The sequence below is a fragment of the Haliotis rubra genome, unplaced genomic scaffold (assembly GCF_003918875.1).
Source record: "Haliotis rubra isolate DU_JTF1 unplaced genomic scaffold, ASM391887v1 Scf459, whole genome shotgun sequence".
NCBI lineage: Eukaryota > Metazoa > Mollusca > Gastropoda > Lepetellida > Haliotidae > Haliotis > Haliotis rubra.
In genome coordinates this window covers 410,945-483,033 of record NW_025767145.1, presented here as the reverse complement: position 1 = coordinate 483,033, position 72,089 = coordinate 410,945, and the positions used below count along the sequence as shown (strand labels likewise).

The 72,089-nt window shown below is 41.3% G+C and overlaps 3 protein-coding genes across 3 annotated transcripts; 2 read left to right on the top strand and 1 right to left on the bottom strand.

Annotated features, from left to right (window-relative positions):
* Nucleotides 1–31,152: 31,152 nt before the first annotated feature.
* On the top strand, nucleotides 31,153–34,509 carry LOC124290162 (small nuclear ribonucleoprotein Sm D1-like). Its single transcript, XM_046726858.1, is given in 5 exon segments — nucleotides 31,153–31,311; nucleotides 31,869–31,945; nucleotides 32,856–32,947; nucleotides 32,949–33,054; nucleotides 34,198–34,509. Coding segments are annotated over 5 exon segments (378 nt in total). The 5' UTR covers nucleotides 31,153–31,297; the 3' UTR covers nucleotides 34,287–34,509.
* A 34-nt stretch (nucleotides 34,510–34,543) lies between these two features.
* LOC124290163 (probable arginine--tRNA ligase, mitochondrial) lies at nucleotides 34,544–53,327 on the bottom strand. The gene is given in 20 exon segments (XM_046726859.1): nucleotides 34,544–34,843; nucleotides 36,058–36,172; nucleotides 36,722–36,785; nucleotides 37,191–37,265; nucleotides 38,016–38,111; nucleotides 41,228–41,405; nucleotides 42,403–42,607; nucleotides 43,416–43,476; nucleotides 45,483–45,584; nucleotides 46,071–46,174; nucleotides 46,451–46,524; nucleotides 46,989–47,072; nucleotides 47,074–47,089; nucleotides 48,587–48,663; nucleotides 49,248–49,387; nucleotides 49,795–49,895; nucleotides 51,590–51,670; nucleotides 51,896–51,986; nucleotides 52,435–52,532; nucleotides 53,180–53,327. Coding segments are annotated over 19 exon segments (1,770 nt in total). The 5' UTR covers nucleotides 53,216–53,327; the 3' UTR covers nucleotides 34,544–34,843; nucleotides 36,058–36,085.
* Nucleotides 53,328–54,176: 849 nt separating this feature from the next.
* On the top strand, nucleotides 54,177–70,950 carry LOC124290145 (aspartate aminotransferase, mitochondrial-like). The gene is made up of 11 exons (XM_046726836.1): nucleotides 54,177–54,311; nucleotides 56,348–56,504; nucleotides 57,962–58,090; nucleotides 61,175–61,234; nucleotides 62,314–62,387; nucleotides 63,134–63,221; nucleotides 64,402–64,470; nucleotides 65,919–66,105; nucleotides 67,028–67,193; nucleotides 69,845–69,995; nucleotides 70,609–70,950. Exons 1-11 carry the CDS (start codon nucleotides 54,226–54,228, stop codon nucleotides 70,729–70,731), a joined length of 1,290 nt encoding a protein of 429 aa, XP_046582792.1. The 5' UTR covers nucleotides 54,177–54,225; the 3' UTR covers nucleotides 70,732–70,950.
* The last annotated feature ends 1,139 nt before the right edge of the window (nucleotides 70,951–72,089 follow it).

Below are 72,089 nucleotides of genomic sequence, written 5' to 3'. Positions count from 1 at the left end.
CTCTACTGTACTGGATTACAAGGAACAATGTACGTATTACCCGGTCTATTATGAGTAAGCTATCGGATATTCCCCTATTGATCCGCTTTCACAATGTGAACATGCGTCGGGCGGGGACAATGAACGTGAAAAGGCCGGATGGGGTGACACTCTCTGGGTCACCCTTGGAGAGTCCGGGTCAGGATACCCACCCAGATATTTGACGTAAGGGTGACTAAAAATAGCGTCAGAATTGTCACTTGTCTGATCACGTGTCGTCGTTTCTATGTGGCAGGGGTATTTGGTGTGGCTGCGGCGGTTAACAACATTCATTTACTTATTAAAGGTGAATTCTTTGCAAACGTGTACATTAGCTTGTGAGTGAGTGAGTGGGTCAGTGAGTGGGTGGGTGGGTGGGTGAGGAGGAGTGAGTGAGGAGTGAGTGAGGAGTGAGGGTTGGTGGGTGAGAGGAGTGAGTGGGTTTGCGTGAGTGAGTGAGTGAGTGGAGGGTGAGTGAGTGAGTGAGTGAGTGAGTGGGAGTGGTGTGTGTGTGAGTTAGTGGGTGGAGTGGGTGAGTGAGTGAGTGGGTGAGTGTGAGTGGGTGGGTGAGTGCGTGGGTGGGTTTGTGGGTGGAAGAGTGCGTGAGTGGGTTTGTGGGTGGGTGAGTGAGTGAGCGAGTGGGTGGATGAGTGAGTGAATGAGTCTACTTTATGCCAAATGGAACCTGTTTCATCGCAAAGTCGAGACTTCCTACCTCTGATATTTACCACTTTGATGAAACCCATTAGTAAGTGTATGATGCTGACCACACTGGCATCAATGGAACGCAAACTGACGTGGTAAAGCGCTATATAAGTAGTAGTAGAAGAAGTAGTAGTAGTAGTAGTAGTAGCAGCGTAGTAGTAGTAGTAGATGTGGTAGTAGTGGCTGTAGAAGCATTAGTAAGACGACTGCCACCCCCTACCCCCTAAACAGTGAGAACACAATTTCATAAAGTAATTAAACAGTGAGAACACAATTTCATAAAGTAATTATGCTCTATCGCACTGAACAAATCAAATCGGTCGGTGTAAAGTCTGTTTTATTACAATCTACAAGTACGCTCTTAAGCTTAAGTACATATTTCACCGTATTTCAAACTTGAAGTGCACTGGAGTCAACCGGGTTTGATTATGCAATGAAATACGACTAAAATGACGTCATATTTATTTTAAGACAAACCCGACCACTGCTTGGGGATCTCCCAAGGTCACACCTTTTTAGCGATAAATGTCACTTCAAACGGACGAAGTGACCCATTTTGTCAGGTAACACAGTGTTGTACGTCACCCCGACGCCAACTCAGTTGACATCCCCCCCCCCCCCAGTTGTTAGGGACAAAGTCTAGGGTGCGTGACTTAACACTGGTACAGTTTCACGTAACAAGCTCACCGATATATGCTCAAGGACAAAAGTAAGTATACACACCAAATAGGCTCCTAATTCGTTGGAACCAAGTATAATCTAGACTTGAGGCAAGGCTTACTACACGCCTTTTTTTCTGCCAGCTCATACGTTATTAATACCACGAATGTCACATCTGTTCTAAAAGGCATAGATATACATGTTCACTGCAAGTTAGAATTGGTTTTCACGAACCAATGCTTGTCGTATAAGAGGCGACACTCTGACTTGGCTGACACGTGTCATCTTATCCCAATTGCGCAGATCGATGCCAATGCAGTTGATCACTGGATTGTCTTGTCCAGACTCGATTGTTTACAGACCGCCGTCGTAAAGCTGGAATGTTGCTGAGTGCGACGTTACTGAGTGCGGCAAGGCTTACTACACGACTCGTTTTTTCCGAAAAACGTTACTGCATTGAAAAGTAAACTGCCTGCCAGCTCGATACGTTATTAATACCTCGTGTGTCTCATCTGTTCTATATGCGGATCCACATAAATGTCAAAACTAGAGAGGCATAGTTACGTCGTATACATGACCAATTCTAACCCGTGAAGATCACCAACAAATACTTGTCGTAAGTGGCGACTAAGATAACATATAGGAAATAGAGTACGGCACGTGCGTTAGATCTATAGTCTATGTTTAACCTACGCACGTCACATACATAAATAGAGTACGTGACGTGCGTGTAGATCTATGGTCTATGTTTAACCTACATGCCGATAACGGGTTCCTGTGTATGTGACGTGCGTGTAGATCTATGGTCTATGTTTAACCTACATGCCGATAACGGGTTCCTATGTATGTGACGTGCGTGTAGATCTATGGTCTATGTTTAACCTACATGCCGATAACGGGTTCCTGTGTATGTGACGTGCGTGTAGATCAATGGTCTATGTTTAACCTACATGCCGATAACGGGTTCCTGTGCGACTAACGGGATCGGGTGGTCAGGCTCGCTGACTTGGCTGACACGTGTCGCATCCCAGTTGCGATGATCGATATTCATGCTGTTGATCACTGGCTTTTCTAGTCCAGACTCGATTATTTACAGACCGCGTCAAATTCTGGAATATTGCTGAGTGAGGCGTTAAACAACAAACAAAATATTCATATAAATATATATTTCCACTGAGGAATATTCCCACGTGTTTCAGGTCATCGTTCCACCTAAAAGGTGATCTTGCTTATGCTCATATATATTGTAATGTGATCGGTACAGAAATTATTGTTTTATATATACATTAAAACGTGTCCACATGTATTTTGCTTTTGTTGCATTCTGCTGCCCGTTTGAAACATGAATATAGTAATTTGAGACACTATGGGGGCGTTATATATTATAATAAAATTAGAGACTGTCAAGTTCGGTCAGTTATTGAACGTTCCTTTGTCATTAAAGTATGATACGCCTCTGTTACATATACATACTTAGGCGAGTGAACAGGTGGGCGAGCGGGCTGGCAACATGAGCATCGATCGACGCAATTGGGATATGCCATGCATTAACCAAGTAGGCGAACCTCACCACCCGATCGCGTGAGTCTTTACGATAAGAATGATTAAAATGACTACCAATTCTAACCACTGGTCTGGAGGCCCACCTATTGCCTTTGGGCGAGCTGGTTGGCAGGAATAATCTACCAGGCTCCAGTTTCACACCTGGAGTGAGTGAGTGAGTTAGGTTTTACCCTACTTTTAGCAATATACCAGCAATATCACGGCGGTGGACACCAGAAATGGGCTTCACACATATTGTACCCATGTGGGGAATCGAACCCGGGCCTTGGGCGTCACGAGCGAACGCTTTAACCTCTGACCTACCCCGTCGCCCCCTTCACGCCTGGATCTTAGCGCTAATCTAATAAATTTTGAACTCTCTGCGGTCGTGAATTGACACCACTGGCGGTTCCAGCAATATTCATCTTTAGCAATGTAAGCGAGTGAACGTTGTTTTACGAATAGAACAATGCAAGGTTTTAGACAAGTGCTGTTGTCAAATGAAGCCACTAGCCTCTGACCACAGCTATCCATGGCTCCGCATCCAATCGTTGGTTCGAATCCCAGCATTGACTTGTCACGTCCATACCCGTTCTTTGAACGTCAAAGACTTGCTGTACTTCGGGTTTTCCTCCCACACTAAGCTACAAATAAGAAAGGAGAGAAAGAGAAATATAATTATAGATATGGTGTGTTGATAAGCGCAAGCATCCCTATTCAACTTAGTTTCCAGTGTCACCAGAACGTTTATTAGCCATTATGCTGTAAACCAGATAACACACGTACTGTCACTGCTGGTCAAGGTCACCTCGACTCGTCAGTCCAGATTCAACGGTTCGGAGCATTTCGTAATCACTCGCCCCTTTCCGTAAACAGTACAGGAAGAAGCCGCTGTTCGGCTTGTCCCGGAATGACACGAGTTGGTCCAATGTTAACGTACGGAACGTTAAGCTGCGTATGAACTGTGTACACTTCTTAGTTAGTATACGTAGTCTCCGTGCCATTGGTGTCACTGAACAAATTGTGCTGCGGGTGATACGTTTAGGGCAGCGGGTGGTGCATCCATGGGTTGGTTCGAATCCCAGGTTCGTTCGTTCGTTCGTTCACTCACAGAGGTCAGTTTAGGGCCATAGCAGCCATATTCCTGCGCAACAACAATAGAAGCCAATATTTTCGTGTAAGCCCGATGGGTTGCAAACTTTTATATTTGGATAGTATTGAGGGCTTGTCCAACTTTTGTAGCAACAAGCATGTGTAAGCCCGGGCTTTTTATCCCCCGCCGCCGGGGATATAGTATTAGGCTCCATCCGTACGTCCGTACGTACGAATTGGAATATCTTAAGAACCGTTGATTAGATTCGTTTCATATTTGGTACCTAGGTTCATCACAGTATGCAAAACGTCCCGGTCAGGTTTGGTGACCTTGACCTTCATTTCAAGGTCACTAGGGAACATAAACGTGTTACCCTTGTCAGCGAGATATCTCAAGAACCGTTCACTGGATTTTCTTTTTATATTTGACACCAAGCTTCATCTAGGGAAGGCGCAGGGCCCAGTCGATTTTGGTGACCTTCACGTAATTATCAAGGTCACAGCGACACTTTGAAGATTTCAGCATGTAAACCTGCATGTTAAGCTTGTCAGCGAGATACCTCAAGACCCATTCACTATATTTTCTTCATATTTGACACCAAGCTTCATCTAGGGACGACGCAGGGCCCAGTCGATTTTGGTGACCTTCACGTAATTATCAAGGTCACAGCGACACTTTGAAGATTTCAGCATGTAAACCTGCATGTTAAGCTTGTCAGCGAGATACCTCAAGACCCATTCACTATTCTTTTTCATATTTGACACCAAGCTTCATCTAGGGACGACGCAGGGCCCAGTCGATTTTGGTGACCTTCACGTAATTATCAAGGTCACAGCGACACTTTGAAGATTTCAGCATGTAAACCTGCATGTTAAGCTAGTCAGCCAGACATCTCAAACCATTCACTGTATTTTCTTCATATTTAACACAAAGCATCATCTTGGGAAGGTGCAGGTTCTCTGGACACTGATAGTTGTCATCCTACCTTAAATGCGTTGGGGGCGGTGGGTACCAAGTGGATAAAGCGTTCGCTCGTCATGCCGAAGACCCGGGTTCGAAGCCCATTTCTGGGGTCCCCCTGAGTGATGTTTCTGGAATATTGCTAAAAGCGGCGTAAAACTAAACTCACTCACTTACTTAAATGCGTGAACAGGCGGTCAAACCTAAATTCAACAAAACTGTTAATACGGACAGTACTGATTCTGGTCGTCTGGATAATCAATTTTCCAGTTTAACAAAATAGAGTACCTTCCATTTTAACATCGATCTCAACACAATCTAAAATTAGAACCTTCAGTCCGATACAATACAATTCCGCGTGGGGATTTGAGGACACCATCATACAAGGTCGTCTTACGTGAAACAGGCGTGAGTGACGAATGTTCCGTAACCTCATTCGTGACCAACTCGTGTTGTACTGGGACAAGTAGACTAACGCTTAGTCCCTGAATGTATATATTTCTGATAGTAATACACCCATTTAAATTGAAAAGGAGCCCAAGTAAGTTGGGAGATTTAGAACCTGGGTAAATCTAGACTTGCTTCATTTAGAACTTTAGCCACAGGCAAATTGTAGCGCAGATAGGGTTGCGCAACAAAGAGAAAATGACCAGTCTTCCCATATGGAAAGACTGGTCATTTTTCTCTTAGTTGCGCAACCCTATTTGCCTGTGCTTTAGCATTGCAGGAAGGGCTAGGCAGAAGGAAAGTAAAGTGGCTCCGGGACTGTTAGGCAGACAACGGGACAAGCCGAATTGCGTCTTCTTGGAGGTTATGGAAAAGGGGCGAGTGGTGACGAATGTCGTAATCTGTCATTCGTGACCAACTCGATCGTGATGTTCCGGGACAAGCCAAATGGCGCCTTCTTGGGGGTTACGGAAATGGGCGAGTGTTGATGAATGGTACCATGTCAGAACGTTATTCGGCTAGTCGGAATAACACGAGTTGGGCGATCTTCGATGTTACCAAAACAATACCATCTCTGAAAAATATATATGTAATTGATACCACGCCCTATTGGATGTTTACGGGACACAGAGTAGAAACGATGGTGTGTAACATATGCACAACAGTACTGATTAACTGAGTTTGGTTTTACGCCGCTTTAATCAATATTCCAGCAACATCAAGGCGAGGGACACAAGAAATGGGCTTCACACATTGTACTCATGTGGGGATTCGAACCCGGGTGTTCGGCGTGACGAGCCAACGCTTTAACCACTAGGCTACCGCACCGCCCCTTCAAAACACTAAAATGGCGCGACCTTCATTATAAATCATTTGGAAAAAATCGTTCAAGCTCGTTTTCGAGATCCAGTAATATGATCTGCTGAATGTAAATGCTCCGCTTACTCGTGCCCAGAATAAGTCTCGCAGCTAATCGGCTGATGAGAATGTTCACAGAGAGATGTGAACTGTACATGTGTAAACAATGTGTTTTTAATAATCCTGTTGCCAGCGAGCTTGTCCTGAAGGAGAGGTTTCCGTAGGATCCGTATGGGCAGGATTTCATACATTACAATTACTTGCATTATTATCATTATTATTGTATTGTCTGGATCCTGTTAGATACGTTGTTAGACAACACACGGACCTATATTACACTTTCGATTTCTACTTAAGCCACGGGAAACTTACAACAGGAACTGTTTTCTATTTAAAGGAATCCGAGGCGGATCTAGCATTGTGAAAAATAAGGAAATACACATAATCTCAAAGGGAGCAGCTATGCATGGATGTAAGGAAAATGATGACACATGTGGGAACCGGTCATTTTTACAGCCGTGCGGGGGCGGTGGGGTAGCCTAGTAGTTAAAGCGTTGGCTCGTCACGCCGAAGACCCGGGTTCGAATCCCCACATGGGTACAATGTGTGAAGCCCATTTCTGGTGTCCCCCGCCGTGATGTTGCTGGAATATTGCTAAAAGCGGCGTAAAACCACACTCAGTCAGTCAGTACAGCCGTGCGTGTGTGTATGTGTGTGTGTTGCCAAAGGTGTAAATAAACACACACACACACACACACGCACGCACACAGACACTTGCATATCTCTCTATCCACACACACTATTTGTATGAACACCCTGTTGATCTTCATCGAAAAAGAGAGAGAGAGAGAGAGAGAGAGAGAGAGAGAGAGAGAGAGAGAGAGAGAGAGAGAGAGAGAGAGAGCGTGTTAGTGTGCGTATGCATATGTTCATGACCCTCCCCGAACAGATGAAAGTAAGAAACACTTAATATATGATATGTTCGAGCTGTCATATTTTGGGAAGGCTTTCCTCGGCTCCTGGTACCGATCACTATATACAGCCCTGTGACTGTGCGTGCGCGTGGGTGAGAATTTTCATGACCCTCCCCGAACACATAATATTCAAAACCACTTAATGTTCGATATGTCCACTACAGACCGTCACAGACCTGGTGATCCTAGCCTCATTCGTTCTGGCCCTCCGGTTCAGGGACTTTCAGGCAGACAAAAATATTGTCTGCAATATGAATTGCTAAAATAATATTGAAATATTTCATTACATTACACAATTGTTCATTATATTATACAGTTACAGATAATATATCAGGTCAACACCTGTCACCGTGGACCTTATTTAAATATACAGCATTGTTATATGATCGAGAATTTTATTCTATTTTCATTGGCCGAGAAGTCATGACGTGTCAATCTGTAGAACTGCGTATTCACTCCACCCCACGTCCGATGGTTTACAGCTGATACAATGCTGAGTGAGTGAGTTTGGTTTTACGCCGCTTTTAGCAATATTCCAGCAACATCACGGCTGGGGACACCAGAAATACAATGCTGAATGCGGCGTAAAACAACAAGCAAACGTTATGAGGATTGGGTGGTTAAAATGACATCGATTACCTAGACCGTTGGTCATGATATCAACCACTAGTTTGCCAGGACTTCGTTTATTTGTTGTTTTACGCCGCACTCGGCAATTTTCCAGGTTTATGACAGCGGTCTGTAAATAATCGAGTCTGGACCAGACACCCAGTCATATAATAATTTAAAAAAAAATATTTCTCGCTTTGTCACGACCGTTTTATGCATAATGAAGTCAAGATGACACCAACCAAGTCAGCGAGCCTAACACCCAATCCCGTTAGTCGACAAGCATGGGTTGTTGAAGACTAATTCTAACCTCCACGGGTCATCTTGACTTCATTATGCATAAGACGGTCGTGACAAAGCGAGAAATATATTTTTTTAAATTATTAAAAACCACATACTACTACGCGTTGCTCAGTATAAAATCTAGTTCAGCATTTGCTGCAATGATTTACCGTTACTTCCACGCACCGCCAGAGCTACATACTCTACGGGGTGACTCCAGGTCATGAAAACATTGGGTTTATGATGTAAGCCACATTTCACGGGACAAATCATAATCACATTTATAAATAGTATTAAATACATCCACAAGCCTGATTCCTCAAAGAGCGTGACCTCAAGTCATGTATGGCTCTGTCCATGGTCAGTTTGACCCCAGGTTAGGAGGTCACGGCCTTGAACGGAAATCCCCTTCTCTTAAACTGGTTCTGATATTTCTATGCGCTGCATGCAGGTGGACAGGAGCCCAGTCTTGTACGTCGGGGAAAATGTATGTAATAAAAAATATTCAAAGCATCTGTGCAACTTAGAAAGCTATTATTGCATTAAAACAGTCTAAAGTTAATTGAAATTATAAATTTATTCCAACAGATGTCACCGCAACCCTCGGACGCCTATTTCTGATAATTCAGTACTGTTAGGCGGCCTGCATACATTGCCCTCTTTTTTGGAAGTAACAAACAGTGTGTTGACTGCGTGTGAAAGATAGGTTGGTATCTCGCTACTGAGGGAATTCGGTCAAGTCTGACGATAAACGAGACTTCTTGCAGTTAGCACATCGGGATAAATAATATGTTGTTCTTTTTGGTATAGTACCACCCCCAAGAGAAGAAAACACTCATACTATACATTGTGATGAAATGCGAATGTCCCCCCCCCCCCTCTCCCCCATACAACATGCGAATGCACTCAACCCTGGACTCATTCTCATATGGGAAATACTACTCACATGAAATCAAGGACACATGATTCTTTCATGTTACTATAGTTTGTCTGTTATGCCAAAAGTTAAAGACACTCATATTCTTAAGTATTGCATGAGTTACTGTGTTATGACAGAGTGAGGAGTGAGTTTAGTTTTATGCCGCACTCAGCAATATTCCCGCCATATATGACGGCGGTATGTAAATAATCGAGTCTGGACCACATTATGCATAAGACGGTCGTGACAAAGCGAGAAATCTTTAAATTGATAAAAAAACCACATACTACTACGCGCCTCCAGTATAAAATCTAGTTCAGCATTTGCTGCAATAATTTACTACCGTTAATTCCACGCACCGCCAGAGCTACATACTCCACGGGGTAACTCTAAGGTCATGAAAACAGTGGGTTTGCGATGTAAGCCACATTTCACGGGACAAATCATAATCACATTTGCGTAAATAGTAATAAATACATCCACAAGCCTGATTCCTCAAAGAGCGTGACCTCAAGTCATGTATGGCTCTGTCCATGGTCAGTTTGACCCCAGGTTAGGAGGTCACGGCCTTGAACGGAAATCCCCTTCTCTTAAACTGGTTCTGATATTTCTATGCGCTGCATGCAGGTGGACAGGAGCCCAGTCTTGTACGTCGGGGAAAATGTATGTAATAAAAAATATTCAAAGCATCTGTGCAACTTAGAAAGCTATTATTGCATTAAAACAGTCTAAAGTTAATTGAAATTATAAATTTATTCCAACAGATGTCACCGCAACCCTCGGACGCCTATTTCTGATAATTCAGTACTGTTAGGCGGCCTGCATACATTGCCCTCTTTTGGAAGTAACAAACAGTGTGTTGACTGCGTGTGAGAGAGATAGGTTGGTATCTCGCTACTGAGGGAATTCGGTCAAGTCTGACGATAAACGAGACTTCTTGCAGTTAGCACATCAGGATAAATAATCATGTTGTTCTTTTGTATAGTAGCCACCCCAAGAGAATGGAAAAACTCATACTATGCATTGTGATGAAATGCGAATGTCCCCCTCCCCCATACATCATGCGAATGCACTCAACCCTGGCCTCATTCTTATATGTGAAATACTACTCACATGAAATCAAGGACACGTGATTCTTTCATGTTACTATAGCTTGTCTGTTATGCCAAAAGTTAAAGACACTCATATTCTTAAGTATTGCATGAGTTACTGTGTTATGACAGACTGAGTGAGTGAGTTTAGTTTTATGCCGCACTCAGCAATATTCCCGCTATATGGCGGCGGTATGTAAATAATCGAGTCTGGACCAGACAATCCAGTGATCAACAGCATAAGCATCGATCCGGGCAATTGGGAACCCGTGACATGTGTCAACCAAGTTAGCGAGCCTGACCACCCGATCCCGTTAGTCGCCTCTTACGTGTTATGACAGAAGTAGAAGATACTTCGAATCTTAAGTATTACATAAGTTAATCTGTTACATCAGGAGTTAAATATTACATGAGTTAATCTCTTACGCCAGAAATAGAAGACAACTCGATTCTGAATTACTACGTGAGTTTATCTGTTATGCCAAAAGTACGAGACACCTCGATTTACAAATATTACCCGAGTTAATTTGGTATGCCAGAAACTGAAGGTAATTCGATTTTTAAATATAAAATAAGTTCATCTGTTATGCCAGAGGTAGACCACACTCGGATTCTCATATATGCATCTTGAGTTCCTCTGTTTTGCCAAAAAATGAAGACATCCCGATTCTTAAATATTACATGTTAGTCTGTTATGCCAGAGGTAGAAGACTAGCCGATTCTTAAATATATTACTATTATTCATCAGTTGTGCGATTAGTTAAAGACAACCCGATTCTTAATATTACTATATAGTTAATCTGCCATACACTTAAGACCCGTGAAGATCCGGGGTAGAATAAGCCTTCAGCAACCCATGCTTGCCACAAAAGGCGTCTATGCTTGTCGTAAGGGGCGACTAACGGGATCGGGTGGTCAGGCTCGCTGACTTGGTTGACACATGTCATCGGTTCCTAATTGATGCCAATGCTGTTGATCACTGGATTGTGTGGTCCAGACTCGATTGTGTACAGATCGCCGCCATATTGCTGGAATATTGCTGAGTGCGGCGTAAAACTAAACTCACTCACTCACTTACTCTTACAGTTAAAGAACATCCGATAATTTCACTTTTCTACGGTGGACGGGATCGAACCCACATAATATGTGTGGTACAACAACACCGTCGTCTGAACTGACGTACCTTCTTGAGCACATGTTCAGTTTCCACGGTACAGGTTCGAACCCGAATGAGCTGCTCAGTCAACACTCTGTCTACTGTCTCCATTCTAAGGAATCTATGCATGAAAGTGCTGTTTTATATGTCACTGCCAGACCTATTTAGGTTCTGTCATGTAGGTCTGTCGAGTCTAGTCAAGTTTGGACCAGGCAAACCGGCGCCTGAAGGCATGAACCAGGATTTACGTCATCAGGGCAAGAGGGCCCAATCAACCAAGCCTAGTAACAAGATCCATTTTGGTCGACACTGTCTACTGGGCTAACATGTCATATATAAAGTATCATATAAACCATGTTTGGTGTCGAACCAGGAGCGTTTGTATGATAAGGTTTTCATTCCAACACAGGGTAGCTTAGATTATAAAGCGTTCGCTCGTCCCACCGAAGGCTCGGGTTTATATCCCAAATGGGTACATTTTCTTAAACACATTGCGACATATGCCTTGACATTTTATAAATATACTTTTAAAAAATATATATTTGTATGACCCTACTTACTCCTCAATCCACTCACTGTGTTAATTGATCAGTTAAAACTACACACATGAGATAGAACCGGGTCATTATGCAGGGGACATGCCTATACATTGGTTACGTAACCTCCGTCAACATAATATTGCCGATGTGACGTTAAATATTAACTCACTCACTCACTCACTCCGTCAACATAAAGTATACATTAGTTAAAGTGGCCTGACCTTATTCTGACCATTGACCCAGCAAGAACACAGCGTTCTCTATTCAATATACACGATACAAGTTTTAATTAGTATACCATATCACCCCAACATCGCATGCAGTATGCAATCTACCCAAGACAGAATGCGAGCTAGAGGTCAGCTTATTTGACATCACAACATCGCATGATGCAATATACACAACAATAGCTAGAGGTCTCTTATTTACTGCGACTCATCAATGTACATGCAGGTCGACATACTAATTTATCAATGGTGTTGTGGATAGAGCGTCTGTCCAGAGAGCGGAGGGTTGGTGGTTCGATCCCGTGTCACACCATAAGACGTTAAAACGTGGTACTTGTTGTTACCCCGCCTGGTCGACTCGGGGCCGGCTTACTGTGAGTCGGGCATCAATGTTGAACTGCGGCATAGAAGTTTTCGGTATACGGGTCCTCGGAAGTCCTTTGTGTTAAGCTAACACTCCATTTGCTCGTCCTACCTACCGCCTACCGCCTCACTTAACAATATACGGGATCGAACTCGGATGTCCTTCGTGTTAAGCTAACACTCCATTTGCTCATGTAACCTACCGCCTCACTTAACAATATACGGGATCGAACTCGGATGTCCTTCGTGTTAAGCTAACACTCCATTTGCTCATGTAACCTACCGCCTCACTTAACAATATACGGGATCGAACTCGGATGTCCTTCGTGTTAAGCTAACACTCCATTTGCTCGTCCTACCTACCGCCTCACTTAACAATATACGGGATCGAACTCGGATGTCCTTCGTGTTAAGCTAACACTCCATTTGCTCATGTAACCTACCGCCTCACTTAACAATATACGGGATCGAACTCGGATGTCCTTTGTGTTAAGCTAACACTCCATTTGCTCGTCCTACCTACCGCCTCACTTAACAATATACGGGATCGAACTCGGATGTCCATTTCGTGTTAAGCTAACACTCCATTTGCTCATGTAACCTACCGCCTCACTTAACAATATACGGGATCGAACTCGGATGTCCTTCGTGTTAAGCTAACACTCCATTTGCTCATGTAACCTACCGCCTCACTTAACAATATACGGGATCGAACTCGGATGTCCTTCGTGTTAAGCTAACACTCCATTTGCTCATGTAACCTACCGCCTCACTTAACAATATACGGGATCGAACTCGGATGTCCTTCGTGTTAAGCTAACACTCACATTTGCTGATGTAACCTACCGCCTCACTTAACAATATACGGGATCGAACTCGGATGTCCTTCGTGTTAAGCTAACACTCCATTTGCTCATGTAACCTACCGCCTCACTTAACAATATACGGGATCGAACTCGGATGTCCTTCGTGTTAAGCTAACACTCCATTTGCTCATGTAACCTACCGCCTCACTTAACAATATACGGGATCGAACTCGGATGTCCTTCGTGTTACTCCAGCTAACACTCAATATTTGCTCGATGTCCCTACCTACCGCCTCACTTAACAATATACGGGATCGAACTCGGATGTCCTTCGTGTTAAGCTAACACTCCATTTGCTGATGTAACCTACCGCCTCACTTAACAATATACGGGATCGAACTCGGATGTCCTTCGTGTTAAGCTAACACTCCATTTGCTCATGTAACCTACCGCCTCACTTAACAATATACGGGATCGAACTCGGATGTCCTTCGTGTTAAGCTAACACTCCATTTGCTCATGTAACCTACCGCCTCACTTAACAATATACGGGATCGAACTCGGATGTCCTTCGTGTTAAGCTAACACTCCATTTGCTCATGTAACCTACCGCCTCACTTAACAATATACGGGATCGAACTCGGATGTCCTTCGTGTTAAGCTAACACTCCATTTGCTGATGTAACCTACCGCCTCACTTAACAATATACGGGATCGAACTCGGATGTCCTTCGTGTTAAGCTAACACTCCATTTGCTCGTCCTACCTACCGCCTCACTTAACAATATACGGGATCGAACTCGGATGTCCTTTGTGTTAAGCTAACACTCCATTTGCTGATGTAACCTACCGCCTCACTTAACAATATACGGGATCGAACTCGGATGTCCTTTGTGTTAAGCTAACACTCCATTTGCTGATGTAACCTACCGCCTCATTTAACCATAATGTTCAGTGCCAGAGTTATGACACTATCCAACTGGTATTTTTGGACACGCACGAGCACACACACATATACGTGAATATATGTGAATACATGTACATATATAAATTTAAATGCAATATTCTTCAACGCGACATTGAACCTAATTTCACCTCACCACCTGTATTCCACTGAACACGTCTGTTTACGATAATAGAGCGTGTGGTCTTATCATTTGGAGACGGATAAATTTCATCTGTCACTCTTGCATGACGTCTGTACAGGTGTTAACGGGCTTGTCTGTACAGGTGTTCGAATTATTTTTGATTCAATTTTGTTTTCCTCTGTTTTTATTCACATGAGTAGGTACATTAATCTGTTTAAATTTAAAGTTGTTCTTAAAAATAACACGAAGACTTAATAGCTGTTCAGCTTTATTCAAGAGCGTGAGTTAAATTTGTTTTTAAAACAGGTAAAAAGGTAACACAGTTAAATCACAGAATGAATGGTGATTTGAGGAGAATACCCCGAAGTAATGCAGGTATTTACACCACTCTGACAAAACCCCACGAGCTTAGATATGACCTAAACAAACCTAGAAACATACTCAGGGTGGACCAAGATTCGAACACTTTATAACAAGTATCAAGCATGCAAAACGGAGACAACTATGTACAACGAATTGCGTAATATGACCTTCCTAGGGGTTAGGCGTTTTCCACTTTGCTCCAGTCTCCATCCATGGTTTGTCTTGTTGAGAACCTGAAATGTACCTGCCACTAATTCGATTCAACATGGCTTTTAATTGAGGAAATACGCTATCTTCACGCTGTTCCGAATTGGGTCATGTTGAAATTTTAACAAAATGGAGAAAATATTTTATGGGTTTTTATGCTAGTCTCCCCTGTTTCCAGCATGACACCCATGTATAGTACATGGCAAAGGGTATAGAACCCAACTCACTATGATAACACTTATTTAAGTCTGCAGAAAAGTTGGCCCAAGAACACTACAAATGGCCGGACTTGCCGAGTCTTATCATTTGTTATGTAATCAGACAGACATAAAAAAAACAAAAGTCAAAACGGTCACAAAAATTTAAGTGGTCACAAACTTATAGTGGAAACGGCCAAAATGCCACAACATCATGACATCGTGATAATGGTCAGAGGTGAAGTGTGGGTGAGTGAGTTTAGTTTTACGCCGCACTCAGCAATATTCCAGCTATATGGCGACGGTCTGTAAATAATCGAGTCTGGGCCAGACAATCCGGTGATCAACAGCATGAGCATCGATCTACGCAATTGGGATGTCCCATGCTTGTCGTAAGAACTTTGTGAATCCCTTATCATGCAGTGAGATTTTTCCTCTACTATGAGGTTCATTATTACTTTTACCTTTGGAGATGCTAATGACCTATTACCATCGTTCCGTACGGCAGCTTTTGTCTGCCACAAACTATAAATGAAAATATTTTTAGTCAAGTGCATAAATTCATTGTACATAGTAAGCGTTTCATTTAATGTATATGTCTTGCCTCTGTTCATTGTCCATTACACGTATTTTTTTCCATGTAATTGTCGGGAGCGGGCTTTCATAATATTATACAACACACACTTTGACATACCTCCTTTTCATGGGCACTGATCCGTAGATCTTTGCCTTATGAGCTTCAATTCTACATCAAACACAAGATCTATCAAACCATTTCAAGACGGCTGGATGGCGAAACAAAATAACCAGCAAACTATCCAGGCTTCCTTGGGTTTTTTAAACGCCGTATGTATAGACAGTGAAGGGTAGATCTAAACACCTGTGTTTAATATGAGCATATTTTTAATATTTAACTTAAACGACCATATAAATCCTAAAGCAGTAAGTCTTTATATACTGAGTCAAAAAAGAAACTTCACAAAATGTAATTTGAAAAATAATGAATATTTTTTCTCTGATGATACATCTATGTATCAGAAATGGGATCCCTATCTTTCGACTCTAGAAAAACGTTAGCAAAACCCACTCAAACCCATCCATTCGTCGTGCAAATGACGTTAGTGTCAAATCAGGTTTTGCACGTGCAGTCGATCACGTGATCTTCGCATCGACGTTTTCTTCAGATGCACATGTTTGCATTGGCCTCAAAAATTGAAAAAACACTTTTAAACCACAGTTCTAACGGTACTTGAAATGCCACGATTGTCAAATGTGCAACGTGAACGTGCCGTTGGCATGTTGCAAGCGGGAAGATCAGTTACTGACGTCGCAAGAGCAATGGGATGCAGCCGTCGTACTGTGTATGACTTGCGAGGTCGTCTACAACAATCTGGCACCACTTCTGATCGCCCAAGGTCGGGTCGTCCACGTGTGACGTCATGAGCAGAAGACCGTCAAATCGTCCTACGTCACCTACGTGACAGATTTCTGCCGGCTACACGAACCAGGGCTGAGATGTTTAGAGGTCGACTGTCCTCACAGACCATTCGAAATCGGTTGCGGGCTGCCAATCTCCATTCTCGACGTCCATATTGTGACTTGACATTCTGCATACCCATGTTTTGGAACGGCGTTGTAGCCTAATGGAACTGATTATGGCACTGTCAGTGTATCGAGTACATCACACAGATCTCAGCAATGAAATAATAACAATTTAACCATCTTACCATCTCTTGTTCTTTTATAGTGCCCTGAAGAAAGAATGTGAAGTTTCTTTTTTGACTCAGTATATATTCGAAGTCTCTATTACTTTGAGATATTAGTAAAACTCCGCAAAACGTTTAGACGTGTATGTATATTTCACCGATCAGCAGAACAATGCCAATAAACCGATAAATTGCGTGTAATAACCTAGTGTATCATTGAAAACTTGCATCATTTGCCCAGACTCATTATGCCTGGCAGGTTCATCACATTACATGTTTTACCCTCTCTTATAATGCAAGTTAAACACTGAGTTATTAAACAGATGTCGGCGATCTGACTAAACGCATGTCGTATAGTTCATGAACAGTGTTGTGTTTAAAATGTAAACAAGACACATTTACAACATTACCACTCTAAACGCCTATTTTTTCAGTGTATATTTGCCCTTGGTTCCAACTTTCTGTTTCAAATATTTACATGATTTTGATTTCATTTGCCCTTGGTTCCAACTTTCTGTTTCAAATATTTACATGATTTTGATTTCATTTGCACTTGGTTCCAACTTTCTGTTTCAAATATTTACATGATTTTGATTTCATTTGCACTTGGTTCCAGCTTTCTGTTTCAAATATTTACATGATTTTGATTTCATTTGCCCTTGTTTCCAGCTTTCTGTTTCAAATATTTACATGATTTTGATTTCATTTGCCCTTGGTTCCAATTTTCGGTTTCAAATATTTACATGATTTTGATTTCATTTGCCCTTGGTTCCAACTTTCGATTTCAAATATTTACATGGCATTAATTTCATGCTCACTTGGATCCAACTTTCGGTTTAAATATTTACATGGCATTGATTTCATTGTCTCTTGGTTCCAACTTTCAGTTTAAAATATTTACATGACTTTGGTTTCATTTTGTCTTGGTTCCAACTATAAGTTTAAATATTTACATGGCATTGATTTCATTTTGTCTTGCTTCCAACTTTCAGTGAAAACTATTTACATGACTTTGATTTCATTTTGTCTTGGTTCCAGCTTTCAGTTTAAAATCTTTACATGGAATTGATTTCATTATCTCTTGGTTCCAAATTTCTATTTCAAATATTACATGACGTTCATTTTATTTTCTCTCGGTTCTAACTTTCCGTTTGGTATTTACGACACTGACTTCAGGTTCATGAATACTCATGACACATGCCTTTATACACGAGGTCATGAATATCTACACTGACCCTGCTGCAGAATCATTTCTATGCTAGCAGTATACATTAGTTTTTGTGAACTTGCCATGACGTATATGATTAACGGTGTTGGATGTTCGATGTGTTACGGAGACCTCAGCAATATCGACCGGTTAGACACACCCACGCACATACGCTCTAGGTTAAATAAGCCTATTAATATTAATTGTTCAATTAAAACTATTTACTTTAATCAGAGACCGTATATACTGAATCAGCCGCTCTATTGTGTGGGCTTGGGTGGTTCAAAGTAATTAAAGATTATTTAGGTCATGTGGCTCACCCGCTGTTAACTGTTGACAAGGAAAGCAATTAAAATGTTAACAAAAAAGCATTAGTCTTATTTTGGCGGAGTTCAGTTAGAGGTGCGATTGGGTGGAATATGTACGCAGAGCAGGAGCTGAATATTACCACGTGACTGCCCCAATCCGTGTCTGTACATGCATATTAGTAGTGCAAACTTTTGTTGGGTTGAGTTCCATCCACAAGTCGGCCACATCCAGCTATAAATATCATAGGAAAACTAGGTCTGTCATGATTCACTCGCGTATTCTGTGAATCCAACCGTATATATCCAGTCATTAATTCAATTAGTAATTAGCAATCATTAGAATTGAATATTCATGAATACTTTAAAATGTTTTTACGTGAGTTTGCCCAAGCAGGATCAAAGTCAACACTCTAAAACCGGTATACTAGTATTCAATTTGACAGTAATGTGGTCATTGGGTTTAAAATTTGACACTGAGAACATGATTAGAATGTTCTATTTCACTGAATATAATACATAACACACATGTTGCTCACTTGTTATTGTATTCATCATCCAATATTCCTACTCGTTACTTAATATTCGTGATATGTATGATACTCGCCTCATCGTGGATTCGTTGGAGCTCTAATTAGCACTGAACACCAAACCATACTTAGTCAGCAGAATCTTGACTACTGTGATACAGGGCGGTTGGTTGATGGTTGGTTAGGTGTTTTTGAAGGTCGCCCTCGCCGTTTGGCATTTCAGCAGACCCATCCCTCCTCGGGATGCATGGGGAAACTGTCCCTCCTTGGGACTCATGAGAAAGGGGTGTCCCTCCTTGGGACGTATGTTTTGGGGGTTCCGCTTGGATGCTAGAACTCGTCGTGTGACCTTTACATCACTTCACGTATCCCAGGAACCCTTGCGTCCCATGTACAGACCCGTGACAGTTATATTCGGACAATCGACGTACTTCCATAGACTTACATGTTAATTTAGTGTGGCATAAATAATTTTCATGAATTTAATTTTCGTAAGCTCCAAGTCAAATTTTGAACATTTGTGAGTAATCATCTTACCTACAATCACATAATTTCTGTTTAATTTTCCGTTGCTTATTTATCGAATGGCAACAATTTAATCAACATATGTACAGTGCCGTGAACACCTTTAACATGGCGGCCTATGGGATTGTGCATTCTGGAACCATACCTAAGTTGATAAATGTGATGTCATTAGTCAAATAGTGATCGGAGAATTGAACTGAAATTATGTGCGCAGAGAAGAGATGATTTCAAATTTGCCTGCCACTTTTTACAAAGATCCATCCTAAACTTACTTCATGAAAATTATTTATGCTACACTGAAATAACATGTTAGTCTATAGAGAATACTACACGAGGTCTCATTACATACGAATTATACGAAACGAGTGTCCTTCCTATGGTATCTGACCGAGGGAAAGCGAGGTCAGATAACATAGGAAGGTCACGAGTTTCGTATAATTCGTATGTAATGAGACCGAGTGTGGTATTTTATTTATTACATGCATTAAATTGACAAAATAGCGTATTTTTGTTATAAAACCGGTTTCATAAAGAGGTTGCGGAAGAGTTTTGTACTGTAGTACAATATTTGCATGACGTCACACTGTAATGACGTCACTGCCTTGGTAACCGACGTCACGATTCATGTCAGTTGTCATCGCCTCGTACAGCCTCCTACAGTAAACTACTCCGTAGCACCCCGTTTCTTGGTTTGCAGTTGCTTCATTCGGCTAACATCACTGGTGGAAACATTGCGCTTATGTTTTTCGACGGATATAATGTCTCAGTTCGACTCACAATAAAACAGCGACACGTCAAACGTTCGCAATGTTTACATTCCCACAATGCATTTAAGTTGTAGAATGAATGAATTCACGTGTTTGTTATGAATGAAAAAATAGTTACGTCAGAATGTGACCTATTTGAGAGGTCATCGGTTATCCAATCAAATCGTTAGAATCTCAGGTCAAGTCGTTACGACACAGGTCAACGCGATACGACACTCGTGTGACGTACGAGATTAGTATGCAACTACCATACGTTGACCACGTGGGTAATGGAAATATACGTCCGGTGTCAGAATATATCTGGCACGGGTCTGTTCATTTTCCGGGGTCAATCGTCAGGCGGAGTTTTTTATATTCTGTTAATAACACCTAGTAGTTAGGCTGAAGGGGTCGTTGCCGGCTACAGATATGTACCCCAGGTACGTTTCTGTATACAGGAAAGTACCCTCATTAAAATCAGAATACAGAAATATAGCCTAGGACGAGTTCATTCCGAATTGTGCCGTTTCTCGATCTGAACTGCCATATTGTTGTAGGGGATGAATTTGGTTGCGTTATATAAGAAATGAGAATACACAGTGACGAATATTTCGCGATGCACAATGCCACTCCCAATTAGGCTAACGTGAACAATTACAAACGGTTTCAGTTTGGGGTTGAGGAATATGGTCCGTCCCCCGTTTAGGGTACCGGTTACTTTTCTGTATTTTGACTTCCTTTAGTGTAATTTCTGTATACAAGACCAATTCCAACCTGTGAAGATCCGGGTTATGTTCACTTCAGAGACTAGATTTTAGTCTAGCGCTTCGGTTGAGGCACGAAATTTCCTACTTCCTTTTAAAATCAGTTAGAAGATGTGACTGACTTCGTCTTTGCGATCTCATACCAACTGTCGTAACTGGCGTTTGGGTGTTAGTAAACCCTACCACAGTTACCTATTAATTATGGTCGTTCCACATTGTTCGGGGAGATGGTAGCTCTGGCGCTCCACTCGCTTGGTCCGTTGCAGGATGCTAAGTCAAGGAGTGAGGGTTCGGACAACCGTGACTCCTAATTAACCACATAACATTCATGTACTGGCACACATACATTCAAAGATAAACGCAACACCAAGTTTATACTCACATAGTTTTTACTCTGTCTCAGTCCATCTCTCTAACTACAACTTCAACATCAGACAAGGCAGGTTCGTACCACACGGGGCAACTGAGTGGCGTGGACTGGCTTCCGTCACTAAAAGCGCGCACCACTCGCTCAGTGCCCAACCTAGCTTTTTATATGGTTCGAGCCTGGCCTGATCTTGATCACATGTTTCAACTAATCGTTTTGATTCGGTTAGCCTGTATCCGACCTTGCACTCATGAATATTACGATTGGAAAAGTACCGGTAAGAATCGTTCGGTCACTCTCCCCTTTGTTGTTTGTTTCAATATAAGATTAATCTGTTATGTCTTTCACAACAAATGTGTTCTGTCTCTCTTTCCATAGCCTACGGCTAAACGCCATTCTATGGAAACTTTCCGTCTCCATACCGTGCCTAACCGTTATGACTGAGCAAATGAGAATCAAAACTGCAAATCTAGAGTTAGCGGGAATATGATTTAAATCAGATCTGATGTAATTCTCAGTCATGGTTAAATGTAGCTTAAACAATATTCGCTGGATAGTAACCAGTATATATATAGTCTTGGGCAGTACATATAAACATTCGTACATTCTGGACATATAACTCTCAGACGGACGGGATATCGCACGAATTTCGGTTCAGGTGGCCTAGAATCTAAAATATATTTTCAAGGCAAAAACCCAGAAATGTCAAGGTGTTCTGTTGTAAATTGGTTGTAAGTAAATGTGATATATAACAGAATGATAACACTAAAGTTGTACAGGGAAGCACGTGTTGTTTTTAGTTCGTGATTTATTGGAGCATTGTGGAAAAGACGCTTGCCTTATCTCCGATACAAGTCGACCGTGGACTTTGAAACTTTCCACGAGGCATTTGAAACATGCGAAAGCAATCGATATTTTTAAATATCGAAAGTTAAGTTTGGCTCTTGAGAGTGTGCATGTTCAATGTTGATGATTGTGTGTGTAAGTTTCCACAGTGACACTGTGGGGTTTCGAACTAGAATCTGTCCCCAGGTACATATACAAGCTTGGCGAAGTATCGAGTTATCTAGTAGTCATGCATTGTTTCTTAACATTATGTACACCTGGGGTGGTGGGCTAGCCCTTGGGTGGTGGGGTAGCCTAGTGGTTAAAGCGTTTCCTTGTCACGTCGAAGACCCGGGTTCGATTCCCCACTTGGGGGCAATGAATGAAGCCTATACACGGTGTCCTCCGCCGTGATATTGCTGGAAAATTTATAAGATCCGTCGAAAACAACACTCACTCATGTTCAGCTGCCTAAATATAGACTATTGTTTTATCAAAGCGTACTTGACCAAATGCAAATTCATGAGACGTGTTTCGGGCTGACTGCAAATGACGAGCACCTTGAGACTAGAATTTTTGTATAATTGCCCCAAAGTCACCAGTTTGGTGTGTGTGTGTGTGTGTGTGTGTGTGTGTGTGTGTGTGTGTGTGTGTGTGTGTGTGTGTGTGTGTGTGTGCTCAGCAATATTCCAGCTATATAGTTACATGGCGGCGGCGATCACAATCCAGTGATCAATAGCATGAGCATCGATCTACGCAATGCCGGTTTCACAGCCCACTGAGATACCATCCCTAAGTCAAACAAGGATACCTCACACAGACTAAGCTTTCGAAGTCTGAGCCGACCAGTACTTGTTTTCACCACTCATAGACAAACGCCAGGAAAGGCGGTTTTGTTTTGGGTTAAACGCCGCATCCTCCAATTGACGGCCGTCTGTAAATAATCGAATCTGGTCCAAGCAAACCAGGGATTGACATCAAGAGCATCAATCTCCACAATTGAAATACTTTGACATGTGTCAACTATGTCAGCGAGCCTGACCACCCGATCCCGTCAGTCGGCTCTTACGACACGCATTTTAACCCAATCCTACCCCGGATCTTCATGGTTTCCAGTTTTGACGTATTAAATTATGACATTGCCTGGATTCGAACCGCTGATTCTCTGGTTCGGTGATCTCCCCACTGGACCAAGGAGGCGATCTGTCTTTACACAAGATGTATTGTTAACATTATATCAGTCGCTTATTCCACCTGCATGTACAAGTCTCCAGAACAGACACGTGTAGCCAATGTGCTTTCTAATATCGCGTAATGCGTGTATGTATGTGCGGGCTTGTACTAGCCCAGACTGAAGCTGGTTTTATCGAGGTATATACTGAAGCATGAATACCCCACTCAGACACATTACACTGACTGACAGGGTCTTAACACAATATGAAAGGACAGTGTTGAGACGCCGACAGTGACAGTATATACCTCGATGCCAGTTTTATGCGTTACAAGCCCCTGTGCTCTAATCCACCACGGGGAATTCCAGTATAAAACTGTTTCCACCTATCTTGGTTCGTTGCTCATGATATCAGTCACCGGATTGTCTGGTCCAGACTCGATTATTTGCAGGCTGCCGTCCTATGACAACTCTCGTTGGTTCTAAAATACAAGACGAGTAATAAACTGGCCTGCTGTGTGTGGTATGTAGACGGATAGACCACATTTGGTGGTTTAGATTTTACTTAATAATCAATATTTGTACATTACCCTCGAAAATCGTTTTGAGACCAAGGTTTCTTCACTTGACTCTATTTTTTTAATATAGATCAGTGTAACTGATACACACTGGTGATATCCAAACCGTTGTAATCACAAAATTGCTGTTGAATTTCAAGAACGATACGTGGCGGTGTTTCCAATGAATTTACAAGTGCTTCACTCGCCATCTTGGAAATGTTGATCACCATTGCCAATTGCAGCGCGTGGCAAGACGTCCAGATATAATTGGGGCATCAAACTGGTGGTTTGTAGTCGCGAAACTTCGAAGTTATTTTTTTGTGAAATAAATCAAATAGATTTTACAATGGTTGTTCAAACTAGATTATGATAGAATGAGTTATGAGTGAATCTTCAAATGTTTTATTTCAAGGGATTTTGAACATCGTCACCTTTATGCATGGTGTGGTTCACATACCGGTCGTATCATAGGCATTTTAAAAGGGAGAATTTCTTCGTGATTTTGACAGCCATGATTCAGATTGCACCTGACACCTTGCAGTGTCAGTGTCTCCAGAGTTGCCTCCCTTGGGCTTGTCAAAATTCTATGGACGCTTGAACGCCTAGTGGTTAAAGCGTTGGCTCGTCACGCCGAAGACCCGGGTTCGAATCCCCACATGGGTACTATGTGTGAAGCCCATTTCTGGTGTCCCCCGCCATGATGTTGCTGGAATATTGCTAAAAGCGGCGTAAAACCAAACTCAGTCAGTCAGTCAGTGAGTCAGTATCATACCATTATTTTTTTTGGTTTCTTGTTTTACGCCGCACTCAGCAATACAACAGCTATATGGTGGCGGTCTGTAAGTAATCGAGTCTGGACCAAACAATCGAGTGATCAGCAGCACGAGCTTCGATCTTCGTAATTGGGATACGATGACATTTGTGTCAACCCAGTCAGCAAGCCAGACCACCCAATCCCGTTAGTCGCCTCTTACGACAAGCATGGGTTGCTGAAGATCAAGACATGTACTGGAAGAGGTATACAGTCTTCACTAGTCTCTAATATTTACACCATGTCCATTATGTACCAAGTAACTGAAGCGGGCAGCAGAATGCATCATACATATAATTATATTGGTAGATTTTGACTTGGGTGAGTGAGTGAGTTTAGTTTTACGCCGCTTTTAGCAACATTCCAGCAATATCACGGTGGAGTACACCAGAAATGGGCTTCACACATCGTACCCATTTGGGGAAGATTTTGACCTGAACAAAACTTACAATATAGATCACTTACCATTATACATACAATGTAGATCCATATATTAATAGTAATTGGTGTATTCAATAAAGGGGCCACAGGCCCATTATACAGTTACATGAGTCATATCATGAAAGTGGAAAATCTGGAGCTCCATAGCACTGTACAAGATACATCAATAAACATACACTTAATGGGTTGTACAAGTTTTGTTAAGGTAATTGTTACGTTGTTTTAATGCAAGGAACAAAAACTTCACTAAACGATTTAAAATACCTGAATCGTGTGATGTGCAAAGTAATACCAGTTTATCATAAGAAGGATGAGTACAATAGAACTCAGGCAAAATTGCATGTCTGAGATTATAGTAAAAAGGACATTCCAAACATATGTGATATTCTGTCTCAGTTACAGGTATAACACAAAATGGACATAATCTATAGAATTTCTTGGAATAGACTATGGCAAGAAGCACGTGCAAAGTACGCATCACTCGAAGTTTGGTGTTATTGTGTGTGTGTGTGTGTGTGTGTGTGTGCGTGCGTGCAATATTCCAGCTATAGCATTTTCATTGCGGGAGATCCTGAAATCCAGTGATCAATAGCATGAGCATCGATCTACGCAATGCCGGTTTCACAACCCACTGGATACCACCCCTAAGTCAAACAAAGGATACCTCACTGACTATATAAGCTTTCGAAGTCTGAGCCGACCGGTACTTGTTTTCACTCCCACTCATATAGACAAACGCCAGGAAAGGCGTGTTTGTTTTGGGTTAAACTTCGCATCCTCAATTGACGGCCGTCTGTAAATAATCGAATCTGGTCCAAGCAAACCGAGGGATTGACATCATGAGCATCAATCTCCCACAACTGAAATACTTCTACATTGTGTCAACTATGTCAGCGAGCCTGACCACCCGATCCCGCTCAGTCGGCTCTTACGGACAAGCATTTTAACCCAATCCTACCCCGGATCTTCATGGTTTCCAGTTTTGACGTATTAAATAATGACATTGCCTGGATTCGAACCGCTGATTCTCTGGTTCGGTGATCTCTCCACTGGACCAAGGAGGCGATCTGTCTTTACACAAGATGTATTGTTAACATTATATGAGTCGCTTATTCCACCTGCGTGTGGGGTGGTGGGGAAGCCTAATGGTTAAAGCTCAGTCAGTCAGTCAGTCCACCTGCGTGTACAAGTTTCCAGAACAGACACGTGTAGCCAATGTGCTCTCTAATCCACAGGGGCTTTTGAGGTTAGGTGAAATTGGGTCGTGCTTGAGAATATTTCGCTCATATGCGTGTGTATGTGTATGTGCGGCTGCTTGTACTAGCCCAGACTGAAGCTGGTTTTATAGTGCTAGCCCACTGAGACAACATGTCGCAGTGAAGCATGATGGATACCCCACTCAGACACATTACACTGACTCCGAGCCGACCAGTCCTTGTTGTACCCATTAATGCCGAGCGCCAGGCAGGGACCAACAAGTACCATATTTTAACGTCTTTTGGTATGACGCGGTCGGGGATCGAACCTGCGACCTTCCGCTCTCCGGGCGGACGATCTAAGCACTACACCACGGAGGCGGTCCCACAGGGGCTTGTAACGCTTAAACTGGCATCGAGGTATATACTGTCACTGACGAGGTCTTAACACAATATGAAAGGATAGTGCTGAGACGCCGCCGATCAGTGACAGTATATACCTCGATGCCAGTTTGCCGCCTGAAGCCCTGTGCTCCTAATCCACCACGGGGAATTCCAGTATAAAACTGTTTCCACCTATCTTGGTTCGTTGCTCATGATATCAGTCACCGGATTGTCTGGTCCAGACTCGATTATTTGCAGGCTGCCGTCCTATGACAACTCTCGTTGGTTCTAAAATCCAATGGTTATCAGAAGACGAGAGTAATAAACTGGCCTGCTGTGTGTGGTATGTAGACGGATAGACCACATTTGGTGGTTTAGATTTTACTTAATAATCAATATTTGTACATTACCCTCGAAAATCGTTTTGAGACCAAGGTTTCTTCACTTGACTCTATTTTTTAAAAATAGATCAGTGTAACTGATACACAATGGTAATATCCAAACCGTTGTAATCACAATATTGCTGTTGGATTTCAAGAACGATACGTGGCGGTGTTTCCAATGATTTTACAAGTCCTTCACTCGCCATCTTGGAAATGTTGATCACCATTGCTAATTGCAGCGCGTGGCAAGACGTCCAGATATAATTGGGGCATCAAACTGGTGGTTTGTAGTCGCGAAACTTCGAAGTTATTTTTTGTGAAATAAATCAAATAGATTTTACAATGGTTGTACCAACTAGGTTATGATAGAATGAGTTATGGTGAATCTTTAAATGTTTTATTTCAAAGGATTTTGAACATCGTCACCTTTATGCATGGTGTGGTTCACATACCGGTCGTATCATAGGCATTTTAAAAGGGAGAATTTCTTCGTGATTTTGACAGCCATGATTCAGATTGCACCTGACACCTTGCAGTGTCAGTGTCTCCAGAGTTGCCTCCCTTGGGCTTGTCAAAATTCTATGGACGCTTGAATGCACGCACTAACGGGATTGGGTGGTCAGTCTCCACCATTCTCTTGGTACATCTTGTCGTTATTCATGATGTCAAGCACAGGTCTGCAAGGTCCAGACTCGCTATTTTACCAACCGTCATTATTCCGGGAATACTATTACGTGCGGCGTCAACAACAGACAAGCAAACGAATAAACAAACAAACAAACAATAAGTCAAGGCACGACCACCCTGGATCCACTTGCACAAAGACATTCAGAACTGTAGCTCTAAGAAACTGAGCCCTACAATAACTTAATCATGTCACCATGTAAAACCCCACTAGTACACTCACCTAATCACGTTTAACTGAGGCGTATCATACCATGGGGGCGGTGGGGTAGCCAAGTGGTTAAAGCGTTGGCTCGACACGCCGAAGACCCGGGTTCGATTCCCCACATGGGTACTATGTGTGAAGCCCATTTCTGGTGTCCCCCGCCGTGATGTTGCTGGAATATTGCTAAAAGCGGCGTAAAACCAAACCTCAGTCAGTCAGTCAGTGAGTCAGTATCATACCATTATTTTTTTGTTTTCTTGTTTTACGCCGCACTCAGCAATACTAACAGCTATATGGCGGCGGTCTGTAAGTAATCGAGTCTGGATCAGACAATCCAGTGATCAACAGCACGAGCTTCGATCTTCGCAATTAGGAAACGATGACATTTGTGTCAACCTAGTCAGCGAGCCAGACCACCCAATCCCGTTAGTCGCCTCTTACGACAAGCATGGATTGCTGAAGATCAATTCTAACCCGGATCTTCACGGGTGGGATCATACCATGAAGACAAAGGGAATAATTACATATACTGGAAGAGGTATACAGTCTTCACTAGTCTCTAATATTTACACCATGTCCATTATGTACCAAGTAACTTAAGCTGGCAGCAGAATGCATCATACATATAATTATAGTGGTAGATTTTGACTTGAGTGAGTGAGATTAGTTTTACGCCGCTTTTAGCAACATTCCAGCAATAGCACAGTGGAGTACACCAGAAATGGGCTTCACATTCATTGTACCCATTTGGGAAGATTTTGACCTGAACAAAACTTACAATATAGATCACTTTACCATAATACATACAATGTAGATCCATATATTAATAGTAATTGGTGTATTCAAACAAAGGCCACAGGCCCATTATACAGTTACATGAGTCATATCTATACATGAAAGTGGAAAATCTGGAGCGCCATAGCACTGTACAAGATACATAATTCAATAAACATACACTTAATGGGTTGTACAATGTTTTGTTAAGGTAATTGTTACGTTGTTTGAATGCAAGGAACAAAACTTCGCTTCAAACGATTTAAAATACCTGAATCGTGTGATTATTGCAAAGTAATACCAGTTTATCATAAGAAGGATGACCTGTAATTGCAATCAGAACTCAGTGCAAAATTGCATGTCATTGAGGATTATAGTGAAAAGGACTTGACTCCACAAAAGGTTCTTAAGAACTGCTATTACGGGTAATTCTGACACAGTTCACATTTTGTTACGAGGGAGGGAGGAGCAGAGAAATGGACACAGGAAGTGCGAGAAAGGATGGACTGAGTCTGAGATTCGTTTTACGCCGCTTTTAGTAAATATTCCAACCATAATATCACGACATGGGGGACACCAGAAATGGAGCTTAACATACATTGCCCATGTGGCGAAGGGTAATCGAAGGATCCTCGGCGTGACGAGCCAACGCTTTTAACCATCACTAGGTGTCATCACCGCCTCCTTCTTTGGAAGAAAGGATGGAGACGGCACAGTGCAGAAGAATGAAATCAATAACTTGGTGTGCACTTGTGCTCCTGTACATCAGTCCGTTTCTGTGGCATCCTGTGGGTATCTGCGTTGTTGCGTGTTATATGCGTGTTATTTGTGTATGCGTGTGAATCGTGTATCAATGTGTTGAGCTGTGGCGTTACACAATTCCCTCAAAGTAATAAAATTACATTGCCAACACTCACTCGCATGTGTTTTTGTAATTTCTGAAGCATACGTCACGAGCAGCAGGGTAAGAAACCTTGCCAAATTTCTCACTAGACCACAGTACCAGTGAGTGGACAATAATAATTAGTAGTCCTGTCTGTACTCCACTGGTTCAAAATAATATTCGTAGATTTACTTAACTATCAAATTCACTGGCCACCAGGACCACTGCAAACTTATCATTTAGTGGTCCTGATGAATTTTTACTAGCCAGGGACCACAGGACCAGCGTAAATTTCGCATACTGCCATCATCATTTCTTCATCAATCAATTCGTCATCAATATCAGTCACCACTTTTTAACCATGTATAGAGAGTTCATCCATACAACACCATTACATTAACAATAAATTTAAAATGGAAATTTGAATTCAATATCCTATATTCTATCTTATTGTATATTCTACTGAATAAAGTTCAATGCATTATTTCATGCCATTACCTAATGCTTCAAGGTAGTAACAGTGGTTAACCCTATAATGGAGGGCCTGAACACATGTAATATATATCGTAGAATCATTTCTATCTCCTATTGTGATATAACTGCATTATTTGAGCGTTGTGCCATCAGTTTAATGCAAAAGATAACATCATGATTTGTTGTGTTTTCCTTAAATCACTACTCAAATTGAACTGAGATTAAGAAACATTAATAACAGACTGATTTGGGGCTGAAGTAATTTTTTAAATTGTGACGATCAAAATGTCAAATACGATTAACTAAAACACCCCAAAACAAACATAGGCAATAGCAACACTGGATAGTAACACTTCAAAACGATTTTTCAAAGGGTATGCTAGGCTAACAACTAGTGCCGGAAAACAAATTGAATTATATTTTTTTAGAAACTGTGGCGTTGGGGGTGGGCTAGTGGTTAAAGCGCTCGCTCCTCACGCTGAAGTCCCGGGTTCGATTCCCCACATTGACACAGTGTGCCAATTTCTGGTGTGCCCCGTCGTGATATTGCCATACTCAGTCAGTCAGTTTGTAAAAACTACATAGTTATAAATTTTAAAAATCACACACACATTTTAATCATAAGATATGTCCGACGTCACAGGACCCGTGAAGGTCCGGGTTAGAATGAACCTTCAGTAACCCATGCTTGTAAGAGGCGACTAACGGATCAAGTGGTCAGGCTTGCTGGCTTGGTCCCCAAGTCAGATGTTGTTGCAATTGCGCAGGTCGATGTTCATGCTGTTGATCACTGATTTTCTCAGTTGAGAGTCGATTATTTTCATGACCGCCGCAATATAAGCTGGAATATTGCTGAGTGCGGCGTAAAAAACTCACTCACACACTCGACGTCACAGGTCTGCAACTTAGTTTCACTTATTTCGCTTTCATTTTTGATCTATAAAATTTTATGTGTTTATTTTGTATAACCAATGAGACAAAATCACCACAATAGCAGCAGAAAGATACATAATTTTGTCGGGCAATTTATCCCTCGTTCAGTCATTTGAAATCAATCAATCAATTCTTATCCAGCGAACCCTACACTGCTCTTCCTCTTGAAGGTAAAATTATTCAAAGCTCCTCGCATAGATAGGGGACTCGCTTACCAACAATTTCTCCTGAAACGCCATGCCGAGAGCTTAAGAAAGCGTCTGTGTGTCGTTTACCCGCCATTGTTAATGTTTATACGGACTGTGTAATCCATTCAATCATGAAGCTAGTAAGGTATGTTATCACCCGAATATTCTCAATATCGATACAGGAATAGTCAATCATATTATTATTTGCATCATTTCTTGTGTTGGAAACGATATATTGCGGACATTTATGGATAGACCGAAGCCGGCTTCCATGTCAACATTGTTTTACTCGCTTTTCAAACTGATATTCGGATACTGGTTCGAATTGGTGACAAAAAAGTTGAACCTGTGAATGTGTGTATTATATTCTGCTATTAGATGGTTTCTGGTTGTAGTTCCTTATTTCACTGATGTGAACGAGACGATCGTTATTTATGTTAAGAACAAAATTCATCCAGCACCGACAAAGATATATATCTAAGGCAACCGATTGAGGCCTTGGTTGAATTTGCAGCGATTACTGCAGCCAGGAGCACAACGACGTGTACATCTTTACTACATGACAATTTTATTTTACAGATTACGATATTACATTAAACAACATTCAGCTTTGACATTCAGTTTGACGTAGATGTGTGTGAATCAGTGTAACTATTTGAATCTTGACTATTGTATATAAGGGATCGATGATTTCTTTTTCAGATTCTTGATGAAGCTGAGTCACGAGACGGTGACAGTCGAGCTGAAGAATGGTACACAAGTGCATGGAACAATCACAGGTGAATTGTGCTTCTATGTTCACATTTATTTGTGGCTTGTGAGTTATTTTAGTCATACTTTTGCAGAAACCCTTTGAAGTCCTGATCCCTTTACGGAGATCCTTACACTGTCCGAAGGTATGCCACCCTTTGATATACCTTAGGGTTGTGGATGTATGCTCCCCTTTAGTGTAGGTGCCTCGACAGGCTAGGCAAAGAAAACGATCCTATAGGGTTAGGTTATACCCCACTCTTGTTTGAGAAGGTATTTTGGAAAAACATTGTTTCTGGATCCAAATAAGACATTCATTTGTACCCATACCATATGAAAAGACCCTCAAACATGTTCACATGTGCACATACAAAACATGCCATGGAAATGCATGAACTGTGAAAAGTCAAACAAATTTGATGGGCCTGTACTTATAGATAACCACTTCTAATTCTTTTGGTATCTGCCCACTAGGCAAGATGTCGCGAGTGCTGTCTTTTATAGATTCTTATATCGGTGAAATAACTTTAAAATTGCTAGTGTACTCTGGTACAGTGGCACATGTGTAAAATCACTTGCCCTGATAATTTTCCACTATACGGACATTTTTCTTGTTGATTCTTTTAAATAAACAACATCAAGAATATCAAGACACGGTACAATGTTTAACCAAATTTAATGTCTCAGAAAAAACAGTGGAATGGGTAATTTCCACCTGTGTGACATCATATCATAATAAATGAAGGGCAGCATAAAAGTATCTTGACTTACTTTTGGTGAATTTGTTCATTATTTTGTATCTCTTAACATGTCATAGATAATTTATGCATGGTGCATTTGTTTGCAAAAAGTGAATAAATGAAAAATACGGAGGTGAATAGGAAGTGTTTATCTCAAATTTGGACGTGTATAAAAATAATATGGTGTCTTGATTTGCAGGTGTTGATGTTAGCATGAACACACATTTAAAGGCTGTCAAAATGACAGTGAAGAACAAGGACCCAGTACAGATCGACTCTCTCAGTATCCATTGGCAACAACATCCGTTACTTCATCCTCCCTGACAGTTTGCCTCTTGACACACTCCTTATAGATGACACACCCAAGGCCAGAATCAACAAGAAGAGAGGCAGCAAAGGTAGGCATAGCATCCCAGTCATGCTAATGCAACTACAAATGATAATAATATAATGATCCATGAAGATTTGAATTAGAATTTGTCTTCAGCAACCTGTGCTTATCGTATGGGGTGACTAATGGTAATGGGATTAGGTGGTCAGACTCACTTTGACTTGGTTGACACATCGCCATATTCCAAGTTGTATAGATTGATGCTCATGATGTTGATCACTGGCTTTGTTTGATCATCAGACTCGATTATTTACAGACCACCACCATGTAGCTTGAATATTGCTTAGTGTGGTGTTAAACAAACAAACAAAATTATAATAATGTGCTTATTCACTGTGCCAAATGCACACAAATAAAGTGCTTCATTTTATCCTGGTCAGTGGATCCCGTGCAGTAGATTTCATTCTCAGATCGTGGGAGGATGCTACCCAAGCTAGTGTGGAAGATTAACATGGTAATATCTGTAACAAAACACCTACATGATGTACACAGGACCGTGTGACATCACCGCAGCATTGGTCTTGAGCAACCCAGCCTTGTAGGGAGAGAACTTCCAAACTTGGTTTACTTGGTGATCATGTCATTGCATCCCAGATGTGGATATCAATGCCGCCATCTTATTCACTGGATTGTTTTGTCCGGACTGGATTATTTACAAGTCACTGTCCTAGGGGGATTAATTCTGTATTCTGTGTTCAACTACAAACAAAAATGCCATTGTTTTTTTATGACTTGGGATGTTGTTCATGACATCAATCACGTTTGTGTGCTTTACACACACACAGGTCACTGTCATTGGCTGGAATATTGCTCAGTTATATACATCAACTAATAGATCACTACTTGTGATTTATTGCCAGACTTGATTTATTATCCCCACCATGAAGGGACAGGATATAGGTTATAGACAGGGAAACTCCATTTCAGGACATTCGAAAGCGGAAAATGTTAGAATTTGTTACAGAGTTATGGCCCTTGTTATGCCTTGTTGTTCCAATGGGAACAGATTTTCTCAGCAACTGCTATAGAAGGGAAAGCAAATTTGGTATGTGTTTTCAGGACATGAATGTCGTGGTGGAGTTTAAAAACAGGAACCGTGGGGGATATTGATGTGCAAGTCTTTTTGTTAACTTTACTTTCTACTTTCCAGCTTCTATGGGTCGAGGCGGCCGGGGTCGTGGGCGTGGACGAGGTGGACGTGGAAGAGGGAGAGGAGGGCCACCCCGAGGGAGACGTTGAGTGTGATGTGTATATCTGCCGGTGTAGATGTGGTTGTCATGCCACATGTGTTGTATATAGACTTGGAGGAGAAAGTGAGCGAGAGGATGAGTCTCTGGACCTTGTCACATGGATCAGTGAAGGACATCATAAATCAATCATGAGCATTGACTTTGATCATTTCTTTTATTTTCATCACTGACATTTTATGTACAAGAAAAAAAATAAAGTCTTTTATGTATGATATGAGTATATGTTTTGAAAGAATTGAAGGTGTTAACTGCACAAGAAGATGTATGGTGGTCTTGTTTAAACATCCATTCTCATCACAAGTGTTTTTTTATATCAGAAGAAGTAAATGAGTTTAGTTGTACGCCACTTTTAGCGATATTCCAACGATATCACGGAGGGGGACACCAGAAATGGGCTTCACACATTGTAGCCATGTGGGAAATCGAACCCAGACGTGACAGAATGTTTAACCAAAGTGGTCAACCCAGTGAGCAAGCTGATGGGTGAGGATTCATCTGTGGGGTGACTCAATGCCTTGTACATAAACATCATCTAAACATACATATAGTATAACCAGAAATTATTGAGAATTTTAAGAATATGTTAAATTGGATTTCTAGTATAAACAACCTTGACCAGCTATCAAGTGCTTGGTTTCATTCAAGAGAGACAACTCCGTTAATCCTTTTTCATTAGTTTGTGAAGATTTGATTTTAGAGTATTATAACAAGGACATCAGATCAGCTAAAGTGATTTCAAGTAGAACAGGCATCCCTTTGTCCACTGTTTATCGTGTTTTGAAAAATATTGCAAATGGATATGGCACTGAGCACCAGGGAGGCACAGGTAGGCCCAGAAAATTGACTGTCGGTGACAGGAGGCAGCTTGGTATTCTTGTTTCTAAAAACAAACGGCGGAGTTTAGAAAACTTAAGTCTGGATATGATTGATAGAGGAACTGTGGCTGTCTGTAAGGAGACAATTAGAACTGAGCTGCATGCAATGGGTTGGCAGAAAAGTCGAATTCCATCACCGATCATGAAACCTGAACAAAAGGAGCGAAGGTTGAACTGGTGCTTACAGCATAGAAATTTTAACTGGGACAATGTGATTTTCTCAGATGAAAGTTCTGTGTGGCTGGTTCCTAATACACTAAAATACTGGACCAAACAAACTGAAAAACCTTTGTATCAGCGCCCAAAGTACAGTCCGAGTGTAACGTGTGGGGTGGCATATCTGTGTTAGGGGCAACACCCCTCTGTATTTGAAGGGAATATGAACAGTGAGTGGTACACAGATATTCTCGAGGGACATTTACTTCCATCTGCTCACATGTCTTTGGAAATTTTTGGATTTTCAAGCAGGACAATGACCCAAAACATCGTTCAAAGCATTCACAGGCCTGGTTTCGGACCCAAAATATGACATTATTGGATTGGCCAAGCTATAGCCCTGACCTAAATCCAATAGAAAATGTTTGGGGACGTATGAAGGAAAGTGTCAATAAGAAACATCTGACAAATATTGCTGAAATGAAAGAAGAGGTGGTCCAATAGTGGGACAGCATGGACCACGACTTTCTAACTTCTTTGATCAGTAGTATGCCCCGCCGCATTGAAGCCTGCATTGCTGCCCATGGTGACTTGACAAAATACTAACTGTTCACCTGTCTTTGAATCTGGAGTTATGTTCTGCTAACATTCACATTTAATATGGGAGTAATGAGTGAAAAAAAATAAATTACAATCTTAAATTCTCAATAATTTCTGGTTGTACTGTATGATTTTATTGTTTGTTTATAACAGCATGTTACATTTTCTGTAGTGGGGTGATTCCCAGGAGCTTGATGCCATTAGAGAGTGTCTGGCGGCTGCAGCTAAACAGGGCGAGTCGTGCCTGCAATATATCAGGACAAATAGGTTAAAATTCATGGTTTTCTTCACAAGAATCAGACTGAGGTCTGTAGATTTACAGTCACAGCCTGACGCATAGTTTACAAGGGCACTTAAGTTGGGTTTAACATGTTAAATAGAATGGGAGACTTGTCATACACAAAACATTGAAAAACATAAGCCCCCTTTAAGGTTTGGCAACACACCACTAAAGAAGTTTAGCGTAAGTCATGCTATATGTATAGGAGAAACCACGACTACAAGGGTTTACTAGAGATTGTGAACCCTGAGAGGAGGGATGTTCTAGTTCTAGTTACTGAAAGATTTGTGCAATGATTAGTACAAGTCTGTAATGTGAGCACAAGATGCTGGTTTGTCGGATCTCGTGAAAGGACATTGTGTAATTGGGACCAGTTCTTCGTCCATGCAGAAATCTTGTGAATGTGATCCATTTTGCCTTGTTTCCTTTAAGAAGCCTCCAAATAACAGATTCTAGCAAGAGTGAAATAGAGCAATACTGTTAGTATTTTTCAGACATTGACACTGTTCCCACCTGTGCAGTGGCATCGTCTTGACCTTTGACTGGTAGGTGCTTGTACGCTGCGTTGATCATGTGCCTGAAGAATGCAAAGCAAGAACAGTTTGGCCTTCTGTCACAAAGCATGTTAATGCACTCCTACAAAGAACACAAATCCCAGTTCCAAGTTACCTATTTCAGTGAAACAATTAACATAGGAATGAAGCCAAATGGCAATGTAACATCTTTATTCAAACATATGGCTAGTTCATCTTGGCATAAAGGGATGTAACTCTGTACAGCCCAAGATTACAGGGAAAAATGTCTCTTTATGTGAATATAATATGCATAGTTGCCTTAGATTTTAGGTAGCTTTGTTGAACAATTACAGGGAACAGATTTCGCTTTCAGAGAAAATTATGAGCATGTTGCCTAAAATTTTATACAGCTTTGCAGTACAGTTATACACTGGGTGAACAAAAATATTTTAAGCTTCACTACCTACCCTAATCTGAAGAGGTGCTGGACAATATGGTACGGTTCAAGACTTAGGAGTGATTCTTGGACAACATCAGGATAACTGAAACATGCAGAACACAAATGTAACAAACAAATTACTTGTAACACAGAAATGGACCTTACACTAACCTTTGATATCGATTTCATTAATGTGTTGATCTTTAACAGGAATGACAATATTGAATAATGAATAATGTTTAACATTTTTCTATTTCTCTCTTTTCTCTTTCTACAAATATCAATTACAAATATCTCTGCATGTAAATCTGTAGGGAAGGGTGATCTAAGTTGTGATAACCTGCATCCAATGAGTGTGTGAAATGTTTCTAAATTTTGCTAGCCAGTCGGGCTGGCTATGCCAGAAAGTTACTAGCCCACAAGATAATTCACTAGCCTGAAATTTGAATGTAGAAACTAAGCTGAATATTACACAAAGGTAAGCTGCTAATATGACGAACATTTCTATCAGGCCATCATCTTGCACGATTTAAAAGTGTATTATAACTTAACAAGTTGGAGAGAGTGATATATTTACAAAATGACCCCATGAAAATGCACTAGCCAATCGGGCCAGTGACAGATTTACTGGCCTGACTGGATTTTTACTAGCCACAGGCTAGCGGGCCAATGGCTATTTTGCACATTGCTTCCAATCCTTTCGTGGGAATGAAATATGTTTAAACTAAAATATACAATCATAAATTCTGTAAATTTCAACACAAACAGTGCCAACTATGAAAAGCGGAAATCAGTTAAAGTGAGAGCTGTGGAACTGATGCACCTTCAGCAGTTGGGACAACCTGTTACTGACCTGGCTAGATGCAGGATGAGTCGACACGCAGCGTCTTCACTCAGCTGTTGACCATCACCGACATCAGCATCAACGTCACTGAACGATCTCTGTATGCTGACACACAAATTGAAACAAGGGTAAATATTGTAACACATGTTATATTTGGGATTACACTTTAAAAATACTGTACAGATTCTAGTACTCTTGTAAGGTTGAGTCCCATCTAGGATTTGAACCCACACTCAGAGTCAGGCACCTAATTGCCAGCATACACAGTCAGCCATCTAACACAGTCAGCCATCTAGCACAGTCAGCCATCTAGCACACTCAGCCATCTAGCACACTCAGCCATCTAGCAAGCCATCTAGCACAGTCAGCCATCTAACACAGTCAGCCATCTAGCACAGTCAGCCATCTTAGCGCACAGTCAGCCATCTAGCAGCACACCTCAGCCATCTAGCACACTCAGCCATCTAACACAGTCAGCCATCTAACACAGTCAGCCATCTAACACAGTCAGCCATCTAGCACACTCAGCCATCTATCACAGTCAGCCATCTAGCACACTCAGCCATCTAGCACAGTCAGCCATCTAGCACACTCAGCCACAGTCAGCCATCTAGCACACTCAGCCATCTAGCACACTCAGCCATCTAGCACACTCAGCCACAGTCAGCCATCTAGCACAGTCTGCCATCTAGCACACTCAGCCATCTAGCACACTCAGCCATCTAGCACAGTCAGCCATCTAGCACACTCAGCCATCTAGCACACTCAGCCATCTAGCACAGTCAGCCATCTAGCAAGCCATCTAGCACAGTCAGCCATCTAACACAGTCAGCCATCTAGCACAGTCAGCCATCTAGCACACTCAGCCATCTAGCACAGTCAGCCATCTAACACAGTCAGCCATCTAGCACAGTCAGCCATCTTAGCGCCTAACACAGTCAGCCATCTAGCACAGTCAGCCATCTAGCACACTCAGCCATCTAGCACAGTCAGCCATCTAGCACACAGTCAGCCATCTAGCACACTCAGCCATCTAGCACACCTCAGCCATCTAGCACACCTCAGCCATCTAGCACACTCCAGCCATCTAGCACAGTCAGCCATCTAGCACAGTCTGCCATCTAGCACACTCAGGCCATCTAGCACACTCAGCCATCTAGCACACTCAGCCATCTAGCACAGTCAGCCATCTAGCACAGTCAGCCATCTAGCACACTCAGCCATCTAGCACACTCAGCCATCTAGCACAGTCAGCCATCTAACACAGTCAGCCATCTAGCACAGTCAGCCATCTAGCACAGTCAGCCATCTAGCACAGTCAGCCATCTAGCACACTCAGCCATCTAGCACACTCAGCCATCTAGCAAGCCATCTAGCACAGTCAGCCATCTAACACAGTCAGCCATCTAGCACAGTCAGCCATCTAGCACACTCAGCCATCTAGCACACTCAGCCATCTAGCACACTCAGCCATCTAACACAGTCAGCCATCTAACACAGTCAGCCATCTAACACAGTCAGCCATCTAGCACACTCAGCCATCTAGCACAGTCAGCCATCTAGCACACTCAGCCATCTAGCACAGTCAGCCATCTAGCACACTCAGCCATCTAGCACAGTCAGCCATCTAGCACACTCAGCCATCTAGCACACTCAGCCATCTAGCACACTCAGCCACAGTCAGCCATCTAGCACAGTCTGCCATCTAGCACAGTCTGCCATCTAGCACACTCAGCCATCTAGCACACTCAGCCATCTAGCACAGTCAGCCATCTAACACACTCAGCCATCTAGCACACTTCAGCCATCTAGCAGCCATCTAGCACAGTCTAGCCATCTAACACAGTCAGCCATCTAGCACAGTCAGCCATCTAGCACCTCAGCCATCTAGCACATCTAGCACACAGTCAGCCATCTAACACAGTCAACCATAACACAGTCAGCACACTCAGCCATCTAGCACACTCAGCCATCCTAGCACAGTCAGCCATCTAGCACAGTCAGCCATCTAGCACACTCAGCCATCTAGCACACTCAGCCATCTAGCACACTCAGCCACAGTCAGCCATCTAGCACAGTCTGCCATCTAGCACAGTCTGCCATCTAGCACACTCAGCCATCTAGCACAGTCAGCCATCTAGCACAGTCAGCCATCTAGCACACTCAGCCATCTAGCACACTCAGCCATCTAGCACAGTCAGCCATCTAGCACAGTCAGCCATCTAGCACAGTCTGCCATCTAGCACACACTCAGCCATCTAGCACACTCAGCCATCTAGCACACTCAGCCATCTAGCACAGTCAGCCATCTAGCACACTCAGCCATCTAGCACAGTCTGCCATTGCGGCTTCCACAAAAATCGAAGTCTCACAATTGGTAGTCTGGACCACATACTTTTTGTTCCTCTCTGACACGTGTATTCGTATTTCCAATTGAAATGTCCAAACTCAGCTAAAGCAATTGTTTACATTGCAGAAATCATAAACGTTTCCATTCGACATGAGATTTCAGATCACAATAACAAGCTCTGTTTCAATCACATCACGGTGGAAGGTCACAATTGTTTCAAGAGAGCTTTAAGGGATAACGGAGAGGTTGGAATATCAGCCACCGCGACCTCCACAAAAATGGAAGTAGGACAACTGGGTGTGGGTTCCAATCCTGCATGGGACTCAGCCCCCCAAAAAGTACTAGAATTTGTACTTTACTAAGGAAGTGTAATCCCAAATATAACATATGTTACATTTGACCACTTTCTAAATGGCATTGTGTAATCATAGCTGTCGGCCGTGGGAGCCATGCCGATTTACACTTATCAGAGGGGTACACAAAGTCCGCAGTCTCCACTACCAGTTGTCCGACTTCCATATTAGTGGGAGTTGCGGTGGCTGAGCGGGTTAGGCGGCTGATTTTGTGTGCTGGCGATTTGGTACCAGACTCTGAGGGTGTGGGTTCGAATCCCGGATGGGACTCAACCCCTCCAAAAGTACTAGAATTTGTACTTTACTAAGGAAGTGTAATCCCAAATATAACATATGTTAGAGTAGAATTACTCTGCAGTGTTAAAAAAACATAAACTCCTGCATTCCATTGCAGAAAGACACTTGAGTTTGACTCAACCACAAGACTACCCTGTTGGGCTACAAAGCCATAAAGAAGCCATCTACAAAGCCATGTAGAAGCCATCTACAAAGCCATGAAGATTCCTTTGTTCACAGACCTGCACAATCTGGCATGGCAATATTGCAGAAAGACGCCCGAGTCCGACTTAAAGTTGAGCATGCGCTCCCAGCTGAACTTGTAGTTGCTGGTCCTTCTCTCCTTCAGGTCCTGGACGATGATGGAGGAGATCCCCAGAGCATCTGCGACCTGCTCCAAATCAATGTCCTCCCGAGTTGCTGGAACACACATGTAAGGAATATTGATGCTGAAACTTGAACAAATTATACGTGAAGATAGTTAGGACTAATTTTCCAATATTGTACCAATATTGTGGAAAGGTGAGGTGAATCTTGTTGTTAAGTCATGTTCAAGATTATTGCCCTTTAAGAGATTGCAATTAGCATGCAAGTGTAATCATCTTCTTGTGTCAGTCCTAATTAATGCTGGAATCATAGTGCCTGTCCATCAAGATAGCATGATACAGTTTAAAATGGATATCTATAAATGAGCCAGTAGTTTTCTCTGTCACTCACCAGGCAGGGTAACATCAAGTACAATCTTTTATTGCTTTTGGTATGACATGGCAAAGGTATCGAACCACTGATCTCCAGACTGACTCTACACCCACCTGACCAATGAAGTCAACTATTGTGGCAAGGAGAACATGAACATGGCACAGTGCCATTTGTCGTCTATACAACTCAACATTCTCTTAGGATGTTATGACATAAGCCAACAACAGCTTTTGGTGTACAATGGATATTCCTATCAAACTTTGGGTAGTGTTTTTCAGATTTGATCACATCAGATCCTTATACATCTAAGGGATGCAACTCTCATCAGTAAATTAGGATGCCTCATACAGCTTGAGTGAGTGAGTGAGCGAGTTTTACGCTGCTTTTAGCAATATTGCAGCAATATCACGGTGGGGGACACCAGAAATTTTGTATTATGCAGTAATGTAAATGAAATACACCTACAAATTCCTTTTAAATGACACCAAGACCATTGCCCGGAGTCACACACTCATATTGAGTGAATTGTCAACATAATTTTTCAGGGGTATAGTCTGGGATATAAACTGGGCTAGCCTATAGTTTACCCCGGGGTATAATCTGGTGGGGGGTTATTCTGGGCTGCTACACCGGGTCTTCGGCGTAACCAGCAGACGCTGTAACCACTAGGCTACCCCACCGCCCCCATGCAGCTTGAACATCATTTTATTGTACCTACTGTCTTTGTCCATCAGCGTTTGCCTCATCCGACCCTGTGCCTCATCTAGGAGGTCACGCAGGAACACGACCTCCCCACGACAAGTACTCATCCCTTCCACACGACCAAACGGGATATGGAAGTGTGGCTGCTGGCTCCAGTTGTGTCCCAGGAGGTCAAGGACACTCTGGAGCTGCAGGAAGTGGTTTCTCTGGCTGTGGTCCACCTGCAAGTCATGATCCAGTTAACTGATATTGATGGATCTGTTTTCAAGATGGATGCAATGATGAAAATGTTCATAAATGATTTTTATTAACCACTGTGAACTGTGATATTACTAATTCTCGGGAAAAAAATATTTTGTTGTAGTTTTTTAAAGGCAACATTTTTTCAGAATTTTGTGCCAGTAAAACTTGATAAAAAATATCTTGAACATCGTAAAACTTGGAACAGAATTGTGAAACCTAATTCGAGACTACCGTATTTTACCGTCTACCCCATGGATAAGACGACCCCCAAACTGCAAATAATACAATGCCCAGCAAAAACAACTTAGAACTTAAAAGGTAAATAATCTTGTCTAGTGATGTTTACTTGCAAATTTGACGTCTCTACTGACAAAGTCGTCTTCTGTTGTTTGTTCACGCGAAGTAATACGATGTTGTTTTCTTACCCCTGGAAAAAAGTTTGACGAAAGAGTAACCCATGGATAAGATGACCCCTTCTACAGACTGCTTTTTTTGGTCCTCAAAATTTGGCTTATAGACGGTAATATACGGTATGTTTAGATGTTTGAGTTCTGTGAATTGTGTTATTACTAATATTTGGGGAGAAATGAATTTTGTTGTTGTATTTTGGCAGGGTGTCATTACAGAATTTTGTGCCAGTAAAAAAGATCGAGCATCTTAAAACTTTGATCAGAACTGTGAAACCCATTTTGGGACTATGTTCAGATGTTTGATTTCTGAGCGAAAACAACACGGAATGTGGCAGACACAATGTACCTATCCATTTTATGGTGTTGCATGACTTACCACATAGTGCATCCTGTCAAACTTGTACTTGTTGAACCTGTCAACTGCCGCAGCTATATCCCTGTACACATTTAAGCATAGTTGACAGATCAGACAGATGATACCACAGCTGACATTGGATAGATGATATCACAGCTGACGTTGGATAGATGATATCACAGCTGACATTAGACATATGATATCACAGCTCACAAGAGGTCAATAATATCACAGTTGACATGAGACATATGATATCACAGTTGACATGAGTGAGTGAGTGAGTTTAGTTTTACGCCGCACTCAGCAATATTCCGGCGGTCTGTAAATAATCGGTTCTGGACCAGACAATCCAGGGATCAACAGCATGAACATCAATCTATGCAATTGGGAACCGATGACATGTGTCAACCAAGTCAGTGAGCCTGCCTACCCGATCCAGTTAGTCGCCTCTGACGACAAGCATGGGTTACTGAAGATCAATTCTAACCCAGATCTTCATGGGTACAGTTGACATGAGACACATGATATCACAGCTCGCAAGAGGTCAATAATATCACAGTTGACATGAGACACATATCACAGCTCGCAAGAGGTCAATAATATCACAGTTGACATGAGACACATGATATCACAGCTCGCAAGAGGTCAATAATATCACAGTTGACATGAGACACATGATATCACAGCTTGCAAGAGGTCAATAATATCACAGTTGACATGAGACACATGATATCACAGCTCGCAAGAGGTCAAAAATATCACAGTTGACATGAGACACATGATATCACAGCTCGCAAGAGGTCAATAATATCACAGTTGACATGAGACAGATGATATCACAGCTCGCAAGAGGTCAATAATATCACAGTTGACATGAGACACATGATATCACAGCTCGCAAGAGGTCAATAATATCACAGTTGACATGAGACACATGATACCACAGCAGGCATAAGAGGTCAATAATATCACAGTTGACATGAGACAGATGATATCACAGCTCGCACGAAGAGGTCAATAATATCACAGGTGACATGAGACACATGATATCACAGCTGGCATGAGAGGTCAATAATATCACAGTTGACATGAGGCACATGATATCACAGCTACGCAAGAGGTCAATAATATCACAGTTGACATGAGACACATGATATCACAGCTATAAATAAGAGGTCAATAATATCACAGTTGACATGAGACACATGATACCTACAGCTTGGCAAGAGGTCAATAATATCACAGTTGACATGAGACAGATGATATCATGGCAGTTCATAAAGAGGTCAGATAATATCACAGTTGACATGAAACACATGATATCAATGGCAGGCAAGAGGTCAATATATATCACAGTTGACATGAGACACATGATATCACAGCATCGATAATATAAGAGGTCAGAAAATATCACAGTTGACATGAGACACATGATATAACAGCTTCATAAATAAGAGGTCAATAATATCACAGTTGACATGAGACACATGATATCACAGCTAGCAAGAGGTCAATAATATCACAGTTGACATGAGACACATGATACCACAGCTCGCAAGAGGTCAATAATATCACAGTTGACATGAGACAGATGATATCACAGCTCGCAAGAGGTCAAAAATATCACAGTTGACATGAGACAGACGTTATCAGAGCTGACATGAGAATTGATATCACAGTTGACATGAGACAGAAATGGGCTTCACACATTGTGCCCATGTGGGAAATCAAACCCTGGTCTTCAGCATGACGAGCAAATGCTTTAACCACTAGGCTACCCCTCTAACACTTGACATGGGATAGATAATATCACAGCTGACATGAGACAGATGATATCACAGCTTGCAAGAGGCAGATAATATCACAGCTGATATTACAGTTGACATATAGATGACATTTCATAAAACAGACAGATGATATCACAGTTGACTTCAGACTGATGATATCAGACAGATGATATCACAGAAAAGAAGCTTAAGATAACAAAACTCAGAATGAGAAACAAGATATATATTTTGACCAACCAAACTGAATGTACATCATCTACAGACACAACATTTGGTCTGCGAGATGAAGAAACTCACTTACCTGGACAGATAGAGGCTGCTGCCATCACTCTTGACGAGTTTCACCTTCTCCATCTCCTCGTTCTTCGCTGTGGGTATATCCACATAGCCAACCCCAGAATCGCTGAAATAGTATCCAGTTGAATAATTTAACAGCAACTAACATCTGATATTTATTGTAAGTTAATCAAATCTGGAAAACCATTGGATGTATAATGAATAACGATTGCTTCTCAATTCTGAAATATTAATGAAGGACACTACTAATTATATTTGAGACCTCAACATATCCTGTTGAATCAGAAGACTAAACTGAAATTTTAGTCAGATAGACGTTTCAGTTAGTATGAAGAAGGGAAATGTGCCTTCATACTGCAAGAAGTTTCACTTCGTATTTCACTAAGATCAAACTAGGAGAGAGTGTAATGACTGGACTGGATGACTATTCTTAACATTGTGTCATTTAAATCCGACTGAAAACAAGGCCATGGTGACCTGATTCCAGTGTATATATATAATAACAGAATGAGATATTACTGATTGTATTACCAAGGAAGGGCATGTTATCAGTATTTCAGTGGGTACTTCTATCATCTAGTGAGGCACTTACTCTGTATGTAATGTGCCAGCATCAGTGAGACGATTCATCAGGGACTTGGTGGCCTCGTCGTACATGGACTCAGTGTGGGTTTCACTGAATCGTATCCCAAGCCTCTGTCAAGGTCAACAGAGAATTATCAGGGTCAAGTCCCGAAATTCTACCTTCATCCTGACACATTATGTATTCTATGAATGACCTAAGTGAGTTCAGAGATAATGGACCAAATATATGCGTCGTTTACATCACGTTTAGTTTGATTATATTTTAAGCCTTTGAGGAAGTGATATTCTTTGGAATAAGAAGGGAGATACCTCCATCATGGTTTAACATACAGACCACTAGAAAATAGGGTCAGAACATGGCTTTACAAAGGCAAATGTGGCAATGACCTGATATATCTTGTTGTATTCTGCCAGACTGATCTGTCGAAACTGCTTCCACATGTCGACCACATCTGCATCACCTGTAACACAGCGTACAACAACATAGTAATACTTCTCGCAATTCCTTTCACCTAGTGTATGCGTAAGCAATCTCCTTAATCTGTAGCAAGCATTAAGATCTTACTTTAGATTGAGATTGAGGCTCCTGACGCTACATTATTAATCCTCACTGCTAATTATATACTGCTCAAAAGAAGTTAAGAACATCCGACACTTTGATATAGAAAATCTGTCATGACACCTGGCTCTAGTTTATATGTATCAATTCCTCATTTTTTGATGTGACGATACCTGTCGGATTAACCTTAGTCATATAAGAAATCAGGTGTTCTTTAATTCTTTTTGTGCATTATATTTTCACTTAATCATATCGAATTTGTTTCAAAATAGTGTAACAATCTGCCCGAAATCGTAACAGACTCTATCACTGTAAGATATAATGAGACTCTGAAAGTGCATAATGAAATATGGAGAGGTGTATCACCTGTCTCTAGGCGAGAGAATGTTTCCAGGGCCTCTCCATATGTGACTCTCTGACCCTTCGCTGCCTCTGTTTGAACATCATTGATTTATCTGGACGTATACCTGAAATAAACACACAGACTTCCTGTAATAGTCTAAATATATTTACTCTCTTTGTTGTTTAAAATGTTGCACTCTGCAATATTCCAGCTGTGTGGAGCTTAATAGTGCAGTGGTAAGGCGTTTGCCTATCACGCTGAAGGCCCGGGTTTGATGCCCGGTGGAGGCACCTAGGTTTGGGTCCCGAGGTGGACACATTTGCGTAGTATCCTTGGACAAGATTCTTAGATCCACATTGTCTCAGTTCACCCAGCTGTAAAATGGGTACCCGTGAGGATGTGCTGGCAATGTGAGTGTTTAGTTCATTGTGCCTAACAGGCAGCATGGCTGTATGCTCCCCAGGGAGTTGAAAGAATATCGGAAAGTATGATTGTGTCGTATGACCGGGGATAGTAATGTACGTAGCACTGTGAGCAGGCAATGTGCCTGAATATGAGCCCCATATAAGCGGACTATTACTATTACTTTTTTACTATGGCGGCGGTCTATAAATAATTGAATCTGGACCAGACATCAGAGGGATTAACAGGCTAAACATCGATCTATGAAATAGGGATACAATGACAGGCATCAACCAAATCAGCAAGCCTCATCCTATTAGAAGCCTATTATGACGAGCATGGGTTGCTGAAGACCATTTCTAACATCATAGGCCTCTTTCACCTGGATATGATCCCGTCAACAGTTGTGCTGAAAGGTTCATTGTCAGCACTGGTACTACAGATATGTACCCCAGGTATACAGAAATGTACCCTAAACAAACTCAAAATACAGAAACGTACCCGGTACCCTACATAGCGGACGAGCCCATATTCCGCAACACCCCCCCAAAATACTGCATTTAGTAGCTCCGGTTCAATTGTTTGAGAGGGGTCTTGTGCAGCATGAAATATTCGTTACTGTGCATGCTCATTTCTTATATAACGCAAACATATCTAATCTAATACAACAGTATGACAGTTACCATCAAGAAAACGACACACTGAGGAATGGAATCGTCCTAGGGTACGTTTCTGTATTATGATTTTGGCTAGGGTACATTTCTGTATACAGAAACGTACCTGGGGTACACATCTGTAGTACCTGTGCTGACAACGACCCCTTCAATAACAGCTGTGTGCCATCCCTTATAAAACAATTACATCACCCTCTTTGTAAATGACTGTCACTGGTGTTTCAGCAACAGCATTAACATTGTATGTGAGTGAGTGAGTTTAGTTTTACGCCGCACTCAGCAATATTCGAGCTATATGGTGGCGGTCTGTAAATAATCGAGTCTGGACCAGACAATCGAGTGATCAACATCAAGAACATCGATCTGAGCAATTGGGAACCGATGACATCTGTCAACCAAGTCAGCGAGCCTGACCACCCGATCCCGTTAGTCGCCTCTTACGATAAGCATAGTCGCCTTCTGTGACAAGCATGGGTTGCCGAAGACCTATTCTACCCCGGATCTTAACGGGTCTAACATTGTATGTGCCGAACACAAACTCTCACCTCAAACAAATGAAGCAAGGGGTCAACCGACAACTTGTGCGTATCTCCGTATCTATGGTAACCAGTCAACAATAGGCCTGTCAGAAGAAATCAACAGATATGTTTTGAGGAGTATTTGCTTTATTGGTGTATAAAACATAAAAACCAGAACACCAACATCCATAACAGCAAAAATAAGTGACAATCAATTTGTATAAATAATTTAGTCAACATCAGAAACTTCACAAATTGTTCATTTTATAAATTAATCAAATGTACCTTATCTTTATGATAATGATGATTTTTATAGAGAAGAATGTACAATGAATGTCCCCCAATTTATGTTCAAAGTAAGAGAACAACCCCCACCCCGCATGTCATGTACAAAATGAATGACCCTCCACACCCTTCCTGTAATTTTTAAACATACTTTTAAAATATTTTTATGTACAAAATTGCTGACCCCCACTAGTTTATGTGTACCAACTAGATGACCCCCCTACCTCACCAGAACAAAATTGGTGACAGCTCCCTTAAAATCATCTTCACCTCCCCCAGCCATGACTTAATAATGGTACCTTACTTATTGTTTTTTAGGCATTTGTATCCTACTTGTGGACATTTGACAGTTATCATTCCTTAGATTACCATTCAAGGACATATGATTGGTTGCCATAGTTACCAAACTGAGTTCCCCAGTCCCCGAGGTAGTTGAGGCGTGTGACCTTGTGACCTACAGCTTCAAACAGGTTGGAGACAAAGTTTCCTATAATGGTGGACCTCAGATGTCCTGTGTGGAACGGCTTTGCTATGTTGGGTGAACTGAAAATACACAACACTTGACCACCAAAATAGAAGAGCAATAGTCATACAGTAGAGTACAAGAATTTGCTTTACTCACAGCAAATGTGGAGAATCAAACCCAGGACAGTCATGAACAAAGAGCAAACACTTAAACTACTGGGCTACCCAACTTTCATAATTATCAAATGGCGAGATCTCAAAGATTTTATCAATATTCAAGCAATATCACAGCGGGGGACATCAGAAATGGGCTTCACACATTGTACCCATGTGGGGAATCGCAAAGATTTAATGTCCTCTGCAGTTGCTAAAAACTTTTAAAACAATAGTGGATTCCAGTATGTAAAACGAAAGGCAAAATACACAAAAGCTACTGAAAGAAACACTTCAATGTGTGATGATCTGAGTTCTTCAACGAGACTCACCTGTACTCAACAACCACATGCTGTCCTGAGATTGAGCTGTGACCATCATCAGGTTTGTAACCAAACAGCTCTTTCTGATGCTGAATTGTCCTGAGGATGTGCTGAAACATTGGCCAGCAAGTCTTTGATACCCAGGTCAAGATTATCTCGTAAAGATGCTGTCTGTAGGAGTGTTTTGATATGATTCGGAGGTGGAATAGATATGATTTCTATGTGGTGGTATGTTAGTGAATACATCATACTCTGCAGCAGTGATGACTTAGTATTAATGCTACAATATAATTTACATATCACATGACCAGACATTTAATTGGCCTTGAAAAAGAGTGAGAAAAATTAAATCTGAAATCAGAACAGCCCGGCCTAACAATTATATGCCACAATAATTATATGTACAGTCAGGCCGCGTTAATCCGAACACTTCCGTTTTTCATCAAAAACGTTTGGGTAGTGAAACATATGGACTACTGAAACTAACCATTATGCACCACTACAGTAGAGTTACTTCCCTTTGACTTACCGAGACAAGAACATAAGAATGTATACATGTATCAAATGATGTATTACAGTTTGTATACATAACAACTCCGATATTAATATAACAACATCTCCAACACGCTCGAAATAGTTTATCATTGAGTCTATATAAGCTCTCATTTGGTTGACAGTAGGGGAAATGAACTTTCATGTTGGTCAATTTGACATTGGCATACCTGTGACAGGCAGGGTTGTCACAAAGTAAGATCATGTGTCGTGTCGACCACATGATCGCATCTGTCTGTCAAAAGATCTCAGCCAATCACAAAACATGTCTGATGTCATCCACTCTTTGTTTTTTAACCGATAGTGAACATAAATTTCTGGGTTAAATCCTATTCCAAAACATCTGGGACGTCTGGATTTGGCGATGACAAACGGCTTAATTTTGATGGTGCCAATTGAGACCTATTAATTGATTTAAATCACAAACTAACAACATATTCAACTCAGACTGACTGACTGAGTTTTGGTTTTACGCCGCTTTTAGCAATATTCCAGCAACATCACGGTGGGGGACACCAGAAATGGGCTTCACACATTGTACCCATGTGGGGATTCGAACCCGGGTCTTCGGCATGACGAGACAACGCTTTAACCACTAGGCTACCCCACCGCCCCTGTTCAACTCAGAAGTGTCACCTCACTTACCAATTACCATTGAAGTTTACCGATGAAGATCAGCGCTAATCAATGGTGCTCACGAGGTAAGGGGATTATCCGAACTTTTTTCATGTACCGCCGGATTAATGAAGCAAAACTAAGTGTAATTAGTGTAATCCGTTACTGCTAATTAATGTCCGGATCCGGTGAGTGATCAATGAATCAACAGTTAATGAGTTTACATAGTAAACATGATTTGTTACAGCTAGCTACAGTTCTGATATCGCGGGAATCGGATTATCGGGGTTGGAACTAACGCGGCCTGACTGTATATGCCACTATAATTGCCACATCGAGGATTATGACAATGTATCTTTACCCATCAAAGAGACTGTATTGCTAAAAGTGACAGCATCACCAGATCTCCACTGGGCTTTCATGTGTGCACACGGAGCCACAAAACCAATTCAAACTTAAATATGCAAATGGAAATAGTCGAAATTCTTATATATATTTTTCAAATTTTTCCATTCTTATGGCCCCTTGATCTGTAAACCAAGCTAAAAGTAAAAGACTAATGTAAAGTCTGTTGCAGAAAACAAAATGACTATACTGTGACCAGTGACTAATACATTCTCTCTCTGATGCTGTTTACCTGGTTAAACTTATGATTCTTGACTTTGATGTACAAGTTTCTCCTGTCTGCCGTCACGGCTTCAATGTCTGTGTGTGCATCCTGTAATCAAAACATGGATGAAAACTAGGGCAAACCTCAGTATAAACGTATTAAAGATATTTTCTTTGGCAAGGTTTCTTTAATTTCATAATTGTTTGATAAAAAATATGCTCCAGAAATTACCTTAAAAAGTTATTATGTCATGAAGACCTAATACAACAACAACACTGTCATTTTCCTTTAATCCCTACATTAAATTCTCTATTACAGCACGATTTGACTCACCCTATGTAGTTCTGCTTTAATGCTCTCTGCATCCAGCTGACTTCCACTGTCACCTGCCCTGACTGACACCTGCAGCTGGGGATCACTACGCCTGCACAACACAGTAAAATTCGACCACATGTACAACACAGTAGGATCATTACACCTGCAGCTGGGGATCACTACTCCTGTATAACATAGTAAGATCAGTACACCTGCATGACATGGGAAAGTAAGATCAGTGCACCTGCAGCTTGGGATCACTACTGTACACCTTCACAACATAGAAAGCAAGAACAGTATACCTGCAGCTAGGGATGAACTGTTGTATATATATATTTCAAAATACGTATCTTAGAAGGTGGTTTTCAAAGGTATAAAAAAGGCTTAAGATGACAACCTTTAATACTAAACAGAAGATTATAAGGATTATCTTAATCGTAGTACATGGCTGTGAGGCTGCCTTGTGTCAATTGTTGTCACACCTTGTCAACTGTGAGGATGATCATATATATTTCAACATTTTATATAAGCTCTCTCAAACCATGCAGACTAGGTACCGATATTTCTTGGTAGCATGAGACAGCTTGATGATTTGACGGGCATCTCTCAGCAGGTCAGCTTGTCCGGCACCTTTGTTGTTGAGGGTCTGGGCAATCTGATATCACAACATGATCAACAAATGAGACACTCTTCTGACCATAATTATAATGCCTAAAATAACCCGTATTATTTCATTAATAAGTGGCTTTTTGGACGTTTGAATCCCTTCTGAACTTAGTTTTTTCACCTGACCGAAGACATTTCCTGCATCTGCCTCCACATCAAATTATTGTGTTTCATGCTTCACCTGGACAAGGTCCTCTATCTGAAAGTTTGTCTTTGAAAGTGTACAAACCTATATGCCTCGGGGTAGACAGAGTTGGTGGAATAGTGTTGTTTTATGCCACAGTTAACAGCATATATTACATAATAAAGACTGGATTCGTTGTCAGCTTATGATGACACGTTATGAGCTATATTACTGAATCAGACCGGCATGTCCTTTGCTGGGAGGGCGGTGGGGTAGCCTAGTGGTTAAAGCGTTGGCTCGTCACGCCGAAGACCTGGGTTCGAATCCCCACATAGGTACAATGTGTGAAGCCCATTTCTGGTGTACCCCGCCGTGATATTGCTGGAATATTGCTAAAAGTGGCGTAAAACCAAACTCAGTCAGTCAGTCCTTTGCTGGGATCGAATGGGTCGGTACAATGAATCATTATCCACCCGTTGTAGCTTTGGTAGATTGGAAAACAGCTCATTTACCTTTTTAATGACATAGTTCCGATAGTACGCGGCCATATCTGCTATGTTATAAGAACATAAAGCTCGTTACGGTTGCCAGACACTGGTTTCACCGAATCATGTCCATGTACGAAATGTCACATTGAGAATCATGGAAGCTGACATATTGGTTAACGGGAGATAACTCATACTAACAAGTCATTCGCATACCGCAACACAGGAAGTTTGGTTTTACGCCGCTTTTAGCAATGAACATCACGGCAGGGGTAAAACGCATGTGTCGAACCCTCTTCGGCGTGACGAAACGCTTTAACCACTGCTACCCAAGAAACAGGAAATATGAAAGTAAAACGCATGTGTCCTGTTCAAAATGGAAAAGAGGAAAGTATCGTGTATATACAAAGACGAGTTATTGACAAATCGGGAGCCCCAGCGACACCATTAAAAAAATGTTTCTTGCATTTGTCTCTGCCTATGGCCTCGATCATTACAAAGTTAACGACACAAATAAAAAACACCACCACAAATTGGGAGACGCTGGATTGGAACCCACGACAATACTTTTCACTAGTGCAAAGCGAATTTTGTTGGCTTGGATGGCCTTACAAATATGAAGATCTCATATTTGGCAGCATATTATTAGAGCTTGACAGTTTTCATATGTTGTACAACCCTACTTCTGTACGTGTTTGTTTCTTATTATAACATAGAAGCAGAGATTGAAGACTATCGATCACTAAATAAGTATTGGACAGCATTTCCAACACATGTTTAACAGGCCCATTATTTCCATAAAAATGTAGTAGAATAAATACACGGCTAACTTATACTTTAATTCTTCTGTTTAATGTTGAATAAGTTCAGAGGTGAAACATAGTTATAGACTAGATTCTATGTAATTGCGTTATATTGAATAAAAACTCCTAACACCCTAATCCGCGAAACATATTGTTTAGCGGGTACCCTCAGAGTTCGATGTATAAGAGTAGCCTCCCTTTGATTGTAAGCTCTGCGGATAGTTATCGCTGTGATGAGCTTAAAACCTTCCTTGACCTTGAACTCCGAAAATGGCATTGCAAGCGCTTCGTTGTCGTACCGTCTCTAACATCATCGGCAAACATGCCGGGGCTGCTGCTACACTGGCACGTTCAAGGTATGATTGCAGTTTTGCATATGCTATCGCAAACATATATCTATATGGGATATCAATCAGTATCTAATTCAAAATTACCTAATAGTGTACGTGATCATGCATCAAGACCATGCTCTCGCAAGTTCACCTTCGTAATCTTCTAGTATCCAAGATTGTCCTTGAAGTCGTGTCAAACTTTGTTGATAATAATTTGTTATCTTATGTCTAAAGGAGTAATGCGTTGTATTATTATCGATTCAAGCAACATCACTCAGCTTTTAGATACAAAACATGTTTGCTGCCATCACACACAGACTGAAACGTCAAAAACTTCAGCGAATCAAATCGAATGCTGTTTATATTGTGAACTGAACATATGGGTAAAATGCAAGCCTGAATGGTGATCATTGTGACTGAAGCTCTTTTGACTGAGTAAGTGGTGGTATTGCACGAGTTCCAAAGACTATATACACTGTCAGTTAAACCTTTCAAGCATGACCGCCTCCGTGGTGTAGTGGTTAGAGCGTCAGCCCAGAGAGCGGAAGGTCGCAGGTTCGATCCCCGACCGCGCCATACCAAAAGACGTTAAAATATTGTACTTGTTGGTCCCTGCCTGGCGCTCGGCATTAATAGGTACAACAAGGACTGGTCGGCTCGGAGTCAGTATAATGTGTCTGAGTGGGGTATTCATGCTTCACTGCGGCATGGTACATGTATCTCAGTGCGCTAGCACTATAAAACCAGCTTCAGTCTGGGCTAGTACAAGCAGCCGCACATACACATACACATGTATGCACGTCGTCATATGAGCGAAATATTCTGAAGCATGACGTTAAAACCCAATTTCACCTCACCTCACCTTTCAAACATGACCATTACGACATAAAGATAGGCAAATGGGTAGCAGAGCTTTTCAAGAATCAAATAACCCATTGTCAGTGTAAGAACAATTGATCATAATATAAACTGTAGGAAAAACAAGGTGCTTTTTGTTATGAATTTGACCCTTGAAGATCCGGGTTAGAATTGGTCTTGAGCAACCCATTGCACCTGCTGCTGTATTCAAAGTTAGTTCTAAAATGTGAAGAGTTTTAATGCAAGAAATAACATTAGAGGTGACCATAAAACACTTTTCTTTTTTCACTTTAAACTCACAGTGAATAGCTGGAAAATTGTGCTGGTGCAGTGTAGAGCAACATTCATTCATTTTCACTTTAAAGTTAAATCATTTTACACACAAAATGCTTCTGAAAGTTTTCTGGTGCTAGTAATATTGGTTACTTGGGTTACCTCCCTTACCTTGTAATGACAGGTATTTATACTTGTCTTACCTTCATGTAAAATACTTTAATTTCAATTGTCAAAGACGCTTTAACAAGTTTCCGTGTCACCACCAAACTCTCTGCTGAGAAGCAGTATCGCTAACAATTGTATGATGTTATAATATAACTCATGTGAATCACAGAGTTCGAAAACCGTTCGATTAGCTGTTTTTAAGTTCACTTTGTACAGATTTATTTTACCGACTTTCACTGCTTTATTTAAACTATTTTCTGCATTGCACCATTTAAACACTAAACTTAAACATAATTAACTACTTTTATAGCAGTTTTTAGCTTTTCAGAATGTTTCACTGATATTAACATGATTAAAAATCCAGTCGAGAGGCAGACGCCATTTTGTTTACGTGTCCTATAGTCGGTAGCGAGCTTATCGATCTTCAAAATAAAATAAAATGATATTTTGTACATTTAACATGGCAGTAAGATAAATACCTTGTAAACTTCTCCCTTGGGTAATACGGTCTGATGTACGCACCTTAGTAGCAGTGTCATCCCTTGCCTACCAGCTACCAATGATCAACAGCATGTGCATCAATCTACACAAGTGGGATACGATGACATGTGTCAACCACTCTGCGAGCCTGACCACCCGATCCCGTTAGTTGCATTCTATGACAAACATGGGTTACTGAAGACCAATTCTTAGCCAGATCTTCATGGGTCCTGATATTGTGAAAGCTATGTACATGTTAAACACTAGTCACTGTCTTGCAGCTCTTGGTGGTCCAATGTTGAAATGGGACCCCCAGATGCTATTCTTGGAGTTACCGAGGCTTTCAAGCGGGACACGAACCCCAAGAAGATGAACCTTGGTGTGGGTGCATACAGAGACGACAACGGCAAACCTTTCGTGTTGCCATCAGTTACTAAGGTGAGAAGATTATCATTGATCCTGCATGAGATGGATTTTCTAATCAGACAGACACCGTTTTGGCTTCTAAAGTCTATCTCTTATCTAATTTTCAAAACTTCAAAATGAAAATGAACCTAACTGGGGATTTCTGAATGCAGAAATGATGGCTGACATCAGTAGCACAATTTTCTTTCGATTAGAATGGATGGTCAAAGTCTTTCTTTGTTGACATTGTCAGATGTCCACCTTGAGGTATTTTATTAGAGTTAAAGTTCTTAAATTCATGAGATTCTATTCTTCTGGAAACCCCTTGTACATTTTTTACAGGTCTATCTTAGAAGTTAAAACTGAAATGGTGTACATCATTGTGTTTCCCTTAAATGACAACTTTACTGTCTTCATGTAAATGAATGTTTTGTGTGTACATGTAAGCTCACCAATACATACAGAATAACATTGACATATGTAACAAAATATTGCTTGTTGTCCCCCGCCGCAACGCGGAACGGGGGGGACTATGTATTCAGCAGCGTCTGTCCGTACGTCCCAATTCTTGTTAACGCGATGTCTCATGAATTGTTGTACCCAATGTCTTCAAATTTGGTGACAGCCTACATTGGGGGATTACGCAGACACCAGTCGATTTGGGTGACCTTGACCTTTTTTTTAAGGTCACCACGACACTTTGACCACTTTTCCAACTCTTGTTACCACAATATCTCATGAACAGTTGTACTCAATGTCTTCAAATCTAGTGGCAGCCTACATTAGGGGATTACGCAGACACCAGTGTATTTTGGTGACCTTGACCTTATTTTTCAAGTTCACACTTTTCAAACTCTTGTTAATACAATATCTCATGAACAGTTGTACTCAATGTCTTCAAATTTAGTGACAGCCTACATTAGGGGGATTACGCAGACACCAGTGTATTTTGGTCACCTTGACCTTATTTTTCAAGGTCACACTTTTAAAACTTGTTAACGCGAAATCTCATGGACTGTTGTACCCAATGTTTTCAAATTTGGTGACAGCCTACACTTGGGGATTACGCAGACAACTGTCGATATTGGTGACCTTGACCTTATCTTCAAGGTCACCACACCACTTTGACCACTTTTTAAACCCTTGTTGTGCGATATCTCATGAACTGTTGTACCCAATGTTTTCAAATTTGGTGACAGCCTACATTTGGCGATTATAGAGACACCAGTCGATTTTGGTGACCTTGACCTCATTTTCAAGGTCACCATGCCACTTTGACCACTTTTCAAACTCTTGTTAACGCAATATGTCATCAAACATTGTACCCAATGTCTTCAATTATGTTGACAGCCTACATTGGGTGATTATACAGACACCAGTCATTTCAGTCATCTTTTATCTGACAAAAATATAAATAGTAGTAAATATGTTATAAATATTTCGTTCTTCTTGTGTTAATTGTATTCATTGTTTGTAATGATTGTTTTCAGGCAGAGCAGCAGATGCTTGCAGCCAAACAGGACAAGGAATACTTGCCCATCTCTGGTCTCGCAGACTTCTGTAAAGCTTCAGCTGCTCTGGCTTTCGGGGATGATTGCCAGGCCCTGAAAGACAATCTGGTATGTTCCGGTGATGAATGTTCCGCTGGTGTATGTTCTGCAGGTGTATGACCTGGTGGTGTATGTATGTTCTGCTGCTGTATGTACTAGTGGTCTATGTTCCGTTGTATGTTCTCTTTAATGTTCGCTGCTGTATCATCTGGTGCTGTATGTTCACTGGTGTATGTTCCTGCTGGTCGTTCTGGTTCTGGTGAGTGTATGTTCTGGTGCTGTATGTTCTGGTGCTGTATGTTCACTGGTGGTGTATGTTCCACTGGTGTATGTTCCACTGGTGTGTATGTCCACTGGTGTATGTTCTGGTGCTGTATGTATGTTCTGGTGCTGTGTATGTTCTGGTGCTGTGTATGTTCTGGTGCTGTATGTTCTGGTGGTTCTGGTGGTGTATGTTCCACTGGTGTATGTTCCTGTATGTTCTGGTGGTGTATGTTCCACTGGTGTATGTTCCACTGGTGTATGTTCTGGTGGTGTATGTTCTGGTGGTGTATGTTGTATGTTCCACTGGTGTATGTTCTGGTGTATGTTGCTGTATGTTCTGGTGGTGTATGTTCTGGGTGTATGTTCTGGTGCTGTATGTTCCACTGGTGTATGTTCTGGTGGTGTATGTTCCACTGGTGTCCACTGCTGTATGTTGTTGGTGGTGTATGTTCCACTGCTGTATGTGGTGGTGTATGTTCTGGGCTGTATGTTCCACTGGTGTATGTTCTGTATGTTCTGGTGGTGTATGTTCCTGTATGTTCTGGTGGTGTATGTTCTGGTGTATGTTCCACTGGTGTATGTTCTGGTGGTGTATGTTCTGGTGCTGTATGTTCCACTGGTGTATGTTCTGGTGCTGTATGTTCTGGTGCTGTATGTTCCACTGGTGTATGTATGTGGTCTGGTGCTGTATGTTCCACTGGTGTATGTTCTGGTGGTGTATGTTCTGGTGCTGTATGTTCGGTGGTGTATGTTCTGGTGTATGTTCTGGTGGTGTATGTTCTGGTTGGTGTATGTTCTGGTGGTGTATGTTCTGCTGTATGTTCTAGTGTGTATGTTCTGGTGCTGTATGTTCATCGGTGCTGTATGTTGGTGTATGTTCTGGTGGTGTATGTTCATGTTGGTGTATGTTCTGGTTCTGTATGTTCTGGTGCTGTATGTTCTGTATGTTCCTGGTTCTGGTGCTGTATGTTCTGGTGGTGTATGTTCTGGTGGTGTATGTTCTGGTGCTGTATGTTCTGGTGCTGTATGTTCTGGTGGTGTATGTTCTGGTGCTGTATGTTCTGGTGCTGTGTATGTTCTGGTGCTGTATGTTCTGGTGCTGTATGTTCTGGTGTTCTGTATGTTTCTGGTGTATGTTCTGGTGCTGGTTCCACTGGTGTATGTTCCACTGGGTATGTTCTGTATGTTCTGGTGCTGTATGTTCTGGTGCTGTATGTTCTGGTGGTGTATGTTCTGGTGGTGTATGTGTATTCTGGTGCTGCTGTATGTTCTGGTGCTGTATGTTCTGGTGCTGTATGTGCTGTATGTTCTGGTGGTGTATGTTCTGGTGTGTTCTGTATGTTCCACTGGTGTATGTGTATGTTCTGGTGCTGTATGTTCTGGTGCTGTTCCACTGGTGTATGTTCTGGTGCTGTATGGTGCTGTATGTTCTGGTGCTGTATGTTCTGGTGCTGTATGTTCTGGTGTTCTGGTGCTGTATGTTCTGGTGCTGTATGTTCTGGTGCTGTATGTTCTGGTGGTGTATGTTCTGGTGCTGTATGTTCCACTGGTGTATGTTCTGGTGCTGTATGTTGGTGTATGTTCTGGTGCTGTATGTTCCACTGGTGTATGTTCTGGTGCTGTATGTTCCACTGGTGTATGTTCTGGTGCTGTATGTTCTGGTGCTGTATGTTTCTGGTGCTGTATGTTCTGGTGCTGTATGTTCTGGTGCTGTATGTTCTGGTGTGCTGTATGTTCTGGTGGTGTATGTTCTGGTGCTGTATGTTCCATGTTCTGGTGTATGTTCCACTGCTGTATGTTCTGGTGCTGTATGTTCTGGTGGTGTATGTTCTGGTGCTGTATGTTCTGGTGGTGTATGTTCTGTATGTTCCACTGCTGTATGTTCTGGTGGTGGTGCTGTATGTTCTGGTGGTGTATGTTCTGGTGCTGTATGTTCTGGTGGTGTATGTTCCACTGCTGTATGTTCTGGTGCTGTATGTTCCACTGCTGTATGTTCTGGTGCTGTATGTTCTGGTGGTGTATGTTCTGGTGCTGTATGTTCTGGTGGTGTTCTGTTCTGGTGCTGTATGTTCTGGTGCTGTATGTTCCTGGTGGTGTATGTTCTGGTGGTGTATGTTCTGGTGGTGTATGTTCCACTGGTGTATATGTGTATGTTCTGGTGCTGTATGTTCCACTGCTGTATGTTCCATGTATGTTGGTGCTGTATGTTCCACTGCTGTATGTATGTTCTGGTGGTGTATGTTCTGTGGTGTATGTTCCACTGGTGTATGTTCCTGGTGCTGTATGTTCCACTGGTGTATGTTCCACTGGTGTATGTTCTGGTGCTGTATGTTCCACTGCTGCTGTATGTTCTGGTGCTGTATGTTCTGGCTGCTGTATGTTCTGCTGCTGTATGTTCTGGTGGTGTATGTTCCACTGGTGTATGTTGGTGTATGTTCACTGCTGTATGCTGCTGTATGTTCTGCTGTGGTGTTATGCTGTTCCACTGCTGTATGTTCTGGTGCTGTATATGTTCTGGTGGTGTATGTTCCACTGCTGTATGTTCCACTGCTGTATGTTCTGGTGCTGTATGTTCCACTGCTGTATGTGGTGTATGTTCTATGTGGTGTATGTTCTGGTGGTGTATGATGGTTCCACCTGTATGTTCTGGTGCTGTATGATCCACTGGTGTATGTTTTGATGGTGTGTGTTCCTCTGGTGTATGTTCTGATGGTGTATTTTCCGCTGGTGTATGTATTGTTGTTACATGTTATGTTGTTGTATGTTCTTGATAGGATTTGGTCCAAACAATCCACTCGGGTCAAAGCTCCTAAAATGTCACTAAAATAAAGAAATGAATTGGCATTGTAGTCAATAAAAGAATTTGTATAATCACCTTTTCTTTTTCAGAATGTTACTGCTCAGGGTATTTCTGGTACAGGCTCTCTTCGTATCGGAGCAGCGTTCTTCGTGAGTAAAATATTATCATAAAAGGGGGGAATTATGGATGTCAACTTTTTGGCGTCTGTTCTTACTCGTTTATCGATCTGGCCCCGATTTCTCGAAACAAACTTAAGTCTGAGTTTTGACTTAAGTTCGAGTTTTCACTCAAATAGAGAAAATGCATTAGCAGAATGAACTGAAACTGATATTAAACTCAAACATACTAAACAATTTGAGTTTGGTGGATGGATTACTTAATTTGTTTGGGCTTTTTTATTTTAAAAATGCAGTTGAGTTAAAAATTCAGCTGTTTCAAATTGTCAAACTCAGTTTGAAATTTGAGTAAAAACTTTAAGTTTGTTTCGAGAAATCGGGGCCTGATGAAGGAGTAAGATTATCTCGGTAGACTCGGTACTCGGTAAAAACGTTCTGTTCCTCATATCACAGTAGTTGAAATATTCCCTCTTTATGTGTGTCTTTTCTAAATGCCATTCAAACAGTTTAAACCTGTGAAGATGCGTGTTGGAATTGATCTTCTGTAACCCATGCTTGTCGTAAGAGGCGACTAACGGGATCAGGTGGTCAGGCTCACTCACTCATTCACTCACTCTTGCAGTCACCCTTTCACTCACTTACTCTCGCACTCACCCACTCACTCTTCTTGGACTCACTCACTCACTCACTCTCGCACTCACCCACTCCAGTGTTCACGAATAGCGTCTGACCCTCTGACAAATCCGGCAGATTTGCCAACAGTCCGATAAAACTCTACAACCCGCCGGCCCCAGTGTCTGACTGTATATTTCACAATGACTTTGACTGAAGTTGTTATATGGGACATGTGACACCTGTTTGCTGTTTATAAATCTTATGTTTGTTTATTATTTCAGTGCCAATTATAAGAAATGCTAAATCTGAAATGTGTGTTTAATTTTATTCTATGGGTCCTGTGAATTTTCAATGGGTCAGACAGACATCTGAAACTTACAGGACACAATGTCCAGTTCCTTTGAAACATGATTCGTGAACACTGCCGCTCTTCTCGCACTCACTCACTCACTCTGGCACTCACTCACTCACTCGTCGGTATGATGCTTGTATTCCAGGCCAAGTGGTTCTCAACCAGCAAAGTATTCTACATCCCGTCTCCATCTTGGGGGAACCACACACCAATCTTCAAGTGAGTGGTCTTCTTTGTTGTGCCAGTCATGTTTGGCTTGGCAATAACAAATGTTCATCTCAAATATGGTTAATTTGTGATGCTGAATTGTTGTTACCTGTGATCAGACCTCTGTTGTGTATTTGTTGTGTAAGGTGTTGTGTGGTTAGTAGCTTTACTGAAGTACTGTATGTTATAACTGGTGTAAGAATATTATCCATTGGTGAGATGGATACTGAGTCTTGTTACCATGGTTACATGTTGTGAGGTCCTAGCTATCACGAAACTCATTACAATACAACAGACATTGTGAAATATGGGGTTTATTGTACAATTCCTCATGTTGAATTCTAACTGAGACCGTAGCACAAATATTGATTCTGATGGCATTAATGTTTCCATTGAAATGCAGCGTGACATGATTTGTTTTTTCACATTTTACTCTAGGTATTTTTTCTGCATAGAGTTGTGTTTTGTTATGAATATTATTTTGAAAGTGGCTTGAGTTCATTCTTTATGGGGGCATGGGGTAGCCTAGTGGTTAAAGCGTTGGCTCGCCATGTCGAGATAGGTTGAATCCCCATATGGGTACAATGTGTGAAGCCCATTTCTGGTGACCCCGCCGTGATGATGTTGCTGGAATATTGCTAAAAGCCATAAAACCAAACTCAGTCAGTCAGTCAGTCATTCTTTATGTGGCCATCCACACCTGAAATAAGATTTGAGTGTGACCAACATACAATGTTTGGTATAATTGTGTTTTACAGACACGCTGGTCTTGAAGTGAAGTCTTATCGGTATTACGACCCAAGCACCTGTGGTTTCGACTTCAGCGGAGCGTGTGAGGATATCTCTGTGAGTAATTACCTGATTGTGTAGTGGATAATTTTCACTGCTTCATAGTAAATATTCATTGACATTAATAGTGCTTTATGTTGACTCTCCGGTGTTCATTTGAGAAATGAAAGACAGTAATGATGTAAGATCAGAATTGTTACTAAAGTCTCCGCTGAATGTTTTTCTCTTTTAACCAGCAATTTAATTTTGGCATCTTTGTGAGTAGATTTTGGTGTTTTTGACGTATAGAATATTATCACATTGTGTATCAACTCAACTTACAAAACAGAGATATTATATCAAACTTGTCACCCCATGCCAATTTAGGTTTACAGAGCAGAGCAGATTCTAGCACATAATCATGATAATAACTATTGTACGAGTTATACTGGGGCTCAGTTAGGCTCTGTGATTGTATCGTTTGTTTGTCATGTTGTTAGCCATTAGTAAGTCTCACAGTCCCTGAACTGCATTATTTTCCCTTCTGCCTTTCCCATTCTGCAATGATAAAGCCCTAAATAAAGCAAGTCTAGATTTCTCAAATAAAGCAAGTTGTGATTTCCTCACTTCTGTCTGGGGCTACTTTTCAATTTTAAAGGAATCGATTGTGTCTATCAAAATTGTAATTTGTTCAGAGACAAAGCGTTACTCTAGCCACTGGTTTGCTTAGTCAAGAATCAAGCATTTACAGGCTGTTTTGATAAGGCAGAATTATTGCTAGCATACAATGACTTGACTTTACCTTCAGTGGCTGAAATGACAGACTGTTTACTCTGTTGTTGATCACCCGTGAAGATCCGGGTTAGAATTGATCTTCAGTAACCCATGCTTGTCATAAGAGGCGACTAACAGAATCGGGTGGTTAGGCTTGCTGACTTGGTTGACACATGTCATTGAATCCCAATTGGGTAGATCGATGCTCATACTGTTGATCACTGGATTGTCTGGGCCAGACTTGATTATCGTATCCCAATTGCGTAGATTGTTACTCGTGCTGTTGATCACTGGATTGTCTGGGCCAGACTTGATTATCGTATCTCAGTTGCGTTGATCGATGCTCATGCTGTTGATCACTGGATTGTCTGGGCCAGACTTGATTATTTACAGACTGACGCCATATAGCTTGAATATTGCTGAGTGTGGCGTAAAACTAAACTCACTCACTCACTGTTTTTGATCTTTGATGTCATGTTTACAGAATATTCCTGAGGGGTCAACCATCGTCCTGCACGCCTGCGCACATAACCCCACTGGTGTTGACCCAACCGTGAGTATTTGGCTGGACTACTCTACTCTTCCCTGAGATCCCCACATGGGTACAATGTGTGAAGCCCATTTCTGTTGTCCCCCGCCGTGATATTGCTGGAATATTGCTAAAAGCGGCGCAAAACCATACTCACTCACTCACTCACTCATTTCCCTGAGATATCATCTTGTCATGCACCGCTTTAGAAAAAGTGCGAAATGTCTATACACCAACCTACAAATATTAATCTTGCTATTTTCTTCTCTTGTGCAGTCATTGAGCCAACTTACCTAAAAGACCTCATACCACAGGACTAAAACTTGAGTATAGACAAACTTTATGGATAACAACTTTGTTTCATGAGTGCGACATTTCGATACAAATTCTTGTACTGGTGTCAAGCAGGAAGGACATTCAAGAATCTGTATCGAAAAGTCGCACTTACAAAATAAAGAAGTTGTTATCCATAAAGTTTCCCTATATTGTACTTCCCAACTTCTAAAATGCCAATCAAAGAAGTTAAATGCTGAGTTCTGAAAATGTTTTGTATGTTCGTACTGGATCCAGCTGAGAAAATTCTGTAAACCAGAAAAAAAGTGTGGCTTGAAAAGAGTGGTTTGCTAATACTTTGTTACTGCTGATCCAACTTAGCCAAACAGTGTCATATCAGATGATAAAAGCAAAATGTTGAGCCACACAAGTGTTTTGTTTGTTTCAACAAACATGGTTATTGGTTGGGAAGATTCTGTTACCTATACAGTCATGCCCCATTTATCCGAACCTCAGATATCCGGAAAACTTGCCTCCCGAACAAAAATTCCTTAAAACGAATTCACAACATTGTAAAATTACTCACTTATCTGAAAATTCGGTTTCTGTAACCGCACAGTCATTTTCACATACAAAACGCTAAATTATATGCATTTTTTCTCGTATATCCGGATGGCTGAGCACTTGTCAGTATGTTTACACATGTATTTACTGAGTGGCCTTGTTTGCCCTAACATAAAAGAAGTCGGCAGTCTTTGAAGCGTGAGAGGATGAACTACCTGTAATCAGCAAGGTGACACTGTATGCATTGTTATTTGTTGATGTCTTGTCAATAAAGATTACGGCTGAGGCCTGTTATCTTTGTTTCTTTGTATGTCTTTTTACATATGGTCCTGGGTTCAGATATCCGAAGAGGCGGTGGGGTAGCCTAATGGTTAAAGCGTTGGCTCGTCATGCCGAAGACCCGGGTTCGAATCCCCACATGGGTACAATGTGTGAAGCCCATTTCTGGTGTCCCCCGCCGTGATGTTGCTGGAATATTGCTAAAAGCGGCGTAAAACCATACTCAGTCAGTCAGTCAGTTACCCGAAAATTCGTTTATCCAGACAATTTCAAGAAAACACAAGTGTCCGGATAAACGGGGCACGACTGTAAATCTAACAAATGTTAATTCCTAATATATTGTTGTCCCCTCACAGCCTGAGCAATGGAGAGAGCTGAGTCAGCTTATTAAGAAGAAGAAGCTGTTCCCGTTCTTTGACATGGCCTACCAGGGCTTCGCTAGTGGTGACACCGTCAAAGATGCCTACGCTCCTCGATACTTCCTCCAAGATGGCCACCAGGTCTCTCTAGCACAGTCCTTTGCTAAAAACATGGGCTTATATGGTGGGTAATATCTCTGTTGGAGTTGATTTCATAACCCCTTCGTTAAAGAGCTTAAGTGCTTATGAGAACAGAATACAATGCGAATATTCATATACAGATTATGCTAATTCATTGATGTTTGATAGATTTAATTGAGTGTTTCTCAAATCAATCTGCGGCAGGAGAGTTACTCAGTTTCTCATGGTTGACAGACCTGTGAAGATCTTGATTAGAATTTGTCTTAAAAGTTTGTTTTTTTATATTTCCATGGCAACAACTTTCACTTACAAGGAAAATGGTTGTTGTGCTTTCAGGAGCAGATCTTGAAAACAGTGTTTATCATCTTGTTTCATATAAATAACATTTACATTGAGATCTCAAGGTTTGGCACAAGTTCACAAGTAGCTGCCAGTCGTCAATCTGTCACTCAATATGTTGCTGTGTACAGAGCTGGGTCATTGAGTTATGTACTCGCTTGTGGTCATCTCAATTGGGTATACTAATTTACCTTTGAGTAACCAAATAAATTGTACCCACCTCACTCAAACTCAATTGGGTATTTTGTCATTTTCCATTAATTGTAAAAATATAATAAAGTTTAAATGTTAGTGTTTGTTATTTATATTTGATGTGTAATATGAGAAACCATAAGAAAGACTGCAAGTTGCCAAGTTCATGTCCTGAAACAGAACCTCTCAATATACCTCTATCCACGCAAGCTAAGATTTGACATTTTTGTGTGTACGCATGTAAGATCACATCTATTGAGTATTTACAAAACAAAAATTCAATAGACTTAATAGAGAATTTAGTTTTCACATAAATATTTGCATAATTTACGAAGATACGCAATAGACTTAATAGGAATTTAGTTTTCACATAAATATTTGCATAATTTACGAAGATATGCAGCTTATCTGTACCTCTGTGTGTACTTCTGCAGGGGAGCGTGCCGGGGCCTTCACCATCATGTGTCAGGACGCAGACGAGGCCAGCCGTGTCATGTCGCAGCTGAAGATCATCATCCGACCCATGTATTCCAACCCTCCCATCCACGGTGCCCGTATTGTGTCCACCATCCTCAACAACCCCGACCTCAGGAAGGAATGGTAAAGGAGCTCTAGTTTCTTTGAAGATGTGTTGCTGTACCCATCATTCAATAATATCCAAGCATCTTCCTTGTCGTAAGCGAGAATAAGTCTCGGTACCTCCTATGCCATGAACTAGTGGTCTAGGGCACTGAGTCGGTGTCCTCATCCTTATCCGGGGCGGTCGGGTAGCCTAGTGGTTAAAGCGTTCACTCGTCACACCAAAGGCCCGGATTCGATTCCCCACATGGGTACAATGTGTGAAACCCATTTGTGGTGTCCCCTGCCATGATATTGCTTGAATATTGCTAAAAGCGGCATAAAACTACACTCACTCACTCACTCACTCAGAATAAGTCTCATTACCTCCGGCTTCTCAATACAAAACTCAGGACCTTCTTTTCAAAATGAAGCCTCAGTTGTTCATTCTTCTGAAAAAGTCAGAAAAAGGTCCCTGTAACCTGTAACCCATTCTCTTCCCACAGAGGTTACTCCTGTCATATCTTCCTACGTAACCTCTGTTCTAATACGGCCCTTTCATGGTGTGAGCGTTCAAGACTCGTGATTGGAGGCAATCAGATTTAGTTGTGCAATCAGCGACATTGTTTCAAAAGTGATCATTCGCAAGGCCTCGGTAATTTCCGTATGCTTCGAGAAAACTAAACCTCTTCCCCTGCGCGATGCGCAAACGTTTCTTCGAGACAGAACTCAGTCATGTTATGGCAGATCAGTGGCGTCTCCATCGCCCTCGTTGACAAGACGGACTAGCCATTAAAAGCCATGTGTAACATCAACCCCGGCAGATGGGGAAATTTGTGGCCCCACATTTGCTTGTGTTAGTCAAGTTGAATCTAAGTCGATGTAACACGTGTTCTGATTGGATAGAAAGAAGGGAGATCATTCGTGTTGCGATCTTTTGCCGCTAGGGGATTTTACGAGAACCTGGAAATATGGCCGTATTAAAACAGAGGTTCGTAGGAAGATATGACAAGTAACCTCTGTGGGAAGAGAATGCCTGTAACCCTGTACAGTAGGATGTTCTGTAATGCATATCAGCTCAATATATTTCATTCATTCATTCACCACACCATGATTTCAGTACTTAACACAAGAATCTAAAAGGCTTTCTTTTATATGTAAAGTTGAAAATTGTGTATCATGCTTTTATTGTTTGAAAGTCTGTGCTCCTTTGTTTAACATCAGCAGTGTTTAAAACTCCCAAAATTCCAAGCCAGACAGCCGGACTGGTAACTTTAAATAATTACCAGTCCGGATACAAACTTGCCTGTCGGTTTTCAACAATGAAAACAAAATCAGGTTTCTGAATACTTTACTGTTTGCAAGCATCGCAATGAACAACATAGCACTAACAGGCAATGCACCGAGTTTAGGTAAACTGAAAGTACATATGTTGTGATTGGTTATTGTAAAATGAACTGTCCAATCGTAAATAGTTTAACATAATTATCATAATACCTTAAACACCTCAAACTGACGACAAGAGAACCTGTTTGATATTATGAAATATTTACTGTTAGTGGTAAAAACATCTACCAGACCACCGAACAGGCTACTTTTGAAATTTGACCGTCCGAGATGAAAATAGACCGTTCCGGACGGTCGGGCAGGTGGGAATTTTAAACGCTGACATCAGTAGATTGTTTTATATTTAAACTATATGTGTTTGAAATAGTGGTGTTCCGATTAATTGAAATAATCGAAGATTGATCGCAGTGACCAAACGACCAAGCAATCGATCACATTTTCTCATAATTACGAACATAAACGATTTTGGAACTACTGTTTTAGTCTTTGAAATACTTGACAATGGAACATATCGTTGAAGTTGTCAGGGCATGAAAGCGTGTTTAATTCATAGAAAACTCACTTCACTAACTGAAAAGCCATGACCGAATATTTCTTGAAGACTCCAGGAAGTTTATGTTCATGATATATTAGTCATCACTTTAAAGTAGCAAGTTGCATCATGTTATAAATATCTGCAATAACAACCTGGATAGGAAAATCTGAAAAATGACGCTAACCAATTTTTTTCGATGATTGTTCGTTGGTAATGAAGCAATCATCAATTGTGAGATTTCAACCAATTCTCAACACTAGTTTGAAGTCATCCATGTTGCATTTTGCCATTTTATGGTGGCAGTGAAGAAAATCTGTATTCCCTCCTCAGCTGATCATGTTTGGTGGTGTTTATTGGATCTCTTGATGTTAAGGAACCGTTCATAATTTATGGCTAGAGGGGTGATGATGATTTTTATGGAGAGGCATGTACAATGTAAATGATCCCCCTAAAATGTAAGAGACCTCCCCCCTGCGTGTCATGTTCAAAATCAATAACACCCCCCTTCCCATAATAATTAAGCATGATTTTTTTAAATAAATTTGTGTACAAAATTGCTGACCCCCTTTAGTACATGTGTACAAAATTGATGCCCCCAAAAAAAAAAAAAAAAAAAAAAAAAAAAAAAAATAAAAAAAAAAAATAAATAAAAAAATTAAATGATAAAAAAAAAAATTAAATAAATAAAACCCCCTTAAAAACCCCATCATTCCCCTAGCCCCAAAACCGTTCAAATGTTGTACTTCAGGTGAACGGAGAGAATCTCAAATCATGTCTTGACAGTTTTAACTGTTTGGTGTCTTGTTCCCAGGTTAGTGGATGTCAAAGGGATGGCCGACCGCATCATCAGCATGAGGACGAAGCTTTCTGAAGGTCTGAAGAGAGAAGGGTCTACTCGCAGCTGGCAACACATCACAGACCAGATCGGGATGTTCTGCTTCACAGGACTCAAGCCAGACCAGGTGCGTCAACATTCTTTTTGTCGGATTCTTATCCATTTAGATTCTGTTATATATTTACAGTTTGGAAACCCAGTTGTCTTAGGTGCTAGAACTGTACACAGGGCTCAAGATAAATTTTCAACATCAGGAGTATGTACTCCTTACTTTTTCAATGCAGGAGTACTGGAAAACCTTAAGAGTACATTTAGAGTACTTAATGGAATTTAATGGAGTATCAGTAATCTTGTGTTTCGTAACTTTCATATATGCACAACAACATTGCTACTCTTGTGTAAACAGGTCAATAAACAATAAAACAATAATTTTTCAGATAAATACGTCTGTAAATGATTCTAAGACCGTACACCATTGCTGTGGTGCGTATCTGCTACGTTTTCTAACTTATTTCCTACCGTATCATGCACATTTTATATCTACATACGCGGATACGGACCTTATCTGGAGCCCTGTTTACAGAGTTGCTGCCCTTGGCTGGGCTAGGATTTGATGATTTGGGGCATCATTTCATGATTCCTGAACATGTTCAGCTTACACACTGTGATTTATCTCAATCTCTCAGTCCCTCCAGAGCAATAATCCACTCACACCTCACAATCTTCTTTCCCTGTTGCAGGTTGAGAGATTAACCAAGGACTTTTCCGTGTACCTCACCAAGGACGGCAGGATCTCCATGGCCGGCGTAACGTCTGGCAACGTCGACTACTTAGCCCATGCCATCCATGAAGTTACCAAGTAGATGGAGAGAACCCGAAATAATCGTCTCTGTCTTTCAAGCTGTACACTGGAGCATTTCCCTAACCACACTGTAGTGTCAGTACTTTGTGAATAGGTTGTCAAGGGTATACAAGGGTGTCTGGACAATTTGTCTTGTAAATATGTGGAGTGCTACATACAAAAAGTGATACAGATGTTCCATATTTTTATGACTACAGATCAATCTCTTTGCAACCAAAAATATAATTATTAGTGCTGCAGTCTAAGCAAACTTAGGCTCAGTATTATTCATTACACTGCTATACTGACTCTAACAAAACCTAGTAGAAGGTCGCGTCAGTTAACCTTTGAGCGACCTATGACCGTCCAATCAAACGTAAGACAGCCGAAAGGATTTAACCAATCAGACAACGACTACTTGTTAGGGTTTGGCGGGGACTTACAAAACAGTTTTTGGATTTTCTCTTCCCTGGTCGCTGACACTCCGCATAAAACACAGATATTTGACCTGCAGTATATACGCTTATGGGTTTCTAATGACATGGTTACTATTTGCTTATATTTTCGCAAGATGACATCCTTGAATATTGACAAAAACGCTATTTTCAGCGACTGTTTACTCATTGCGTGTATCACTCGGAAGCGATCGTGCAGAAAATAGCATTTGGAATCATATCAGCTTTTTAGGTAAATGTTCAAACGGTATGTGCGAATGTTAACTTTCGCGATTTGGTAAGGATCTGATTTGTCAGTCCGAAAGGTTAGCTGACACGACCTTCTACTAGGTTTTGTTAGACTCAGTATAGCAGTGTAACGAATAATACTGAGCCTAAGTTTACTTAGACTGATTAGTGCTGGTTATTGCTCACAATATGCTGATTGATAATCGGAGATCAGTAATCGATCAATAATCGGAGATCAGTAATCGATCAATAATCGATTGTAATTCTAAACCCCACAACAGAACTCCTGTGGACTACAACAGGACACTATCATAATATTGGGAAACGAAACAGGCACTGATTCAGGCAACGATCAAGACAATCGAGGATGCTTCCTGTTGAGACACACATATGTTGTTTACATTGCAGTTTTATACATCAGGAAACTTAATCAGTTGTTTATGTCTTAACTTCACAAACATAAAAATAAGAAACATACTTTCTGATGTTTAAATTGATGTTTCATCTTTCATGAATATCTATTAGTCAAATGAGCTCATCGATAATCGCTGACACAAGATCGATAGATTGACCGATTATTGAATCAATTGTTCCAGCACTAGTAATCATACTTAAATTCAGCTGATGTCGTGGGCAGATTTGTAATAGCATACAATGGCTTTTAGTACCTGTCTTTTGTTTTACAAGAGCTTTCATG

Excerpts from the sequence above, each read along its gene's own strand:
- LOC124290145 (XM_046726836.1), top strand. The coding sequence starts at position 54,226 with ATGGCATTGCAAGCGCTTCGTTGTCGTACCGTCTCTAACATCATCGGC. Across the intron at positions 56,505-57,961 it reads TGTTGCCATCAGTTACTAAG|GCAGAGCAGCAGATGCTTGC; the intron begins GTGAGAAGATTA and ends GATTGTTTTCAG. Across the intron at positions 69,996-70,608 it reads CAGGACTCAAGCCAGACCAG|GTTGAGAGATTAACCAAGGA; the intron begins GTGCGTCAACAT and ends TCCCTGTTGCAG.